The 71,818-nt window shown below is 42.3% G+C and overlaps 1 protein-coding gene across 1 annotated transcript; it reads right to left on the minus strand.

Moving 5' to 3' along the window:
• Window positions 1-18,517: 18,517 nt before the first annotated feature.
• LOC145400120 (muscle-specific protein 300 kDa-like) lies at window positions 18,518-58,303 on the minus strand. The gene is made up of 9 exons (XM_080272631.1): window positions 58,009-58,303; window positions 29,520-29,705; window positions 28,627-28,788; window positions 26,242-26,416; window positions 25,578-25,834; window positions 23,975-24,254; window positions 21,142-21,401; window positions 19,803-19,961; window positions 18,518-19,036 (listed from the first exon to the last, which is right to left on the minus strand). The coding sequence occupies exons 1-9, from the start codon at window positions 58,174-58,176 to the stop codon at window positions 18,863-18,865; spliced, it is 1,821 nt and encodes a 606-aa protein (XP_080128757.1). The 5' UTR covers window positions 58,177-58,303; the 3' UTR covers window positions 18,518-18,862.
• Between the last annotated feature and the right edge of the window lie 13,515 nt (window positions 58,304-71,818).

Consider the following 71,818-nt stretch of genomic DNA (forward strand, 5'->3'; position numbering starts at 1 on the left):
CCAAATGCAAGCCAATCCCACGCCTTCCCATCCCTTCCGCCTCTGCTCTCAACACCTGATCTCCTCCCGTCGCCTCCAGCCTCCTCCCTCCAAATTCATAAACGTTCTTGAGCCTGAATCGTATATGAAATGGCTTGTTTATTCTTGTATTACAGCTCCTACCAAACACTTCATATCCAAACTACACTGGAAAATAAAGGGAGAAATATACAACATAGCGAAAGTGATCAAAAGAATATTAACTTCTGGGGAGACTGGCTTATCCTGTAAATTAGTTAAGATCCTCTATAAATATTCCTTTTGCTTCCTACCGCCTCAAGGATTTGTATTTATCAACTTTCTTGAACATGATTTATTATTTAGAGAGCGTTATTATATTTCAACTTGACTAAGATATCTAACACTGTATATCCAATCTACGGTGGACCTTGAATTTATTGGTGCTGTATTTCCTGTTGTTGTAGTGGCCCCTCAGCTCATCTGAACATGAACTTGGTGGACTGCAGGCTGAAAATGACCGTCTACAATCCACCATCCTCTCTTCGGGGGATAGGGAGGGATTTAAGTGACGTTTTTATAGCCGAGCAGAGGTTTTTCGTTACCACCATGTACGTCCTTCTCCAGCACCATAGGAGAGAGAGAGAGAGAGAGAGAGAGAGAGAGAGAGAGAGATTCAGCGTAAGGATTTCTGAAAATATTTAACTGCCATCGAAACTTATTTATCGCAAAGATTTACCAAGCTCCTTCGTGAATACAACCCAGTCAGATGATGCACCACGCCGGGCACTTAAGATGACTGACAATACTACCTGTGTGTGTGTGTGTGTGTGTGTGTGTGTGTGTGTGTGTGTGTGTGTGTGTGGAAAAGGAGAAATGTTTTCGAAAATGCAGATATACGATTCTGGGGGTTTAAAAGCAGGTAGTAGTAGTAGTAGCAGTAGTAGTAGTAGTAGTAGTAGTAGTAATAGCAGCAGTAGCAGTAGGACTCGCAACCTCAGGCTCATCTGCATGTAATCCCCAGTGTACTGCAGGCTGTACAAGAATTATATATAAGTACATTCATGAATCTCTGAGTACAGTACCATGTGTGAGGAACAGCATTGCACAGGAATTAGAATATTAGCAGTAGAATTAGGAAGTCATGTTTTTGCTCAGCTACATAAGTAATTCTGTAAATATTTAAGTGAATTTCCGAGTGTGGAGAGAAAGATAAGGAATTAAAGAAGATTTTTGGACGTCGATACTGTTGCCGTGGCTTCCTCACTCTGCCGTGGCTTCCCCATTCTGTCGTGTCTTCCTCATTCTGCTGTGATAATGCTCAGGTCCAGATATCTTACTTCCCTCATGTCTTCCTCATTCTTCCTCCTCATTCTACCGTGTCTTTCTCCCTTCCTGAGTAAGATAAGTAAGCTGAGGTGGCCTTGGACCATCATTACCCTCATTATCATCGTCATTATCGTCATTACTCCTTCCATCTGGCTTGGGACGTTCCTGAGAAATGCTGTCCTCATTACCACTCTTATATTTGTGTCTTTCTGTGGCTTGGTGGATGTGCATTGTTAGCCTCCTCGTTATTATTATTATTATTATTATTATTATTATTACTATTTTTATTTTTATTATTATTATTACTATTGCTTTACCTTCGAATGGTAAAGGATGCCTGGATGATGATGATGATGATGATGATGTTGTTGATGAATTATATTGTTATTATTATTATTATTATTATTACTACCGTCATCATCATCATCATCATCCTCATCATCATCACCATCATCATCATCATCATCATCATCATCATCATCATCATCATCATCATCTTCATCATCATCCATTTTCTTTTCTTTCGTGGGGGAGGATGTTGTGTACTATTTTGGAACATGTCAGTGTGGGTCTGCGTCGCGGTATAATATCTTCCTTAAGGCATTAATAGAGGCGATTTATTTTCATCTGACATAACTGGGCCACTCATACAGCTTAATAAGTCGTGGGCCCATTAAATTCAGTGAGTGTTGATTGTAATGAAAGAATGAGTCTCCTTGGTTGCTAGTCAAATCAACCCTCCATCCTGACAACACATGGCCATCAGTTGAGCTAAAAGGGGGTTAGGAATTTTAGTGAGATAGGAGTAAATGTGGAAAAGTACAGAAGTGGAAGAGAATGCCCAGGTAAGAGGGAATGTAATTAGTCTTTTTGCTTGTGAGAAACTTGAAAGAGACACGAGACAGCGAGAGATATGAAAGACGGTCGAGAAGTTTTGCAATTATGATGTAAAGAGACAAATTTAAACTCATTTTCCTTCCTGTTTTATTCATTATTAACTTTCATGACCCTCACGACAATTATTCCTCTTGACTTTTTAACACTTTCATGGTCTGGGCAACTCTAGAATTAAACCCCAGCTTAACCTAGACGATTTTATTCAGTTGAGAGTGAGACATAGGAGTTTGAGTGCAATACTTTCAACACTAACCCTCTCACGAATGGGACAGCTCCAGACTCTTATTCCAGCTTACTCCAGACGATTTTATTCAGCTGAGTGAGTCATAGGAGCCTGACTCACACTTAGCCACAGGGATAAAATTCTTTATTCTGGTTTTCTCTTCAGCATTCTGTAAAATCTTCGTCATCCTTTAAACTATATTCTCAAAGGCTTTAGATCAGATTTAGAAACATGTGCACTTTGGATCATTAACAAATAACTGAACATTGACCTGTACTGTAAAGAATAAATCGCGAAGGAAGAGATGTTACGGTATATGAAAATAAATAAATAAATAAAATGTCCAATTGTCCCTGCCATCAACTCTTTCACTAGGCTATTTTTTTTTTTTTTTTTTTTTTTTTTTAACCCTTCCTTACCACCATCCAAGTTTCCCTATTATTCCCTCCACACTCCCTCCACACCCTGCTGACCCGCAAACTAAATCGCTAAGGGAGAGGTGTTAGGCAGTGTCCCAAGCCATTCACCCTGCCTTTATTCCCCTTCCACATCACCTTCCAAGTCACCCTGCTTCATATTCCATCCACACTCCCTCCACACCCTCTTACGGCGCCCCTTACCATCGATCATCATTTCCTATTTCTCCCTAAGTCCTTTTATTTTCTACCTCGGAATCCTGCCTTCTCCCCTCTCCCCCTCCCCTCTCTCCCTCTCTCCCCTCTCCCCACCTCGTGCGAGCAGTACCGTAACTCCTCCGGGTTTTTTGGCCTTAAGGTTGTATTCTGTGTAGTTGTGAGGATTACGTAATACCTCTTACTTAGCAGTTTATTTTATTTATTTATTTATTTATTTATTTTTCATAATAATGATAATAATAATAATAATATCATCATCATCATCATCATCATCATTATCATTATTTTTATTTTTATTATTTTTATTATTGCACAATACTCATAAGCATCCCCTTGCATGTTCTTGATACAAACTACACCCTGTTCACTTTAACTAGGCTAAAAATTGCCCGTCCATCCATCTTGAATGTTCACTAACAGTACCTTAACATTAGAATATTTGCTAGTCACGAAAAAGTTTTTTTTTTTTTTTTTTTATGTGTCCGACTCTGGGCATAGGCTTCACAGCCTGCTCTCAAGGCCCAGTAGTCCTCCTACATACCATACACCTCTACATGTCACCACTTCGGCGCTAACACCCACCGTCCATATTGAATACATGCTAGGGCTGTCTCATACAGGACTGGTGTATTGGTATTAGCAGGGGTACTTTTATGACATGTCGGCGGGTCATCTGGTAGATCAGGAAAGTCTGCTTTTATGAAATTCAAATCCTTAAACTGTTCCCTGCCCCAGCCGGGATTCGAACTTGGGTCCGTCAGGACTGCAGGCCGCCTCTCTACCGATTCAGCCACCGCCTCCCCCAGCTGCTGTGGAAAGGATACCGAGCCGCAGTATTATAACCTCTGGGCTACGGAAAATAAAGTACTAAAAATAAAATCCCCCCCTGGTAGAAATAAAGCAGAAAACGAAATAAATTACGTACAGGAAAATGTTAAAGTGTAATATCCGGAATCAGTCACCAAGGAAAAGGTGTTACGGGGCCGCCTGTCTCACCTTTTCACTACGAAGCCGGCATTTTTATCGTATTCTTGCTAGCTGCCTCTAAGCGATTGTATTCAGCTCTTGTTCTTTCTGCGTAAGAAAATTCATAGTTACAAGAAAAAAAATATCGTACGTGTTTATGTGAATCTCGCAGTTTATTTTTCGTAGGACAGTGGCCGAGTATGACAAAATTATGGCTTTGCATCCTTTTTCACAGCACTTCTTCGTGACTAGTGCCGTATTCTCTCTCTCTCTCTCTCTCTCTCTCTCTCTCTCTCACCTAATTTTCCGTATTTCAGAGGCAGAATAAGGCAGTACTAAGGCTTTCCATCTTTTCCACAGCACTTCTTCGTGACTAGCGCGATATTTTAGTGTTAATCTCTTGTTACAGCTCAGCATTCAAGATGGAGGGATGGCAATTTTACGCCAAGTTAAAGTGAACAGAGTAGATACAACAGTGTCGAGGAATTTGAGGTTATTATGGGCTCGTGTGTGTGTGTGTGTGTGTGTGTGTGTGTGTGTGTGTGTGTGTGTGTGTGTGTGTGTGAGAGAGAGAGAGAGAGAGAGAGAGAGAGAGAGAGAGAGATGTTTCGTAACCTATGCTAGATGACGGATGGGAGAAAAACTGTTTGGTCATCCCAGCAGCTACAGACTTGATCAAAATTCTTCACCACGCGCCCCATTTCCTTCCCAACCCTTCCCACTCCACTGGTTCTCTCTCTCTCTCTCTCTCTCTCTCTCTCTCTCTGATGATGACCTGAATATCCTCGTTGGGGTCGTGAAGTCTGTGTGGTGTGTGTGTGGGTGAGAGAGAGAGAGAGAGAGAGAGAGAGAGAGAGAGAGAGAGCTCCCCCTCGACCACTCCTCCTCCAAGGGTACTTCTTTGACATCTCCTTCAGAACCAGCTTCACCAACTTCTTCAGTCCTCCTCCAACAACTCCTGCGTCTATAACTTTCCCGTCTTCCTCCTTCTCCCTCAGGCACTTCCTCTTTCTCCTTCCCTTCCTCCCCTTCCTCCTCCTCCTCCTCCTCATCATCATCATCATCATCATCATCATCATCATCGTCATCATTATTATCACTCCTGCTCTTGTAACTTTCCTCTCCTCCTCTTTCCTCTTCCTCCTCCTCCTCTTCCTCCCCCCTCTTCCTCCTCCTTCCCCAAGCACTTCTGCCGCCATTACTCCTTCCGTCTTAAGTTTCCTCTTCCTCCTCCTCAAGACGTTGGCAGTTTCCTTCTTTTTTTCCTCCATTTCCCCGTCCATTGCATAATCCCTCCCTTAATTTTTTGTATTAGTTCCCAGTCTTGCTCTCCTTCCCCTCTCTTTTCTGTTCTTATTTTTTTTTTCTCATCTTTTTTCTATTCTCGTCTCACCTCTCCTCTCCTCATCTTTCTTTTCATTTCTTTTCTTTTCTCCTCCTCTTTTCTCTCCTTCTCCTTTCTTCTCTCCTATCCTCTCCTTTCCTCTCCTCTCCTCTCCTCCTCTCCTCTCCTATCCCTTCCTCCCTTTCGTCTCGTCTCGTCTCGTCTCGTTTCCTCTCCTCTCCTCTCCTCAGCAGCAACTCCCTTTCTCTGATTCTTCTTTTCCTTTTTCGTTGATGATGATAATGATAATGATAATGATTTTGGTGATTACAGTATTAATATCAATCTGTATGCTTCAGAAAAGAACTTAGTAACTGGTGAGATCAACATAGTATAGCATTCATTCACCCCTTCACTACAAGGACCGTCCCTTGAGAAAAAAAAAAAAATCACCTCGAGTTAGTTGCAGTATATATAAAAAGGTGGAATATAACAAAAGCATGCTCTCGGACTGAAGGGGTTGGTAGACGAAAAAAAAAAAAAGTCTCAGCCATTATTTCTGCCTATATGGCCAAAGTTGCCTATAATCTGGTGGCAATAAATCGATGGAAATATATTGCCGTCGATAAATTTCCCCTCTTTCGCGCCCCTCTACCCTTGCCCTGTCACACCTCCTCTCCCTCAACATTTTCTCAGCTTTTACACAGTGATGGAGAAGTTTAATTTAGTGCTTAGTATCTCCGGACGATTTTCCTCAGGTCTTTAGATGCTTTTCGTGCTGGAGGGGTTAGATATAGCCTTCGTTAACTCCTGTAGGTGCTGGAGAGGTGGCAGCCATATAGCGTGATGGATGCACTGCCCTGTTGTACAAGTGTCCGTCGTCTCTCTCTCTCTCTCTCTCTCTCTCTCTCTCTCTCTCTCTCTCTCGTGTGGCATGCTTCCCGTATACCAACTTGCGTATTGCCATTTCTCTGTTTCTCTTTAAGCATCACCTTTCATCACCTTTTTCTTTCAATAGTCCCCTCCCCTCTTCCGTCCCCAGCTCACTTCTCTCTCTTTACACTCTCCTGTAGCTTTCCCTTCGTGATATTCTCCCTCAGTATCATCCCTTTCAAAGCGTTTCCCCTCTTTCCCTCTCTCCAAACACCGTCTCTCTCTCTCTCTCTCTCTCTCTCTCTCTCTCTCTCTCTCTCTCTCTCTCTCTCTCCCCTCCTTCAGAAGTCCCTACATGTCATCCTTCATGCATTTCTTGGCTCCTCCTCTTCAGACAAACACATTTAATTTCTTCCTCTTTCCTTATTGTTTCCTACCCTCCTCCTTCCTCCCCAATTTTTTCCCTCCTTTCTACCCCTTCCCTATTGCCTCCTACCTCCCCCCTTCTTCCTTCCCAAGTTTTTCCTACCTTCCTTCTCCTTCCCTACTGTTTCCTTCCCTCATTCTTCCCTGATAGCTTTCCACCCTCTTTCAAACTCAAACTTGCTTCCTTCACCAAATATCTAACTCTTTCATGAGAGGGAGAACTCTAGTATATTCATCCAATTAACCTTAGAAGATGTTATTCACCTGAGTGAGTCATACGAGCCTGGGAGTGTTAATAATGAAATGATTAACCCTCTATTCCAGGTAATGCCAGACGATTTATTGAGATGAGAATGAGTCATAGGAGTGTGAGTAGGCCTCTCTCTCTCTCTCTCTCTCTCCGAATTCTTCTCTATTCTCTCTTTCTCCAAATCTTTTCCATCACTCGCTCTTTCCCCAACATCGTAAACATCTTCCTCCTTTGTCTGACTACTCCCCTATTCTTTCTGTCTCGAAATACTTTCCTAGACTCTCTCTTTCTCCAAGCGTCTCTTCCTCTTCCCTTTGATTATCTCTCTCTTCTCCCTTTTCATATATACGTTCCAACACTCTCTCTTTCTCTAAGCCTTTCTACTCTTCCCCTTCCCACCCAATGCATAAGATTTTTTTTCCTTTTTCCAGAATATCCTCCTACGTTCCGTCTTTCCTCAGGTATCTTATTCTCATCCTCATCCCTCTGGCTCCTTCCCTATTCTCCCTCTTATTTGACGAAACTGTATTCTTTTCCGTCCACATAATCAAACCTCCATCCCTACCCACACTTCGCTATTCCAGGCCTTGTCAGATATTCTCCCTCTCTCATCTAGAACTACATGGCTGTCCCCGTCTTCACCCAAGCTCCCTTCATTCGACGACTTATCTCCCTTTTCCTCCAAGAATACTCTCCTTGTTGCCATCATTGCCCTTGCTTATTCCTGTGCAATACGGTACACACTTATTACACCCGTATTTTTTCAAGGACTTCTTAGGTCTCCCCATTTTTCCCCTTTCATACCACCATTTTTTTCTCATTTCTGTCTTTTTCCATACTTACTGATTCAGGAACATGCTTAATTTCCCCTATTGCTTCGTAACCCACATCCCACATTTAACATCGAGAGGGTTAAGTGGCATCAGTACTCTCTCTCTCTCTCTCTCTCTCTCTCTCTCTCTCTCTCTCTCTCTCTCTCTTTCTCTCTCCAGCTGAATAATATCATCTGGCCTTAGCTGGAATATATTAATACTAGAGTTGTTCTGACCATGAAGGGGTTTATCGAAGGAAAAATGAGACCAAAGTGTGAGAAATGACGCCAGACCAAAGCAAAGAAGGAAGGAAGAGGAAAAGTTGATATCAGGGAAGAGAGGAAGAATGAAGATGGAAATAAGTGGAAAGATGAAGTGCGTTTAATAGCCCTTACCTGGTTAAGAAGCTCATTGATTCTCTTCCTCTTCCTCTTCCTCTTCCTTTTCCTTTTCCTCTTCCTGCTCAATAGCCTCTTTTTCATCATTATCATCATCCTTGTTCCTCCTCCTCCTCCTCCTCCTCCCGTTTCGGCTATAATGGTCTGTGATTGAGCCCGATGCTGGTCTATTCCATTGTGATTGGTCTGTTCTGATACACGCAGCTTACCCAGAGATAGGGTTTGTGTACAGTATATGTGTTATTTCCAGATGTACTGTGGTGATGATAATGATGATGATGATGATGATGATGATGAGGAGGAGGAGGAGGAGAAGGAGGATTGATGATGATGATCTGAGGTGAGGTAGGTCTTTAACTCTTTAATTTCGAGTACGTCAATGTCTTTTTAAATCTTATGCTACCTCGTATGATTCTCTCTCTCTCTCTCTCTCTCTCTCTCTCTCTCTCTCTCTCTCTCTCTCACACACACACACACACACACACACACACACACACACACACACACACACATAGCTTAAAGTCCACAGTATAAGTCTGTTCCTTTTCATATTTTGTCCTCTCTTCTTCCATCTCCCTCCTTTCCTCTAAGTCTCCCCCCTCTCTCTCCCACTCCCCTTCGTCATTCCCTCTCCCTTCTTTCCTTTCATCATCTTTCTCCATCTGTCATCTTTACCCCTTCCCACTCCTTCATTTTATCCTATCCCATCCTCTCCCTTCTTCCCTTTCCATTCCTCTCTCCTCTCCTGTCCCTTTCCTCCTTCCCTCTCCCCTCCCCTCTCCTCTCCTCCCGTTTTCCCTCCCTCTCCCCTCCCTCTCTCCCCTCCTCTGCTTCTCTCCCCATCGTCTCATCAATGCCCCTCTTATGTACATTCCCGAAATCCCACGTACAGGGAAGCTATGGGCCTGTGATCTCTCCTGGCACACCCCTGTCAGTGGGTGTATGTGTAGGTGCTGGTGTAGGACTGTGGGTGTGGGTGTGGGTGTGGGTGTGGGTGCTGGTGTATGAGGTATGGGTGTGGGTATTGGTGTATATGTAAGGGTGATGTTTAAATGCAGGTTAGATGTGGGTGTTGGTGTTAGTGTAGGGTATATGTAAGTGTGTGGCCGCTTTAAACCTTGGTAGACCTCTCTTATTTTTCTTTCTCTACCTGTGCCTGTCTGTCTGTCTGTCTCGATTCTCTCATCTCCCCTACTCTAGGATCTTTAAAATGAGTGCTGGCTAGGGACCTTCTTGTATATCACAGTAACATTATGGAGAGACTATCTAGAAAGCATCGTTAATACTGTATGGTTTGTGAATCTCTCTCTCTCTCTCTCTCTCTCTCTCTCTCTCTTATTAAGCACCCAAACACACATCAAACACCAAAAGAGAAAAAAAAAAAAAAACTCACCTCCAATGCCTGACCTATGGCACACCGCATATGGAATGGGAATTGGCTAGTGTGTTGATTTATTTGGGTTGTTGTGGGTAGAATTGGGTCATGAGCTCCAGCCTGCCAAATAGTTAGCAAAATGCGCCGCTGTGTGATTGACGGTGATTGCATAAAGTCAGCGTGGATCCCTAAACACACACACACACACACACACACACACACACACACACACACACACACACACACACACGGGATTACAGCTTCATCACTCAACCACACCCACATTTATACAGAAACCCTCTTTTCTGGTTGAAATTATGTATGTACGATGTGTAAATATGCATATCTATCTATCTATCTTTGATCTATCTATCTATCTATCTATCTATCTGTCAGTCCATGCATGTCTATATAAAATCCTAATGTGTCCAGCTTTAATCCATTGTGGCAGCAGAGTATTATCCCCTAGTAATCCAGTATGGGGGATTAAATAGACAAAATAAATCCATGCTTTGCGAGGGGGGGGGGGACAAACACGGGACGGGCACCCTACGAATTAGATTTCCGTTTAATTAATTGACTTCACTTCCACAGATGCCCACCAACGCGTCCGTAAATTACCTAGGCTTATGTCATTTAATTAGTTACCTGAGATGTATACCTGGTTATTATTTCTTAGTGTGTTTGTGTTGGGGGGGTGAATGTGTGTGTGTGTGTTGGGGGGGTGAATGTGTGTGTGTGGGGGGTTGAATGTGTGTGTAATTCACCGGGTCGGTCAGGGTCACTTGATGGTCGTGATCGTCAGCTTTTACCCTCCCGGAAGGGAGCTGAGAGCTCATATAGTCCGATCTAAGGGCAAGGCTGTGACCTTCACACACGCACACACCCGTCCCCTTGCTCCAGGGGGACAGTAACCACCCACTTCGTCGTGAAACTTTTCGCAACCTGAGCGAGGCGCGAACTCCCGTCCACCAGTTGGCAAGCGAGAACGTTACCATTGCACCAGCGAGCGGTGTGTGTGTGTGTGTGTGTGTGTGTGTGTGTGAGAGAGAGAGAGAGAGAGAGAGAGAGAGAGAGAGATACATAACTGTAAAAATGAACATTTATAATCATTACAAAGTTTATTATGTTTATCTGCCATCCGATCTTACATATCCCCACCAAGGTGCGTAGGGAACCCGGGCTAGGCTACTTAGTCCCGGTATTTAATTCTAGTAGCCAGTCGCTCGTCCCTGGGTAGCATTAAATGAACAGTATAATGCAATCACTCCTTGGATATAACCCCTTATTGGCCACATCTGTTTGGAGCACCTTAACCCACTAGGCCACCAGGCGTAAAGTTGGTGATATGGTTACTTCCCAGCCTAGTAAATGGTTTTCTGGGCTACAAGAAACGTTTAGCTGATCACTCACTGTAGTCACCTAAAAATGGATGATATGAGAACAGTAAATCATGAACAAGGCAAAAATAGATAGATAGATAAATGAATGAATAAGTAACCAGCTAACTAAATAAATAAAAAAATAAATAAATGAAAACGAGGAAGTAGAGAAGTGAATGGAGTGTTGGAAAGGCAAGAGGTTTCCATAGACTTCCTAACTTCAGAGTCATGGAGGAAAATGGATTCGGAACGAGTAAAACTTAAGCCTAACTTGAACGAAAGGGAGCTACATGGGCAGAGAGGGAGGGAAGGGGGAAGGGAGGAAGTTTAAATGGGAGGGTGGGAGGAACTTTAAAAAGGGAGAGAGGGAGGGAGGGCACATGTGTAAGAGTGTGGGAGAAAAGTAGAAAATCTAAGAGGGAGGAAGGGAGGGAGCAAGTCTAACAGGGAGGAAGGGAGGGAGCAAGTCTAACAGGGAGGAAGGGAGGGAGCAAGTCTAACAGGGAGGGAGGGAGGGAGCATTTTTGATAGGGAGGAAGGAAGGGAAGGAGGGAGAGAGGTAAGAGGGAAAGAAGGACGGGGAGAGCAAGTCTAAAAAGGAAGGAGGGAGGGAGAAAGGGAGAGAAGAGGGGAGGGAGGGAGTAACTCTGAAAGGTATGAAGGGAGAAGGGAGTAAATCTAAAAGGGAGGGAGAGGGAGAAGATTTTTGGAGGGAGGAACGGAGGAAACAAATTTAATCCTACCTCACTTTTTTCAGCCACACTATATATGTCATTTAAGTTAATCATAGTTTCTTGTAGGACAGCACACCAGTGTCTGCGTTGGGTAGTAACCATATAACCAAATGCCTGGTGGTTTAGTAGGTTAAGACGATCCAACCGAATGTGGCTCAGAGTATCATCAGAGGGGGAGCTGGGTTTTATTTCTCACATAGTAAAACTCAGTAGACTGGAAAATAAACAGATAAATTCTTACCCAGATTCATTATATTGATCGTGAAGTTTAATGTCCAGGTGAACGTGAAGCCACAACAACAACAGCAACAACCAATTCTGCAATGCCTGTCCGTTTGCAAATTATAAATATTTTGCACACATCCATATACAAAGGCAAGCAATTATTTCAGATCATCCGCGATTTCACTCAGGTTTCCTCTCACTTCTGCGAACCGGCTCTACGCTCTGGCTGCGATGGTCCTCTATATCATCACACAGCCACTATATACTGTATGTGAGAACGTTGTGGAAGCGAGGCCGATTACCTTACTGCATGGCTGCGGAAGTAAAATTCTTTCACTTCAGTACAATAACTAATGGGAGTGTGAACTATGACTTACGGAACCCAGTGGTGCAATCGCCGGAGCCAGATATGCTTTTCTTAATAATGTGTACGAGTCAAAATTGTTCAGTGTATTAGTAAAGGGATACCGTTGTCCGCAGCTGCTCTTGTTCTTGTTGTTGCATATCCCCGGTCTGTCTGGCCCAGTAGACCCGTCAACCACAGGTAAGCAATCGCATATGGGGGCCGTCCTACAGGTACAGACTAGTAGGAACCAGTCCCCCCTTGTGGTAGACAGCGCCTCGTCAGGGTCGGACCAGAGTCCTTCCTCACGGAGAGGTGCAGGGAATTATGAGGAGGTTTGGTTCCTGGGTGGACGTCGCAGATGCTTAAATCCACCTAGGGTGCACAGAGCCACCACGTGTAGGCTCCAGATCAAAGCTTGTCGGCAACTGTAGTGAATAATTTGGCTTACTTCAGATTTGCCATTATAATATTTTGGCATTGCTGGATAACTTGGCCCCTTGAATCAGTTGACATTTTATTTAGTTTTAGTTGTTGTATATACTGTATATGATCAGTGACCACCTGCAGGCTTCATTCATAAAGTTTTCGTCAGTAAATGAATTCCCCCCAACTGCGTCCCAAAACTACATTACTGCTGGAAAATGTGTGAACCAAAAAATGAGTTCGGTTCCTATACATGCAGGCGATATGGGTGATTGATAAGGCGATAAGGGTGATTGATAAGGAGGCTGGCCGAAGTGGAAGATAGCCGTAATGAAGTTGATACACGAAAAATATCTTGCTTCAAATGAAAACTAAGAAAAAAACAGGGAAAAGAGAAAAATTTTAAAAGAGAATAAGATATCAGCCACATTGGGGTTAAAAACAGTAATTAATACATGAAATGCGTATAAAATAATGCTGTTTTTCGGCAATTTGTTCTAATAAATGCAAATGTAAAGGTCGAAGGGAGTGTGTGGGAGGATGTAATGATGGTAATGGCGGTCTCGATTTCCCTCAAAAATATTACCGACGTGGAGATTCTGTCGTGGTTAATATGGTGGCAAATGAGGTGTCGTTTTTAATTTGCATATCAGTGGACGCACACATTTACCTAATAAACAAGGCTTAATCATGTTGTTGTTTGTCCTTGATCATCACCGTCATTACCATCACCATTATCGTTGCCATTTATCACTGTTCACCGCCACAGTATTCCGCAGTGACAACCAGCAACATTTAAATCTCTGTCGCAGTCTCGTGAAATTTGGTTTAGATTGATGTCCTCTGAGTGGGTGTTTTTGCCGTCACACTCTAGGCAAGGCAAAACGTCAACATGTCCAGCGAGCGAAGACGATTTGCCATTCGATGTAGTCCTAATCCCATAAGCACCTTGACACCTTTACTTAGTCGATTCTTGCTGGCATCAGATGATTTTATGCAACTTTGGAGAGATCCCTGGCAATGAAGGAGTTAACGAAGATTATAGCCAGCTCCTCCAGTTCGGAAAGACTCTCCTAAGCCGCTTAAAATCTCCCGCAGTGGCAAGAATAAAATCTGGAAGACGTCATCGTACTGTGAAGTGGAGCCAGGATTCCAGGGGCCTAAATGGTGAGTGTAATAGTGTGTGGCCCATTTTACTTAGCACGTTCTTGACACTTCTCTCTCTGTGTTTTCTTTTTTCCTGCCGTCTGGACTCAGCCACACCCCATCGTTAGGTTGGAATAAGAGGTCATAATGGTGATGACGATGGCGACAACGGTGATGATGATGATGATGATGATGATGATGATGTTGAAATAATTATCTTTGGAGTGAAGATTTTGCTTACGTCTTTTTATTTTTTTCTTCAGGTGAGTGTGACGGTCATGCTGTGTGAACCATTGTCGTCGCGCCGCCTGGTGAGTGTGAACAGATTTTTTTTTTTTTCAGTCACTGGGTCGTATTGTCAGTGGTTTAAAGACGTAATAACTCCCCTTCAGCAGTTTATTCGGCCGATAAAAACATGTTGGTATTTAAAAAAAAACAATGAAAATTACTTACAAGAGATTATGAAAGTATTGTTGAGTAACCCCGGTCTGTGTGGCCGAACAGACCCACCAACTGCAAACAAATAACCGCCCCTGAAGGGCCGTTTCGTACATTGAACCGATGTTTACTTTCAGTAGACGGTGCTATGCCACACTGAGGCGGGGCCGGGGGAAGAATGTGGAGGTTGCGTCTCCACCCAGTTAAAAGGGGCACAATAGTACACTCCACATTACTCCGTTATTTGCTTACATGGTTGCTACCCGTGGTTGTAAATAGTTCGTGGGCTGCAGGAACCCATTTGGATTTTCATTCAGTGTAGAATGACCTGAAGTGGAAAGAAGGGCAATAAAGTGTCAAAGGACGGGAGAAATAGGAAGAGAGGAGGGAAGACACAGAAAACTTTGTCAACTCACTAGGACCGGGGACGTCTATTTCGTTCTGTTCATAACATCTCCTGACTGTTTTCTTCAGCCGAGGATAATTTTTTGGAGTTAAAGGGATTAGATGTAGCCTTAATAAACCCCTTCAGCACGACAGACGTTTTCTTAGTTCAGATGTTCGCCCGATAGCAGAAAAGCGTAAAGTTAGTAACACGTCACCCGGATTCAAGGGGTTAAGGTATGATATCAGATAGGTAGCTAAGGAAGAGGAGCCATGAAGCTTCTTATGTCACCTAGAATACAACCCATAATTATCATATTTCCGGGAATCTCCATCACAGTGATTTTTAGCGTTTTTGTGGCCATCCCGTCCAAAATGAGTTGACATCCGTAGCCCTCATCTGCGTCTTTCTTTATAAATGCAAGCAGAGCATCGTCTACAAAATGAACAGTGGTGATATGAGATTATTATAACTCGGGTAATGAGAAGTAGAGACCATGTACACGCACGTACAAGAACACTCAGAAAGTGAATTGAAAACAGTGGCATCTTGGAAGCTGCACTTTTGTTACCATTGGGGATATCAGTGGTTAATTCACAGCAAAGGCACAGAAGCTTTAAGTCTTCCACGTGCAGCTCATTAAGGTCTTTCAGTTTGATGTTGGTAACCTGGAAAATTCTGCTTTGGATAGATATACCGTATAAGAAAGCTGACAGAAACACCTAGACCGCCAGTTCTTTAATAAACAGGGTACGGTAGCGTGTCGTTCCTACCCAAACTTCCATAAGTCTCCCCGCTTGTACTGGGAAATGAGTTACTTCAAAGTTCCAGGAATTCATTTTGCTTTGACATCTGGTGTGTAGTGTACGAGATAAATGACGCTGTAAGGATTCTTCACATATATATCTCTGCCTCAGGAAAATTACTATGATCTTTTAGTGCATATTTGGATGTTCCAAGGAACATTACGAGTTTATACTAGTAATGGAGAATTTCTTCGTACTTTTCCTACGTGCTATATTTTTTTATTGGATGTACAACTGCGGACACCAATATCGTTCCACTTTTTAGGCGAAAGATGATTAAATTTACCATAATAATGTGGAATATGCCCTGAGCTTCGAGGATCTCATCACTGAGTTTCGAAAGACACCGCTCTCTCTCTCTCTCTCTCTCTCTCTCTCTCTCTCTCTCTCTCTCTCTCTCTCTCTCTCTCTCTCTCTCTCTCTCTCTCTCATTTTATCATTATGGAGTGGATTACTATTTATGTCCGCAACTTTAACATCAGAACTGACACCCAAAGACAGACAGCAAAGATTTCCAGGTTGCTTGGGAAGGGGGAAGCTGAAACATGAAAGCGTGGGGCTGGTATGATAATTTCTTGGCGTTGGTTTGGGTAATTTTTTGGCGTTGGTTAGGGTAATTTCCTGGCGTTGATAAGGGTAATTTCTTGGCGTTGGTTAGGGTGATTTCCTGACAATAGTAAGGGTAATTTCCTGGCGTTGGTTAGAGTAATTTCCTGACATTGGTAAGGGTAATTTCCTGGCGTTGGTTAGAGTAATTTCCTGACAATGGTAAGGGTAATTTCCTGGCGTTGGTTAGGGTAATTTCCTGGCGTTGGTTAGGGTAATTTCGTAGCGTTGGTTAGGGTAATTTCTTGGCTTTGGTTAGAGTAATTTCTTAGCGTTGGTTAGGGTAATTTCCTGGCGTTGGTTAGGGTAATTTCTCTGCGTTGGTATGGGCGGGAAACGAATGCGTGTTGCCTGGGAAGGAGGAGGAGTAAAGGCATGTCGACACTGAGGCCAGAATCGGATATAGTCTGACGTATGCGCAGATTTTCCATGTGAAATATTAATGCGCGTCCACGCCAAGTGCTTTCTGGCGCGGGCGGGAGTTCTGCATCGCTGTAACCAGTAGAAGTCCTCTCCCGCACCCGCCCGCGTCCAGTAGGGCCTCTTGCATGGGTTACAGTGATGGTAAACTCCCTTCCACACCTGTCCGCCCTAGCAAGCATTTGGTGTGGACGCGCCTTAACTCTTGAAGCCTTTTTTAAGGTTAACTTGGATTATATTATGTATCTCAGTATGATAAGCCATATAAGTACACTAAAGTTTTATAAGCCCGTCAGAATTTTGTGGACAACCTGCCTGTCTAATTCGAAACTTGAGTATTTTTTTAAAAGATTAACCTAAATTATAAAGCTGCATCTCAATATATTAAGCTGTTTACATGCGCTATTTTGAAATCCAGCTGAGCTCTGTGAATACCCGGTACGTGCGATTGTGTCCTCACTGTGAAGAGTCAAAGGAGTAAAGGCGAAGATCCCAGAGCCCTTGTTGTTACAGCCACTTACGCAGTTTTTATGGCCTTTGCGTGTCCTTGGCAGAATGGAGTCACTTTTATTTATTTATTTATCAATCTATTTATTTACTCATTTATTTTATTTATTCATTTATGTATTTATTTTTTAATCGTGTTCTTTATCATTTTTTGCTTCTTGATTAATGCGTTAGTGTTAATATTTATGTTTTTTTTTTATATTCCCGTGGTCATTCTTTCATTTTTCAACTTTCTGACGGTCGGGACAGCTCTAGTATTCGATTCCCAGTAGTTCCAGAGGATTTTATGCATCTGAGTGTGTCATAGGAGCCTGTGTGTTAATAGTGATACCATTGACCCTCTCATGGTTGGGGCTACTCTAGTACTGTATTTATTCAAGCTGACGCCAAACGATTTTATTTAGCTGAGTGAGTCATGGGAGTCACTTTATATTCAGTATGGTCGGTGGAAATTAGCGCTGAAGTGGTAACATGTGAGGGTGTGTACCATGTAGGACTGCTGGCCTTTAGGGAACATATAAATTTACGTTGAGAATACAAAAAAGAAAAAGAAAAGAAAAAAGAAAGGGGAAAAAAAGAAATATACTGTATACTGGGGAGAAACGAAAGCAGAAAAAGAAAAACAATATATTAGGCAGATTTCCCGTCCCCTCGATTGCTCTAAGGTCAGGGCCCAATCCAGGTCAAGAGGTCATCACTCGTTTATTCCGGCCATGAAAGTTTAATTGTGGGTTGTAAACAAAATATTGGAATTTTATGTCCAAATTATGGCAAGTGTCTGCGAAACATGTATAATTTTATGAGCCCCAGCCTGGGATGGAGGTCGGTATTTTGTGCGACATTCCCTCTCTCTCTCTCTCTCTCTCTCTCCCAGTATTAACGCATCACCACTTCAGCGCTAACACCTACAGTCCGTATGAAGAAGTTAGGGCTGCCTCATGAAGGGTTGGTGTATTAGGACTGGTGGGTTGATATTGGCGACTGTGTTTTGACGTGTCGGTGAGGCTTATGGTAGATCAGCCTAACGAAATCCAAATTCATAAGTTGTTCCCTACCCCAGTCAGGAATCGAACTCAGGTCTGTTAGGAGAGCAAGCCACCTCTCTACCGATTCGGCCACCACCTCCCTCATACATAAATAACTCATTATAGTGATATATTTCTGTGGTAAATGATCTAAATACTCCTGGTTTAATTTCCCCCATCTTACCTTCAGGGCTGGATCGAAGGATAGTAAGATGGTGCAGTTTTTATGTAATATTTATTGTAACGTTTAATCCACTTACTCCAGTGTGTCACCCGTCGTTGCTTTGTCAGGGATTTCCGGCTGATTTAGAGGATTGCTGACTAAATCCCCACGTCCCTTTAGCATTCTCTTTGCAGGTTTGGGGAGGGAAATTCTCCTGTTATTAGCCATGTTGCTCGTATGTCATTCAGTATTTCCTGCATGGTCAGTAAATCCTATCTTCTCTAAACACTGCCTAGCCATTTTATATTCTCAAGGTTCTTATTTAACTTACTAGAGTAGGATCAGGAGTGAAATATTATGAAAATAGAGGGATGTGTATTGTGCGCGAAGGCAGACATAGGAGGAAACGACATCAGTACATCTCGTCACAAAAACACATATATGACAGGCTATGAACCGCAATCACCCTAAACACATACAGAGAGAGGTACGGGAATCAGTCAGTATGTATATTTTTATTCTTATCGATACTCTCAGTGCCTAATAATATGACCTAACCACGTGAAGTAGGAAAGTAAATAAGGAGAAGAATATCCTACGCCATCATCTGTGCTCCAAACTTTACAAAATGGCCAGAAAGAAAGATAATGTGACAGATGTTGCGGAGGCGAAACGTCAGCTCGAAATGCCGAGAGAGAGAATAATATAATTCTAGATATATTTTTGTGTCCTTGCAAGAGTCTAGGTCAGCTTAGACGGCTCCAAGCAGTTCCTTCTTCTTGGCGAACAGATCCTTCATGGAGGCAAAGACCTTTTCCAGGTCCTCGAGGTTGGGGTCATCCTTGGCTGGCACCTCAGACATCTTGGTTGTGAGGTCCTCGGTAGTCTTCTGCAGGTCCTGCCAGGTGTTGACCAAAACCTGGACCTGGGGGGCCAGAGAAAATAGTTGGTGATAGATATATGTTGTTCCCTTTTGCAAAAATAGAAACAACCAAAGGTAAGACGCATTCAGAAAATAGTCTGTCATCTTTAGTTCGTGAGGAAAATGTATCAAAGTCAAGATCTGTTCATTTCTAGATGCCTGTACGTACTTGTAAATGTTTGGAAGTTATAGGCAGTGGAAAATACAGACTGAGGAAGACATAGTAAACCAGGTACATATATAAAGGAATCAGAGAATCGGTTAGCTCTTTCATTGGCAAGTTGAAAAGAAAAGGGGTGAGTGTGCTGTGGTAGACGGGTACTGTACTGTATGCCCGCCGTTATTGGGGAGGGTTGTAATCAGTTTAGACCAGGGGTGAGCATGCTCTTGTATGTTGCTGATGCAAGCTTTGTCAGTAGTAACACGACATACCCACTTCACAAGAACTTAAGGAGCAGTATGTAAGATAAATCGCCATGGAAGCGATACAGCAAAACCTTTTATTAACATCATCTACTTCCTCGTTCCCTCCAAAACCTGCTTTCACGCGCTCAGAGAACACCTTACGGCTTTTAGTGTATATATATTGCTACAAATCAGCATTCAAGATAGAGAGATGGCAGTTTTAGACCAAGATAGAATGATGAGACTATAGAAGATGAAAGTTTTAGACCAAGTTAGAGTGAAAAGACTATACCAGATGACTGTTTTAGGTCAGGTTAGAGTGAAGAGACTGTAGCAACACCATCCCCCTCCCTCCTTGACCCACCTTCTCCACACGGTCACTGGACACCTTCTTGACGGCATCCCAGCGTCCATCCAGAGCGACGACCTCGTTCTCGGTGTTGCTCTGCTTCTCCATGGAAGCTCGGGCCTTTCCTGCCGCGTCCAGCTTCTCCTTCTCCTGACCACACTCCGCGTCGAAGCTCTGCAAGTGTGAATAAGATACAGGAAGTTAAATACTGTCTGTTTGTTATCATCTGACTGAATTGGACCACTACCACAGCTTCGGTACTAAGATATGAATGCATGAAATTTGATGAGTCTCTGATATCAAATAGGAATGCGTCTCCTTGGTTACTAGCTAAATCAACACTCCAGTCTAACCCTATATGGTCACTACCTGAGCTAGAAGCATTAGGAATCTTTGCCAAGTTAAATTAAACACACCATAGTTGATTATAGTTCATCCATCTTGATTTGGGGATGTCCGTCAGTCTGCCGCTTATTTTGTGTATCGCATTGCCAGAATAAAGTAATTTTACAGATGTTACCTTTCCATGGCACTTCCTCGTGACTAGCACAATATTATTTTGCCTATCTCTTGTTACAACATAGTACCAAGATGAATGACGCTAGTTTTAGGCCAGATAAAAGTGAAAGGAGTACACTGACGGAGAAGTGAAAGAACACTGTTGCATTAGGTTCTGATTTTTAGCAATATGATAAGAAAGGAAGTATTTAAACTATCTATCTATCTGTTACCGGACTCCTTAATACCGTAAGGGGTGGCCATAAACAAATCGCCTCCGTGTCGCCCTGCCTCCTGCCATTTCGCTGCCCTTCCTCCAGCTCATCCCCCCCCCCCCTCTCTCTTATAACTACCTCTCCACCCCATCCCTCCACGTCACTTTGATATTGAGAATGTTCGGTTGTGACTTGTGTTTTTTGTTGTTTAAGGGTTTTTATTTGGATACTTCTTTGTTGTGACAGATTATTGAGCGGTACGGTTGCACAGTTTCTACATTTTTCTCAACTTTTTTCTAAATATTGTATTCTGTAAGCGCTCCCTCGTTGGTTTAACTGTTTATTTAATGCATTGGTTTCTGATAACATGGATCTTTTTACATCCTTCACTTCATCTCTTAATCTCTTCAGTCTGATAACGTACGGTATTTATCTGAATGCTGTTCATGCCAACTCCATACGATTCTATTTAATTCAGGCAAGATATATAATACTGAAGGAGTAAATGAAGACTCCCCCCCCCCTTGTTCAAAAACCTGTTCTTTGATGAAAAATATCGTCTTTTTTAAAAAGGAATAAATTAAATAACGTATCACGGAACTGAAAAGGTAAATGTGATTACTGCCGTTCTGTCGACTAACCTTGCAGCTGTCAAGGAGGGCGAGAGCGTCATCCAGGGAGGCGGGCTTGGGCAGGGCTTCCTTCACCTTGGTCTCAGTGCTTTCCATCCAGGGCTTGAACTCCTTCACGCCACACAGGTAGTCGGCGTAGAATCTCTGGTCCTGGGAGATTGAGGCGGCCTCCTTCTGCACCTCAGCGCCCACCTCCAACACGAAGTCCTTGGTCTCCTTCCAGGTGGCCATGGTGTTCTTGGCTGTCTCGGACTTCTCCAGGTCCTCCTCTGTGGCGGGGAATTTAATTTACTAAGGACCTACCAAGATGAAGAAAAATGTACTTCATATTAAGCCTCCTCCATGAGTCTTAATAAATCTAAAAGTATAGGCCTACTCGAGATGAAAAGCCTCTCCATAAGCTTAGTAAGTCTAAAAGTGTATTTGCAATTAAGTCAAAAAGTTTACTTGATATTAAAACCGGCTCCCAAAGTGTTATTAAGTCAGAAATCGACCTTCATATATTGTAATGCACAAGGTATCATTTTGGTCCGAAAGGATTTTGGAGAAGAGAATTAAACAGCGTGGATATTTAGACAAAACACAAGTGACTCTGAATCGTTTGACAGAATATTTTAATCTTCTTTGCATTAAAAAAAAAAAAGTTCATAAGCCTTGTAAGTATTTCAAACAAAAGTCAGCGATATGTAAGTAACTTCATATTTCGTTGTTTTTTGAAGCAGTAAGCAAATGCAGTTCTCAGCAACCTGACTGCGTTGTTATTTGCATCGAAATTCGTTATGTTTGTGATAATGTTGCCAGTGTTTTAATAAAGCATCAGAAATATACTGATTATTAAAGTATTAAAGCAAAAGAAAGTGATGTTAATGTTACAGATTTGACTTAACGAGAAAAGAAGCCAAATAATAGATAGCTGCACATGTATTTGAAACGAAAATCTCGAAATAAAAGCCTGGAAGGGCAAAAGTAAAGTAAATTGTGGACGCAGTGGAATAAAAGAGTCAGAGTTAGAGAAGCATTTGTGGATAGTGAGTGAAGAATGTCACTTACTTCCAACCCAGCAACTTACTCACACATGACTCCATTTTGACGACAAGGTGGCGAGGGTCAGGTGAGGTCAGGTGATGTGAGGTCAGGGCGGGTCACAGGGAGGGTCGAGAGGGCAATGGGGGGAATGGTAGTGGTGGTGGAGAGCTGTAGGTTGTGAGGGAAGGAACAATTCAGAGACATTAATTAAAGTTTCGCCCGAATTGGAACCTTCTCAAGAGCTTCCAAGTCGAACCGAATAATGTTTTATCTTCTGAATACATGAAGCAGTATTTCCATATGTGTTATTCTTGCACTTAGATTATTCTTATGACCATGAAATTAAGACACAGAATAGCCCAGAGTCAAGTGAAAAATTTGGTGTCCATTTCTTTTGCATACAGTGAGTTATGTCTGGAAAAAAAGAAATCTTAGTTCCAGTGACTGAATACAGAGTGGTCTACATACAGCACTCCTTTTCCACTCTGCCAGGCAATTGCTTGTGTGTTTGGGGGACGGCAGAGTCAGCGTTATCAGTGTCCATCTCACATCATATATATTCATTTCCTACTCCTGCTACTACACACAAGTTACCGCCGAGTGAGTTCTGTTTGAGCGTATAAGGGTGTGATGTGTTACAGTGCACATACTCTTCATAGACTGTAATATAAGAGAGTGGATGCCCCTAGCTTTTGGTTCCTTCTTCCTTGCTTAAAAAAAGAAAATGAAAAAAAAAAAAAAAAAAAAAAGCTACTTACGGAATGGTTTTTACAGCGTGGGATTTCCTGTTGTGTCTATGGCCCGTATTTATTCTTCCTAACGCCTTTTGCCAGGTGATTTATTTTGCTTATTACACCTTACTGTCCTCCCCTGTGATTTATTTTGCTTATAACGCCTCACTGTCCTCCCCTGTGATTTATTTTGCTTATTACACCTCCCTGTCCCCCTGTGTGTTATATAAATCTTTCTAACATAGCCATATTCTGCACAAACTACTTACAAAAGGATATTAACTTGCCGTATCTAGAAAATAAATCGCTAAGGAAGAGGTGCTAGGGAGCTTCTTTAAGCAACGAGAATACGGGCCTGTGTGAAAGACTGAGGGCCAAATTTTAGGTTGTATAGGAAGCTTCGTAACACCTCTTCCTTAGCGATTTATTTAACATCCACTTGTGATGTATATATAATCGTAATAATGACATGCTTTGATTCGGTAACGTAGAGGAAGATATTGAGGTGTAATGTACAGAATAAATCGCTTAGGAAAAAGTGTTACGGTAGCCCCAAAGCTGCTTAAAATACGACGCTAATTTACCTGGTGGTGAGGTGTCAGAAGATACCCTTTTTATATATATTGTTCCTTTTACCCTTAAATTCGATTACATTTATTTTAGTTACCCATTTAATTTTACCTTGCCCTTTGCTACTTCCGCCCTACTCTATTAAGCATGGGAGAGAATGTTCGAACTAAAGAGACTGGATGTAACCTTCATTAGCTCCTTTACTATTAAGGTATCTTCTAAGTTCAATAAAGTGCCCTGGAAGTTGCAAGGAAAAAATAAAGGCGTCACAGGAGTAAAAGGACATTAATTATTTTGAGAATTATTACCTCTGTGGAAAGATAATAAGTAATACGTGTGATGGAAATATGTGGAATGTGTTTATGGCCACTGGTCGGTAAGCTTATTTTTGTTTTTATATCAAGTGACCTTTGCCTAACACCGGTGAAACTTCTACTGGAGAGAGAGAGAGAGAGAGAGAGAGAGAGAGAGAGAGAGAGAGAGAGAGAGAGAGAGAGAGAGAACCTTGAACTGACCGGCGAGCAGGTCCTTGTAGTCCTTGTCGAGGGGCTCCACCTGGGGAATCTTCTCCTTGGCCTGGTCCTGAAGGATGAGGATCTCCTTCACTCTGTCTTCAGGGCTCAGTTCGGGGTCCTCAGAGATCTCCTTGAGCTTGCTGTTGGTAGGGATGGCCCAGTCGTTGAGCTCCTTGGCGTGGTTGACGGCCTTGGTGAGCTGTTCATTGTACTCGAATAGCTTGTTTAGTTTGGCGTTGCACTTCTCGATGATGGCTCGCTTCTCCTCCACCTCGCCTACCTGGTTGTGGGAGACAGTATTATTATTATTATTATTATTATTATTATTATTATTTAGTGGGGAAGAGATTATTTTTTGTAATACGTACCACATTCTCCTTTGGCTACTGCTATAAAGGGTGTCCCAGGAGGAAGGGGCATAACATTGAGAATTTGTAAATGAATAAATGAGGCAATTCTAAATAAAAGAAAATGCTGTATCAACGTGGGTCCAGATCTCAGCCATTACGGAGCTAGTTACTGATGACTTTATGGGGAAATGATAAGGATTTTCGCCCGTTAGGTCATCAGTAAAGTAGTTAAGTAATGGGTGTGACTTGGACGCATGTTGATATATATATTCTCTCTCTCTCTCTCTCTCTCTCTCTCTCTTAGAATTCCTACTTATTTTTTTCCCTGAAGTTACGGCCTTTCCTCCCTGGGTATCCTGTATATCTGCTTTGCATAATATTTTTGGTTAACCTCCCTTTCCTTGGGGGAAGCAGCCTAGGTATATGGATAGAAAGATAGATTAAATGAGTTCACTGTGCTGGAGAGAAACCTTATGACACACACACACACACACACACACACACACACACACACACACACACACACACACATAAATAAATATGTCACAAAGTTTTACCGGAGATTACAAAAAATCAGGTTACGATAGGCGGCATAATCAGCTTACAGAGACTTTCCATTGCCAGTAAGCTTAAAACTGTAATATTACATGCAAAAGATATAAAAATGTGTACGAAAAAGGGAGGCTTTGTAACATTTCACTCCACAGCTATTTACTTAGCATATTGTACCGTAACATTCTCATTTATGCCGCGTATTATATCGCCTTGATCTCGAAATAATTTGCGTGAGTAATAGGCAAGAGAATATTGAGATGTACGGAATAAATCATTAAGGAAAAGGTGTTACGGAATCAAAAGCCATGTAGAATAGAACCCTCAGCGCCACAGTTGGACTCCCAGGTTCATCTTAAACGTGAACCCGGTGGACTGCAGGCTGATGTACTATTTCGTCAGCCCACCATCCTTCTTTTGGGAAGTAAGGAGGGTGTTAAGGGTCGCATTATAACCAGGCAGTGAAGCATCCGGGTTATATTGGTGCCACTGCATGAAGGCGTCCCTCTCCAGCACAAGATTGACGTGTAATGTGTAGAATAAACTGGTAAGGAAGAGGTGCCACGAAGACTGCTATTAGAATACAGTCCCCTAGCGTCACAAGTCATAAAGAGCTTCGCGGAGAATTAGTCGCTGCGGAAGAGGTGTTACGTCCAATAAAACCCCCCCAGCGTGACGGGCCCTTTAGAACTTCGTCTTACCTCTTTATCCAGGAACTCCTTCTTGTCCTCGCCAGCCAGGATCATGATGGTATTGTAGCACTTCTTAATATTGTCAAACATGTCGTCGGCGATCTTCTTCTGGTCCTCCCACGTCGCCTTCTTCTGGCCAAGCTTCCGGGCGCCCATGACGGGATCGTAGAATTTCCTGTAGCGCTTGAACTCCGCCTCCAGCTTGTCCAGGGGCTCGTTGATGGCTGACCTGAGTTCGTCGTATTTCTCCCAGTCCTTGGCCGTGTCTGGGGGTGAGATAAAACGTGGAGGCTTTAGAATGATACCTATATACTGCTCTAGGATCATGAGTTGTTATTTCGCTCTTGTCGCCACCTGATATTGATATGATGCTGTAGACAGTTTATCACACACACACACACACACACACACACACACACACACACACACACACACACACACACACACACACACACACACACACACACACACACACACACACACACACACACACACACACACACACCACTTATCACCTCATACACAAATAACCAAGAGTACCTACTTTTAAGTCATCCAGTTTATGTCACTGTCTGTATCTGTATCTGTCTATCTATGAATCTATCTGTCTGTCTGTGAATCTATCTATCTGTCTATCTTTCTAAATATCAATCTATCTATCTATCACACTCACTGGTAAGCATGCCGTGCCTGGCCTTGGACTGCTCGTTGGCCTCCTTCCACGTGTTCTCCATCTTCTGAATCAGCTCCGTCAGGAAGGGTGCCTTGTTGGGGTTGTTGAGCAGCTTCTTGCCCCTCTTCAGCAGCTCCTCATACGTATCCCGCTGACTGTCCACGGTGGCGATGACCTGTGGGTGGGAGTCGAGAATGGCCCCTTGCGTGTTTGGGTCTACGAGGAAGTTCAGAATATCGCCGTTGACTATCGCTATCTGTGTATGCAGTGATATGTGGTGTGTGTGTGTGTGTGTGTGTGTGTGTGTGTGTGTGTGTGTGTGTGTGTGTGTTAGCGCGAATTTCTGGTTTATGTGGATGATTGAGTTTGGGGCTGCAAGGCAGTTAAAAATACCGACAGTGGCAATTTCTTAGTGTTAGCTTAAATTGCTGTTTATGTGGGTGATTGAAAAGTAGCATTGACATTCCGATAAAATCAAGCACTTGTTTCTATTTAGCTGTAAATGAGGTAAATAATAAGCAGTTTCTCATCCGCTGTGAAAAACGGACGGTTCTTTTTATTGTACTTTCCTATTATACGGCAAAATCGAAGCATAACATTCTTCAACAAATACTTGATATTATGCCAGTGCTATTTTCATATATTTTTCAGTTGTAAAAGCGATTCCCGGTTTATGCTGATACCCCCAAAGCCACCAGTGCCCATATTTTAAGCTTCCTTCTACCCCAAACCTCGCAAAATCGTCAATTACGATGCTTGGAAAAAACTAGTAGAAAAGTAGTTTGACAGTGTGAAGAACAGAATGGAGAAAGATTGTCCCTCGTCAGCAGGCCCTTGTGTGTGTTGCGGTGGTTGTCTACGGTCGGGAATACATCTCAAAGGGAGTCTGAAATTTCACGGAAGAGAGCAGACGCAAACTGTTGGTATTGCGATGATGAGTGAGGAAACTAGAAAAATCCCGGAATGAAAGAAAGTTTGGGAATTCGGATGTGATCTGGAAAAGATTCAAAAAAGAAAAAACAACGGGAATATCTGGAAATAATTGAAAGGGAGTGATTTTGAGAGTGGAAAGGCTTGGGAGAGTTAAATAAAGAGGCAAGATGACGGTGAGAAATGGCTGAGTTTCATATGAGGAGATTTAGAAATAAACAATCGAAAGTCATGATTCGACAGGAATGAAGTTTGAAAATGGGAAATTAGGAAAAGAGTTTTTTTTTTTCTTTTTTCATAATGTAAATGCTCGAGGGGCGCTTTGTTCGGGAGGGTGAAGCTGTGGTAGAAGAGAAGAGGGAGATTTGCGGTACAGTGCATAGAGAAGGAGGCTTGTAATATATAGCTAAGGGGAAGGGGAAGTGTTACGGTAAATAGCAGAGGGGAAAGTAATGTCTTTGTTAGAAGATGCAAGGGAAGAAGGAATTTATTGTGCATGGAGAAGGGGTTTTTTACAGCAAGGAGGAAGGTGAGGGGTTATGGTAAATAGCTTGAGGGGAAACGTTACGTCTTTGTTAGAAGGTGGAAGGGAAGAGGAACTTTATACTTGTTTGTGATATATGGATAGGGGGAAAGGGGACGGTTGTGATAAATTGTTAGGGGAGAAAATGTAAATGTTTCTGTAGAAGGTGAGAGGAAGGAGAAATCTGTATTGTGGAGAAAGGTGTTTGTAGTGGACGGCGAAGGGGGAAGGGAAGAGGTTGTTATAAGTAGCAGAGTGAAAGTAATGGTTGGGTTAGAGGTTTCTGTTGAAGGTGAGGAGAAGGAAAAATCTGTATTGTGGAGAAAGGTGTTTGTAGTGGACAGCGAAGGGGGGAGGGAAGGGATTGTTATAAGTAACTAAGGGAAAGTAATGGTTGTGTTAGAAGGCAAGAGAGAAGAGGAAAATAATAGCCTGTGGTGAAAAGAAACTAGTAATACCGTAAATGACTGGTAGGAGAGGTTACGAAAATCATTGTTCTAGGTTAAAGGTAAGAGGAGGAAGGGGGAATGTGCAGTGACAAATGAACAGGGGTAAGGAACCTGTTGTGATAAATATCTAAGGGAAGAATGGTGTTTATGGTAAAGAAAGAAAGAAAGAATGGGGTTGGTAATCAATTGCTAGAAGGAAGGGGAGTAGCCAGAAGGAAAAAAAAAATGTTCGTCGTGTAAGGAAACTGGAGAAGAGAAAATTTTTGTTGAAATATATAGGTGAACTATACATTATGTACCTCCTTTACTTTCTCGATCTTTTCGGTCTGCTGCTTAACCAGTTTATATTGTTACGGTGAATCATTTATTGTAGCATTCCAGGTCGAGGTATGACTCTCGGAGGCCAAGTTAAAGTGAATAGAGTATAGGATCCTTCATAATTATGGCCCTTGGCGCTAACTTCCCTGTATTTTTCTTTCTTACCTTCTCGGCCTTCTCAATCTGCTCCTCGACCATGTTCATGTTGTGAGGGTGGATCTCCTTGACTGAGAGGTGCCTCATCTCCTCCAGGGTCTTGAGGCAGGGCGAAATGTCGTCACCGTAGGCGTAGCAGCGGGCGTACACGTCAACCTTGGCCTGCGTCTCCTGTGGTGGTAGAGAAAGTGAGGCAAAGATTTGGTGGATGGTTAGAGGGATGAATGAGTCTATGATTGATTTTGGTTTTGGTGTTAGTGATTTTTCGATTTTTGTTCTTATTCCTGCATGAACATACTCGATCAAAATTTCCCCAACATTCCCCATTCTATAAACGTACATGCCACTTACTCCTCAACCCTCTAATGCCCCTTCCTCGAGCCTTGTAACATACAGTACCGGTGTGGATGGAAAGAATATGTCGTGGCAGTCGATAAGTGCCTGCAGCTTTTTCTTCTCAGCCACGTACTCCCCAAATATCTTGTACCCCGTCCTTCAACTGGCAACTGTCTTCAACCTGTTCATGCCCCATCCTTCAGCCCACAATACCCCTAGCCCTTATATTACCAGTGTGTGTGGCAGGAGCTTTTCATGGCGTTAAGCACAGCGGCTTTTTCTCCTCTACCACTTACTTTCCAGCCTTCTTATGCTCCAGTTGTCATCTGATTACTCTTCACCCTTCACATGCCCCATCCTCTATCGTACATCACTACCGTCCTTCTTAGGCACGTGTATGGATGGCTGGAGCATGTTGTGGCGATTGATAAGTATATTCAGTACCTTTGGCTTCTTCTCTGCCACTTACTTTCCAACCTTCTTATGTTCCAGTCGACATCTGATTGCTCCTCAACCTTCACACTCCCTATCCTCTATCCTATATCAATGCCATCCTTCTCACGCACCTGTGTGGATGGCAGGAGCTTGTCGTGGCGGTCGATGAGTGCCTGCAGCTTCTTCTTCTCGGCCGCCTTGAACTCCTTGTCCTTAGAGCTGACGGCGGTCTCGTCCGACACCCTCATGGCGATCTTCTCCAGCATCAGGTCCAGCCACTCCTTCATGCCCTCCTTCTCCAGGTCACGGCATAGCGACTGCGGGAAAGGAACGGGAATTAGGGCATAGTCTGGCTTTTAAAACTGATGCTATATTGAGCCACTGAGGTTTTAGACTAAATAAGAAGGGAATATTTATGTTCTGATCACATTATTGAGAGCTAAGTAATTACAGGTTAAAATGACAGGTGGGATACGAATCGATAGAGCTGAATGATGATGATGATGATGATGGTGAGAAATCCCTGCTATTGGTAGTCCTTTAAACACTAGGATAGGAGGGAATATGGCAGTGATGATGGTGAAAAGGATGACAAAAACGTGATGACAGTGGTGAACATAGATTGAAAACAGCAATGACAAGTGACGATGATGATGATGATGAACTGTGCATGGCTATACGTGTTGGTTCTCCAGAGTCAACACCATCTACACCCCACAGCTTTCTTGTGTATATTTTTGGGTAGACTAAATAAAAGGAACGCTTGGATACACACTCCATATTGACACGAAGGCTCTACATCGTTTGGTTGTGTTTTCTGTTTTTTTTGGCTAAGCTTCTTAGGTTTAGTTGGTGAGAGAGAGAGAGAGAGAGGAAAATGTAGTTCCTTCATTTACTCCTCTTATCATCCTTCTCACTTTTTTACTTATCTCACTCAGTTTAGCACAGTTCTTTCTTTTCTCACTCACTTTCTCACATCTCACTCAATTTGGCACCATTCCTACATTTCCTCACTCACTTTCTCACATATCTCACTCAATTTAGCATCACTCCTTAATTTCTCACCCCCTTTCACACATATCTCACTCAATTTAGCATCGTTCCTTAATTTCTCACTCCCTTTCTCACGTATTTCATTTTCTCACTTCAGGATTTTGTTGTTCCTCCCTGCACTGTTTCTCCCATCTTTCACGTGCACTCATCCTTCGTCTCTCGCAATTTTTTTCTCTTGTAGGTTTTTATATCTTCTTCCTTGAGTCATCCTGTTATCCTTCTTTTATTACTCCTTATAAAGTCACACATTTTCGTTTTGCAGGATTTCACAGCTTTTCCTGCCAATCCTTCCCTCATTTTCTACGTGCATCCTTCCTTCCTTCCTCCCCTCCTTCCTTCCTTCTTTCCTTTCTTTTCTTATTTGCTCTTGTTTACAGTTTTCCTTATCAGTCTGCAGCTTCCTTTCTTTACTGCAGTATTTTGCTTTATTTTTTTTCCATTACATTATAATTTTGTTCTCATTCTGACGCCTCATTTTTATTCGTCGTCTTTTCCTCGAGTCTGCTTTGCCACTCTCCATCTCCCCCCTTTCCGTTGCCTTCTCGCGGTGTCACTAATATGAGCGGACGGCTTCCCTGCCTGGTTGTACAAAAGCCTCTCAACTCCCTCTCAATCCCCTGAAAGGAGATGGTGAATTGCTGGAGGAGGGCAACTTCAGCCTGCAGTCCACTGAGTTCACTTCCAGATGAACTTGGGGTTGCAACTACTACTAGTACTACTACTACTCTTACTAGTACTACTACTACTCTTACTAGTACTACTACTACTCTTACTAGTACTACTACTACTCTTACTAGTACTACTACTACTCTTACTAGTACTACTACTGCTACTGCTACTACTACTATTACTATTACTACTACTACTACTACTACTACTATTACTACTACTACCACCACTACTACTACTACTACTACCACTACCACTGTCGTACTGTTGCTCACGACCTTCTTCATCTCCTATCATTTTTCATTCTGTCATCATTCATTTTCCTCATCTCTTCCCTTTCTTCATTTCTTCACCCTTTCTTATTTCACGATTTTTACTCATACCTTGCCTGACTACGCTCTCCATCTCTCATCATTTGCCTCATTCCGTCTCCCTCAGATCTTCCTTCCCCCTATTTATCTTTATCTTATGGCTTTTTTCCTAATATCTTCTGTGTTTCGCCCCATTTTCCCATCTACAGTATATTCCCTCCTTTTCTCTCTGAAGATGCTTCACTACATTTTCCTTTTCCATTATTTCTCTAATTCTGTCTTTTTTCCCCTCTTCCTCGTCTTGTCTTCGTTCTGCTTGCTCTTCCTTCCGTCTCTGCCTTGTCTCGTCCATTTTCCCTCTCCCTTCCTTCCTTCCATCCTTCCTTCCTTCCTTCCTTCCATCCTTCCTTCCTTCCTTCCTTCCTTCCTTCCTTCCTTCTCTCCTTCCTTACTGTTCTTTACACTCATTGCATGGCTCACTAAGCATTCAATTGGCCGTCGTTTGTCTGCTCAGTCTCCAATTTCTTCCTCGCCTTCTCTTTCCTTACTCAATTCTTCTCACATTCTTTTTACTTACCGTCCCTCTCTTTCTCATTTCATGCTTCACAACGCATTCCATTTCTCATCGTTGGTCTCATTCTCTCTCCATTTAACTTCCTCATTTCGTTTTTTACTCCTCCTCTTCCTTTCCAATTCTCTCTCCTTTATTCTCATTCCATGCTACACTTCGCTCTCCATCGCACATCATTTGTCTGGTTGTGTCGCCATTCAGCGCTTTGCCTCTACTTCTCCCCATGTTCCTTCTTCCTCCTCATCCTTTTCAGCAGGTTTCTATAGGAGTCTCCCCTCTTCTGACCCCCCAGGCAAGGAGGGGTCGAGTCAATAGAAGGGTTTATGTACAGGGAAGCCATTCAGTCTCCATCCCTTCTTCTTCTCCCATCCTATCCTTCACGTCTTCTTCACCCTTGGGCTCTCCGTCCCGTCTTTGCATTTGAGGTATGTCTTTCTTGCCACACACACACACACACACACACACACACACACACACACACACACACACACACACACACACACACACACACACACACACACACACACACACACACACACACACACACACACACACACACACACACACCTCTCTGTATACGGGTCCCCTCGTCTCTCCTCTCCCTTCAGGCTCTTCTTACGTCAGTGCCATTGGCGTCTTGAATAGCCGATACCAAAGGAGGAATTAAACGCAGTGTGTCCTGGCATCACGAAATGAGGTCTTGACTTTGGTTTTCATTATGGCTTCGTTGAATTAGGAAGGGGCCAGTTTTGCAGGCCTTGGGTTCTTTCTTTGTGCTTTAAGGTGGAAATATGCCGGAGCGGTTGGGTCATCATTCCTTTTCATGTAATTCCAAGGAGTAACCCTGAGAAAGTTTCATTTTTTTCTTCTTCAGAATATTTAGTGCGGCAAAAGAACGCGACATTTTTTTTTTTTTTTTTTTTTTTTTTTTTTTGGCAATGTACACCGTCAAGGAAAACAATCTTCCCACCTCCGTATGAAGAAAATTAACAACGGGCGAAATACAGTAAAAACCCTACCTTTGTAAGCCTGTGTTTCAGATGGTATCGATTTTCCCGCTATGTATTCGTCAGACTTGGGGAAGATATTTGTGCCTCTGTCTTGTACTAAGGCGTTTTGTCAGTATTCGGCCATGTGGAGAGGATGGAGAATGAGAGACTGACTAGGAGAGTGCTTGTGTGAGGTGGACGGGAGAGGAGGAGTGGGAGACCAAGGATGAGATGGAGTGGAGAAATTTAAGGGGAAGAGAAGGAGGAGGAGACCAAGGGTGAGATGGAGAGGTAGAGTGGAGATATACATGGGGAAGGAATGTTTGAGTTGGAGGGAGGACAGCCAAATAGCAGAGGACATCGCAATATGAGGCGATTTGTTTGTGGCCACCCCTTCAGGAATTAAAGCATTTGTCAGTAGACTGAGATAAAAGGTAAATAAGCCCATAGATAGATAGATAGATAGGCAGGTAGGTAGGTAGATAGATAGATAGATAGATAGATAGATTGATAGATGGGTAGATAGATAGATAGACAGATAGAAGGTAAACTAACTTAAAAGCAACCCTCTTTTGTCCGTCATTCGTGAGCCAGGGCAAGAGAAATGACTGAGAGACCCTCAAATAAAATCCCAAATGAAGTCATTACCGGGGATTATGGTTGCATGACGAGGGTGGAAATGAGAGAGTAGGAGAAAGAGGGACGGTGAAGAAAGGGTGGGAGGGGGAGAAGGAGTAGGCGGGAGGGAGAGAGGGAAGGAAGGAAAGAGAAAAAGGAGTGAGTGATGGTGTAGGAAGACGGGTAGGAGAGGAAAGGAGGGAAGGAGAAAAAGGAGGGAGTGAGAGTGTAGGAAGAGGAATAGGGGAGGGAGGAAAGGGGAGAGAGAGAATAAGGGGGTGATGAGAGGGTAGGAGAGGGAGAAGAAGGATCGTGGGAGGAATGAAGAGGGAATAACAGAGGGGGTAGAGAGAGGGAGGGAGAGGGAAAAAGGGATAATGGGAAGTGAAAGAGAGGAAACAGGTAATACACGTAAATATTTTGTACCATGAACATTAAATCCACATTTCACATTCCTCTCCCTTTTGACTCTTGCAGCAAACAGGGTCCTCACACACACTTCCAATTCATTCCCTTCTCAATATATGCCAGACTGGAGCAGCGGCTGATGTATTGCGTGCGTGTGTGGCGTGCAAAATTTCTCCGCTTACCCAGACTCATTTCGGAGCCATAAATCATTTGCCTGAGACACATTCACAAAGAGACTTATGATTAGTTTTCTCTCTCGTAACTTTGGATATTCGCTTACAGGAAGGACGTGAAGTATGGCAAGTTTCAGCCTTCACCCTTGCTAGTTCATCCTGCAGAGACAAAAAATTATTGATGATATTTTCCTCTCAGCTAAAAATTTCCTCATCCCATCCTTAGGTGAAAAAAAATAGTAAAGAAGATTAGGATAATTATACAGGGTGTGTCATAAGTCGGGAGTCACAGGGAGGAGCGAGAGACTGACGAGAGTAGGTGAGGAGAGAGGGAGAGGGAAGGAGGGTAGAGGTGGATGGAAGAGGAAGGAAGGGGAGGAGAGGGAGGGAAAGAGGGGACGAGGTATATACACTGAACACATGTTTAATGGACAAATCGTTTTCATCACTTTTCCCGATGAATCTGGATTTACAATACACCATGTGGAAGTAGAATGATTTTTTTTTAGGATTATGTTTTATTTAATTTTTTATGATATATTTATGCTGAAAGAGCTACACTCCATTCACCCTAACCTGGCTGAGATTATCGTCGTTTGGCAACCTCTGTCCCTTACTTCAGTGGCAGAATTTGGTAGTATTACGGCTCTGCTTCCTTTGCATAGCACTTCTTCGTGACCAGCACTTTGTTCTAGTGTTACTCTCTTCTTATAGCTCAGCATTCAAGATGGACAGATGGCAATTTTACACCAATTTAAAGTGAACGGAATATAGAGACAGGAAAATTGTACAGTCTCCCTTTTTCCTTCTTGCATAAAAACAAATCATATCCACAATAGTTAATCCAAGTTTGTTTGTACATTCCGGTCCTCATTCGTTTCGGAGTAATAAATCATTTTCCAGGGAGAGAACGCCACGCAGAAATGGTATCAGTGTGGTGTGGACGCGGCTGTACCACTCTGATTGGTTATTGAGTCGATTTTTGTGGCTTCAGTTTAATTAGAGGATTTTACTGAAAAGAATACAGTAGTTTTTTTTTTTCTTATGTAGATTATGTGGATATGAAATTATATACAAGATGCTTTGGCCTGGGGACGACCCTTTTATTTTAGTTTTTGCTGATTCCTGATGATGGTGATGATGATGACTGTGAGAGAATTGTGATTGTGATGATGATAGTGGTGGTGGTGGTGGTGGTGACAGAAATAGGGTGATGATAATGACGATGTTGATGATGATGAGAGAATTGTGATTGGGATGATGATGGTGGTAGTGGTGACAAATAAGATGATAATGATGATGAGGGTGGAGGTGACAGAAATAGTATGATGATGATGATGATGATGATGATGGTGATGGAGGTGACAGAATTATGATGATGATGATGATGATGATTCCAGACGCATTTACTCAGATTATGATCAGTATTACAGCTGTAGGGGTCAGATAAAGCCTTATTAATCCCCAAATCCCCCAATGTAATCCTCTAACCTAAGCAATATTTTTTGTGTAAGGAGGCTCCCTAACACCTCTTCCTTAGCGATTTATTTTACAGACCACTCACTGATTTCCTCTTTTTTGCTTCTTATATCTTTTCAATGTCGACTTAGATTGCACGAATAAGACACGAGAATAAAGGAACGGAGCAGAATGAGAAAATAAACCAGTAAGGAAGAGGCGTTAGGGAACTCCCTATCCACATCAGAATACCGCCCAAGGACAACATGGTAGTGAATCTGTTAACCCCTTTTGTACGATTACCTTTTTCTTATCGCTTATCATTCTTGTTATCACCAGACTATTTTAGTTCACTTTTACATTATGACCGTCTCGTCGGTTAAGGAAGCTCCCTAACGCCAGTGCCTTGGCGATTTATTTTTGGATATGGGTGGCTGATGTCCTCTTGTCCTTTATTTATGCAGGGTGTGGCGATATTGGAAGGATTTATGTCGTACAGAGCAGGACAGTAAGGAATGTAATAAAAACAGAATCAGTCGCGTAGGAAAAGGTGTTAGGGAGCATCCACAACCGACGGAAATAATGATCAAGAACACGCCACCGGATTCAAGGGATAAGAGAGGAAGAACTTCGCTATTTCGTCCTTACGTCAAAAAAAAAAAAAAAAAAAAAAAAAAAGTTTCATGCGCGCTTTGGCATCGTTCTGAATCCGGTTGATTGCCTCGTCATGCCTCTGTTGACACTGTTTTTCTCCTGATTGTGGATGGGAACTATTTGTGTGTGTGTGTGTGTGTGTGTGTGTGTGTGTGTGTGTGTGTGTGTGTGTGTGTGTGTGTGTGTGTGGAATTTCATGAATAAATTTAGCTCATGAGTAGTGTGGTGTGTGGGGAGGGTGGGATGATGGTTTGGGGGTGATGGTGTGTGTGTGTGTGTGTGTGTGTGTGTGTGTGTGTGTGTGTGTGTGTGTGTGTGTGTGTGTGTGTGTGTGTGTGCAAGGCTAGAGTAATGTGAGCCTGTAATTAGCTTTTACGGCTTGTGTGTGTTTGAACTTGAAAGATAGCTGACTGTAGGTGGGGAGGAAATTATGTTAGTCTACAAGCTTAGATATAACCCCTTCAAGCTGGTGACGTTTCCCTGTACGTTATTCTTCCTTGTTCCAGACGATTTTATTAAACTTAGGACAGACCTTTAGTAATGAGAGATATATTGAGAACTGTATCTAAAATTCCCCCACAGCAGAAAAGAAACTCCCCAACTAGCAGTAAAAGAATGTACTCGTGAAAAAAGCCATCACTGTATTTCGATCTGGCAATCTTATATCCTTATTGTCAAATACGCACCGACTTACACACAGAAATATTACACGTTCACATACTTGTACCCTCGATGACAAAAGTTATCTTAATATATCACCTCCTCTGCCTCTCATAATACTAAGCTGAGAGATGCCCAGTTTGTTTCTCAGACCATAGCTGATTCTTGTTGATATGATGCGTCAGGAAGGAAAGTGATGGACGTGCTCTAAGTTTGGATAGCGAACTTTCACACACACACACACACACACACACACACACACACACACACACACACACACACACACACACACACAGATATAAACAGATAAATAGATAAATGGGTAGATGGATAGTCAGATATGCAGATAGGTAGAGAGAATGCTTGTGTTTGTGTATCTCTGTCAGCCCATCTGTGTGTGTGTTTGCGTGTGTGTCTGCGCATATGTTTGTGTGCATGTGTGTCTGTCCCAGCCCCCGCACACACACACACACACACCCAGCACCACAACAGCGGTGCTTATGGCGGTGACGTGTTGATCATTAGCCGCACCACAGTTATGGTAATGGCGGCGGTGTGGTGGTGTTGCTCGCCCCCCACCTGAATGCTGGCCTCGTTGTGCCCTTGTTGATGCTCCTGCCACGTTCCTGGTTTTCATCTTGCATAATTTGAGAAAAGATTTGGTTTTTGTGCTTTATAGTTAGCATCGGATATTGGGTATCTGTTTTTCATCGATTTACAGAACTGTTCAACAAATAATCTTACATACATGTAAAACACACACACACACACACACACACACACACACACACACACACACCTATATATATATATATATATATATATATATATATATATGTGTGTGTGTGTGTGTGTGTGTGTGTGTGTGTGTGTGTGTGTGCATACCTATTTATCTGTGAGTCAATCAGTCAATTTATAAATTTATTATAAAATGTATAAAATTTAAAGATTTCACGCAAAAGGTAATTTAAAGCACAGAACTTCTCTGCTTCCTGCGTAGGCTGGAAAAAGTTTGCTACGTGCTTGCTCTCAAAGGCTTTGTTTGCTTACATCATTTGTCATAACAGCTTCGCCAGACATTGCAAGAAGTTGTTATCGGCGTACTTGCTGGACGTGTTGAGTTTTCGATATAAATTATTGGGAAGTGACGATGTTAAGGCACCGTACTTTGCTTTAAAAATCGATGGTATCTTGTACTTCGTTTTCTCTTCGTTTCGTTAATTGGTTGCTAGTTTTCAGGTTTAATGTTTCCTCCGTTTTTTTTTTTTTTTTTTTTTTTTTTTTTTTGTATGGCTGTCTGTTTTGCCACTCATAGAAACTCTCTAGACGTAATTGAAAATGTCATTGTTTTTTTGGGGGGGTTATTTTGTTTGAGTAGTTGTGATTATTTTCACGAAGAATAGGGAAGATCATTGTTATGCATGAGACTTACGCTGTTTCGTTTATTGTAAATGTTCTTCAGACAGATTTGATTTTTTTTTTTTTTTTTTAATGTGACTGATATTCTAAGTTGTAAATATTCTCCTGATAGAACTGAGATTTTTCTTATGTGACTGATTCTTTTTCGTAAGTTGTAATCAATCCCAAAACGGAATTAAGAAGATAGTTGTTTTCTTCAGTGTACCGTATACTACTACTACACAGGCTGGCAAGAGAACAGGGTAGGAAAGGCGAGAAGACCCACCACTTAAGACCACGGCATTTCGGGCCAAGACCAGCAGGGCATTTCCTCTCCTGGCGCTGGTTCACCCTGGGCATTGCAGAAATTGTTGCAGGCGTTGATTTTTCTCCGTAGTTGTTCTATGGGAGATGGTTGACGTTGTTAGTGATTGATTGTTGCTCATGTTGATTATTCTTTGTGATTGCATTAGGGGAGATGGTTGACGTTGTTTGTGAGTGATTGTTGCTCATGTTGATTGTTCTGTATGGTTGCATTAGGGGAGACGGTTGACGTTGTTAGAGAGTGATTGTTGTTGTGATTGTTCCCTGTGGTTGTTCTAGGGGAGATGGTTGGCGTTGTTAGTGAGTGATTGTTGGGGGTAACTGTGTGTATTCGTTCAGTGTGATTTTGTGTAGCCTTTTTACGTTTGCCGCTTAGTATTTTTTCTGGAGTTAGCCATCATGATATAGTTAATCACTGCCAACCTCGCGGAAGGGCTAAAGAAATTGTTTTGAGCCTTTTTACTGCATATGATATTGGAAAACAGTATCGCCTATTGTTAGCAAGATGAGCATATTCAGCCGCTTCCCTGGAATGATATTTTTCCTTTCCTTGCCACCTGACAATCATATTATTTTGATTTTTTTTTGTGTTTGTGATTGGGTCTCTCTCAAATTGAATAAAATCTTCATGTGGGAGTAAGAATAAATTAATGTTGTCTCCCTAAAAAATGGGTCAGATTCCGTGATTGCAATGGAGTGATTTATTTGGTAATGAAATGATACAAAATGCTGAAATGTTAATACTGATGAAGACAGGCTTGGTGTCAGTGAGGAGGGTAATAATAGTGACTGACATATAAACAAAACCATACAAGGGTGACGAGAAAATAATAGACACGAGGTTATCATAGCAAAAGAGTAAATCACTTCACTCTGATGACGTATTTCTATTCTTATTTATTTTTATTTTTATTTTTTTGCTGTTTCAGAGATCATTTTTCCTTTTTTTCTTTCTTTTTTTTTTGGTTGGGGAAAATTTCGAAACTGGGGACCGCCTATAGTCTTCAACAACTTCAATACGAGATTTTGGTGAGTACAGTTATCTGGGAAAAGGTACGAATAAAAAAAAAAAACTATGTCTTGAGCGATGTGAAAAGGGAAAATGGAGTCTTGTTTCTACCTCTTCGGTACTGGAGACATTTCTTTAGGCCAAAAAAAAAAAAAAAAAAAAATACTGTGGCAGAATTGAAGTCGAAATCCACCTGGCACTGAGGATATAATTCTCTCTCTCTCTCTCTCTCTCTCTCTCTCTCTCTCTCTAAGTCATTACAGATCCTAACCTCATGACAGTGAGAAAATTTCCTAGTCAAAACAAAATCGTATGAGGATAACAATTACTAAAATAAAATAAATCGCCATTGAACGGGGTTAAGAGCACTCCTCGGGTCCCAGGGCTATTTTGGGCGTGGGAGGAGGCTAGAATTTCCCCCATCAGGCCCAGAATTAAAGCCAGCCAGCAAGCCAGCCAGGGAGATGCTATCAGACCCACACTCTCACCACTGCCAGCTACTCCCATCCTCAAGGCTTAAGTTACATGTGGCGCTTTTCAGCATCGGGGGTTTCAGGGTTGTATGCTATGTAACTTTGGAGGAGTTCGTAACATTTATTCTTTAGCGATTTATTCCCTGTAGTTCAGTATTCTTTTGTATGTTGGTGGTGTAATTATGTTGGGATTAAAAGGACATGATAAAAGTGAAAAAAGGAGTACAAAGGCAAGTCAACAGCGAGAGGCTTAATGGTTCTTTTGAGGCTTTTTGCTAGAGAGAAAAGTATGGCTGTATCTGATTCAACAAGGCAAAGACAAGGATAGCGCAGCGCCTAACCCCCCCCCCTTCACCTTCAGATTCTCAAATGTTAAAGTGTAATATGCAAAATAAATCGCTAAACAGGAGGTGCTTGGAAGTCCCCCATATCAACTAAAATACAGATCATAGTTTATTATAGCCATGCCAGGTGTTAGAGAGAGGGACGCCTTCATGTGGTGGCACTGACATAACTGGTCGGTGGAGAGGCCCGGTGCTACACATATCCCCCAGCTCCCTCCCTGTCCACCAAAAGGAGGATAGTGGCCTACTGGAGAGGACAGTTTCAGCCTGCACTCCACTGGGTTCACATTCAGATGAGCCTGGGGTTCCAGTTACTAATACTCTCATGCTAGTGTTTTCTCTATATGGTTTAGATTACACATGGTCATTTTGTAGGCACCACGAAATAAGCAGAGAGAGAGAGAGAGAGAGTATAATGATCATGATACCTACTAGTCTTTACAGTAAAAACTTTCCTCAATGCCATGCGTAGAGACAGACAGACAGACAGACAGAACGAGGAAGAAAACGAGCGAGACAGAGATGACAGCCAGCCATCATCCTGTGCACCAAGTTTCCTCCCTAATTAGATAGCATTTCTTTCGCAGGCAGGATTTTTTTTCACCCACGTTAAGCTCATTAGGCAATACACCAAGTATGCGCATTATCTATTTACATTTTTTGCTGGTGCCAGATTATTAACCTTGTTTTTTATCATATTTTAGTTTTCATTAATTCATACTGCTGTTTTTACGGTGTGTGTGTGTGTGTGTGTGTGTGTGTGTGTGTGTGTGTGTGTGTGTGTGTGTGTGTGTGTAATTAAGTTGTGGTGGTCCCAGGCGTATCTAAACGTGAACCCGGTCGACTGCTGGCTGAAATTGCCCTTCTCTAGCATAACATCCTCCTCCTTTAGGGCTGATAGGGAGGGAGTGGAGAGACATTTTTATAACCGGGCAGCGGAGCACCTCGGGTTATATCAGTGCCACCACATGAAGGCAGCCCTTTCCAGCTTTATCCTATTATACTGGAGAGGGTTAAGTATAAGTCTGCCATTCAACTGCAGGCACTTTTGTAATGTAACGATGCACATTATTTTCAATGACTTAAAGTATATTGGGAAGAGATACATTTGCGGCTATCGTTCATCTCTTTACTCGAACAATTATGAAGTTCGTAAAGAGTATTCTGAAAAGTTACTGTTCACCATCTCGTTATTTATCGTAAAGAGGTGGATCAGTATTTATGTCCGCCACCGTACCCCCACGATCCAGGTTTGTGTCTCTCTGGTGTATATGATGGAGAGGGACGCCTTCACGTGGTGGCCCCAATATAACCGGGCGGCTCTACTGTGCTGCCCGTTTATAAGAACTTACCTCGTCATCCTCGCCTTCCCACATTGTGAACTGTGGGATGAGAGTAGTTTCAGCCTGCAGTTCACCAGGTTCACATTTCAGATAAACTCAAGGGTCACAGCAAGATATCATGTCGAGGTTCATATTAATTAACTTCATATGGTCATGTGTTTTGACAGAGTAGCTGGTTTGGTGGTGGAATGTCATCATAGGCCTAGTACCGTACCTATAGTTTTTTCATACTAACTTGGCCTAGATATTCGTCCTTTTGCAGTTTATTTCTCGTAGCTCAGTGGCAGAAATGGATAAAACTGCACCACTACATCGTTCCCATAGCACTTCTTCGTGACTTCTGTCAAATTCATGTGTTAATTTATTGTACCAGATCAGCATTCAAGGTGGGGCGAAAGCAATTTTAGGCCAAGTTAGAGTAGAAAGGCTATAGTTGCAACAATACTTTAACCCTGGCTAGCAAATGATCTCTGGGAGCGCCTGCTTGGAGTGCCCGGTTTCATGCGGTCCACTTGGTTCACGTCCAGATGGGCCTGGGATACCAACAACAACAAAAACAACAAAAATAACAACCCAGGCAAAGTCTTCATTCCAGTGTCATCGTGGTAGTAGTAATAGTAGTAGTAGTAGTAGTAGTAGCAGTAGCAGTAGTAGTAGTAGCAGTAGTAGTAGTAGCAGTAGTAGTAGTAGCAGTAGTAGTAATTGTTCTTGTTGTTGCTGTACCCCGAGATTCATCAGAAATGTGAACCCAGTGGAATGCAAACTGAACTGTCCTCCTTCAGTCCACCATCTTCCTTCCGGGGGATAGGGGGGGAGCTGAGGGACATTTGTATAACCGAATATTGGAGCCACTTCATTATATCGGTGCTACGACGTGAAGGCGTTCCTCTAGAAAACCAATAGATGTCGTAGGATATTTATTATACATTATTCATTGTCTTCATATTCCTCAGTCGTTTTTCATTTCTCTTCAGATCTCTTACTTTCATTTTTCTTCAGATCCCGAAAATCCTAAATAGTTAATCTTAGTTTTCACTGGTGTAAAAAATTTTCGAAAACGTTTGTGATCTGTTTCATGTAAATTCGCTCTTTTTTGTGGAATCACGAAAGATTATTATTATTATTATTATTATTATTATTATTGTCATTTTTATTGTTATTTCTCCGCGAAGTTTCATTTGGAAAGGATGTGTAAAGGGGAGAGAGAGAGAGAGAGAGAGAGAGAGAGAGTGAGAGAGAGTGAGTAAAATGTTCCTAGATGCATGCCAGTTAATAAGCCCGTATACCCTTCATTTTACTGCATAAACTGGAGCAAAAATACCTGCCTGAAGGAGCATTTGAGACACCCACGGCCCCTTCCCCGACGCTCACCCTCCGTAAAATGCGTCGTGAGAGAAAAAAGTTTAAATAGTTGAGGAAGAATTTCAAGACGACGTCCTTGGGAGTGGCCTTAAGACACGGGTGTTCTTATATGGACGGGGTGTGTGGGTGTGGTGAGAGAGAGAGAGAGAGAGGGAGAGAGAGAGAGAGTGAGGGAGTAAGTGTGCTAGGATGTGGATAGGGTAATGTGTGGTTGTGGTAAATGTTGTGCAATGTTTTGAGAGAGAGAGAGAGAGAGAGAGAGAGAGAGAGAGAGAGAGAGAGAGTGGACTGATTGTGGTCTGAGAGTGTATGGTAAATAAAATTTTTTGGGAGAGTGTGTTGTAAATGTGGTGTGAGAAGGTGCGTGATGAGTGTGATTTAGAGAACAGGATGGTGAGTGCGTTGCTATGCGTGGTGAGTGTGGTGTGGTGTACGAGAGAGAGCATGGTGAGTGTGGTGTCAGGGAGAGTGCGTGGTGCGTTGAGTGGGACAGTGGTGCGTAGAGTGGGACAGCTAATATAGTAAGGTGTGATGAATATGGAGCGAAGCATGAAAAATGTGACGGTGTAGGGTATGACGTGGAGAACGGTGTGTGGTGAATGTGGTATGGGTGGTGTGGTGAAATCAGGCTGGTGTGAAGCATAAGTAAGAAAACAGTGGGACGGTGTAGGAGAGTATGTGTGGTGAGTGTGATGTGTGAGTGTGGTGAGAGTAGAGTGAGGAGGCAGTAAGTGTATCGTGCAGGTGGTTAATGAAACGTGATAGTGCGAGAGTGCGTGGTGTAGCATGACTAGCTGAGTGGTGAGTTAGATGTGGTGGAATGTGTGCAGTGGTGTGTAAAGTGCGGAGGCTGCGTGTTGAGATGTGTGTGTGTGTGTGTGTGTGTGTGTGTGTGTGTGGATAGATACAGGGAGGTTTCATGGGTAGGTACGTAGAGTAGCCCTAGAGAGAGAGAGAGAGAGAGAGAGAGAGAGAGAGGCAAGGGTGTTATAGATAGGAATGTCAGACTGGGTTAGGTGTGGTGTGAAGAAATATTTGTGGTGGGGTGTGGTGAGTATGGTATGGTGAAGTGTGTGGGTGTTGATGAGATTTGGTAACTGTGGTGTAGCTGAGAATGTGTGTGTGTGTGTGTGTGTGTGTGTGTGTGTGTGTGTGTGTGTGTGTGTGACATGGGTGGGTGGGTGGGTGATGGAGTGTAAGAGCCGAGTGATGAATAGAGCATTTCGTGGAATGTTATTAGTGTGGCAGGCTGAAGAAATACCCTGTGTACTGTGCTGAATGGTGTGTGTGTGTGTGTGTGTGTGTGTGTGTGTGTGTGTGTGTGTGTGTGTGTGTGTGTGTGTATCACTAAATGTATGATGCGTTGAAAATCACTCTAGTTGTATATTCCCCCATCAACAAAATCATCTGGAATTAGCAAGAATTATAAAAACATGATGGCCTTACAGCGAACGAGTTAACCATGGCCTGAAAAGTGAATTAGGTACAGAATTAATGTTTTAATATTAATTTTGTGGCAGTTCTGTAGTTGTGTCTGTCTCTGGGTATTACTGCTTGTATATTTAAGTTTACAGTACTTATATTAATTCGGTGCGTGTAGTAATGAGTTTGGAGACGTGGGAAAATTAGGTTACTTCTCTTTAACATGCACTGTGGTGATGTGTTTATATTATTTCATCCCTGCTGTCTAGAGAGGATTTTGTTCACCATGGAGGAGACTTTTTGTGCTACTGGGATGAGACACAACCGTCTGCAACTCCTTGTCTATTAGAAGACTTAACTAAGGTGAAAAAATCTTATTAGTAAAGCCTGATTAAAAGAAGTTACATCGTACCGGAAGGATTAAGCTGCAAAATCTTACTCAGTGACAACAGCTAATACTCACACGTAAGAAATTCTGGGTCTGAAAACCAGTGTGCAGGTATATTGTATTTTGTAGATGATCCATTGTTCAAAGAGGAAGTGATGGGTGGGAGAGACACAAGTTAGAGAGTGAATTCTTTATTTTCTGTAACATTTCAGGCTCTCGAAAGATGGGTTCTGTGTAGCCCGAAACTTTGGAGAAAATAAAGAATTGAACCTCTAACCTGTCTCTCTCTCTCCCACCCAACCTTTCCATCTTAAACTTTCCCGGACTGACATTCTGAAACGTTTGGTGTCCTTTCCGCGTCTGTCCTCTACATCCATCCAGTTCCATTTGCCTGGCCCACTTTAAGCCAGACATCGAAGTTGGAATCAATGGAACTTAATTTGTTTACGGTTCTGCGGTCAGTGTTGAAATGAAGGTCGCAATAATTCATGGTCAGGCTGGCGTAGGTGTGTGATGCTTGGCCTTGTAGGCGCTGGTAAAAGAGGTTTCGCAACGCCTCTCAGTAAGAGAATTATGTAAAGTTTTCTTGTTTTTGTCATTATTATTATTATTATTAATATTATTATTATTATTATTATTATTATTATTATTATTATTATTATTATTATTATTATTGTAATTATTATAATTATTATTACTACCCTTCCCCGCCCCGGAGGGGCTCGGGGACGGGTATTGTTTTCACTCGGTTTGTCTGTCTGTCTGTTAACTATACACGAAAATACTGGTGCGATTTTGACTAAAATTACAGGAATGATGGGCTATGACGCTCTGATCAGGTGATTAAATTTTAGGCCCAGTTGGGCCAAGGTCCAGGCTGTAGGCACCCCAAATGTAAAATTTAAAAATAGTTATTTCGCCATAACTCCTTTCATATTCGTTATATCGACATGAAACCAAAATCTAAAAGTGCATTTTTCAAATCTGCATCCTATAACATGACTCATTACATCAGGGGGTCACCCCTTAGTTAGCGGTAGGGAGGTCAGTGTCAGGTGGGTCGGGCCTAATATTTCAAATGGCCATAAATAATTGTCAATTTTCACCCGATTTACTTCAGATTAGATATATTTCATCTTTGACTAGATATCCTGTTGTGTTTATACATCAGCAGTAAAATGACCGCCGGGGACGGATTTGCTGTGCCCGGTACCGTTTCTTTTAATTATTATTATTATTATTATTATTTTATTATTGCCTTACGTAAGAGATTCTTCAAGCCGGAGGGTTTTGACAGAGCTTTCATTAAATCTCTCACTGCCACGAATATCTTAAAAAAAAAGAAAGAAAATCTTGGTAACAGGAATGAAATAAAACAGTCGTCCTTTATAGGGGGGTTTCTTCCACCCTGCTGTGTGTGTGTGTGTGTGTGTGTGTGTGTGTGTGTGTGTGTGTGTGTGTGTGTGAGGGGGGGGGAGAGCAAGGCGTGTAATGGGAGAAGGTAGCTGAGTAGTACCGCATTCTGCTCTTAGGTAACCACTTTCTCCTGTACTCATTTATTTCAGGCTGGCCACCGCCTTGCCCACACCATGCCCTTGTGCGCATCGTCACGTACACACACACACACACACACACACACACACACACACACACACACACACAGTAACAAGTAACATACACAGCGATAAATCTGCGCGTGTCCAACCTCTCTCTCTTTTAATTAGCAAGTGTGAAATACGACCATTGTTACACTTTTTCCCCATCCACTTTGTCTCTGTCTTTCCAATTTTCTTTCAGCCGTGGAGTCTTTTCTTTCTTTTTTTCTATATTTTACCCTCTTAGCACGGTAACCCATTTTCTTTATTTTTGCTGCCACCAGACCATTTTCTTTTCATTTTTTAAACTAATATTGGTACTTTTTATTTTTAAATCAGCTTTGTCATACTCTTAACCATTTCTCTCTCTCTCTCTCTCTCTCTCTCTCTCTCTCTCTCTCTCTCTCTCTCTCTCTCTCTCTCACGTATCCATTCAGTACAATAACACTTATTTTCATTATACTTTTGCTACTCTTTGTTTTCTTTTTCTCATTTTTACTAGGCAATTTTAACTAGTTTCTCTTCCACTTTGTCTTCATTTTCCCCATTTTCTTTCAGCCCGGTGTTCCTTTTAGCACCTTCAGTACGATGACGTCTTGTTACGTTCTTGCCTATCTCCAAATGTTTTTATCCATCTTAGGAACTATAAAAAAAATAAGAAGGATTGATAGTAAATTTTTTAATATACCATAGGAATGAGTAACTTTCTCTGAACTGAATAAAATAGCAGAAGAATAGAGAGAACACCAACTCACTAAAGGAATTAATTAGAACGAAGATTATTTTGTTATATTAGTTAACATGAATTTCCCAGAGCATCCGATTCTGGACATAGAGTAGATAACCCGTTCCCTGAAGCCATTTATCGTATTCAGGTGCCGCACAGGTTAATGTAGAAGCCGTAAATAGACGCAGTTAAAATGTGTAGCTGTGTTTTTTTTTGTATGCTAGTCGTCCTTGGTTACTCTGGCGGGGGAAGGGAAAAGGAATTATGGTTTTTGTAGCGTGTGACAATGGAGGTAAGGCGTGTTGGAGTGGACGCGCGCGCGCGTGCGTGTGTGTGTGTGTGTGTGTGTGTGTGTGTGTGTGTGTGTGTGTGTGTGTGTGTGTGTGTTCAGGTTCTTGCACAGTATACAAACACACACATATTGTACACACAAAAAAGAGCCTGAGGCCCAACCTCCCCAGGTACGCGCAGTTGCCCAACAAACCTACACACAAACACACCACAAACACCAGCAGCATCCAAGGTTTTCGCACTTCTTTACACATAAAAGTGCTCTCTCTCTCTCTCTCTCTCTCTCTCTCTCTCTCTCTCTCTCTCTCTCTCTCTCTCTCTCTCTCTCTCTCTCTCTCTCTCACACACACACACACACACACACACACACACACACACACACACACACATACACACACACACACCTCCCAGTGTACACAGAACCTTGGTGTTTGATGCGGCAGAGGCAAAGAAACTCGGGTGAAAAGAAGACCTAATTTTTGCATTCTGTTTCATCTTTTAAGTCGATTAAGTGTGTGTCTGAATGGAACTTATTTTTACACTGCCTCGAAACGTTTATAATTTGAGTTTTCGTGAAATATTGGTTTGTTTTATCACTCGGCTAATTTTTTAGGAACTCCGAAAACAAAACGGACACCTTTAACAGCCGCACTCACCTAACTTGTGTGCACCACCCCACCACATCCCAAAAGGTGTCCTGTGTCCTAAGTCGCACCCATCATGAACATTCCAGATTCACACCAAACGCCTGACACACCCTTGACATACCCCAAACCCACGCCAGACACACCATTACTACCCCATCTCTCCGTCTCACACCTTCCATAACGGTGTTGCTCATTTAACTCTACGGTTCCGTCTTGCCAGAGTTCATCGTTCAAAAAAGGCATAGTGACTCAGTGAATGAGTGAGTGACACAGTTAGGGACACACACTGGATTTGGCCGTACATGTGGGTGAGGAAGAAACGTAATGATTTTTGTGTGATGATTATATTTTATGTTTTATCAGTCGGAAAATTTTGAGTCTGGGTATTTTATTTTATTATTATTATTATTTTTTTTTTTTGATGGGTCGTAATCTCGGTAGCTTCGGAAGTATTGTAGCATATGTTTTCTACTCGTTATAGTCTTGTCACTTTAACTTGACTCAGTTTTTTCTTTTTTTCATTTTTCAGCTTATTTCACGGAGCTTAGTTTGAGAAAATTGTACTGTAATACTGTACTGTGGTCCTGCATCCTTTCTGCAGCACTTCATTGTGACTAGCATTATATTGTAATGTTAATCTATTGATACAGTTCAGCATTTAAGATGGAGAGAGAGTGAGAGAGAGAGAGAGAGAGAGAGAGAGAGAGAGAGTTGAGGTCGAAGAATGTGCCGCCTGATGGATAAAGGAAAGAATGAGAGCAAGATTTCTTTTCTTTCTTACTCTCTTTTTCTCCCTCGTGTTTACTTCTAGCTCAACCGCACACCTGCTTCACACTTTTCTGACTTCACACTTGCCTCACACTTTAACTTCTCTGTCTCTCTCACTCACACTTTCACCTTTACCCTCACTTACACTTCTGTATCCTTACCTTCACTCATACATCTCCAACTCATACTCACTCACACTTGTCCAGCCTCACCCTCATTCACACTTAGTACCACATCACCTTCATACTTCACCCTCACTCACACCTCTCAACCTCAGCCATACTCATACTTCAACTCACGCACACTAACACTTCTGTCCTCATCCTCAGTCACACTAATCTCACCCTCGTTCATTTAGTCTCACCGTCACACTTCCCCAGGCTCTTCCTCACACTTCAAACCTCACCCTCACACACTTCCCCAACCTTCCCCCTCCTCCTCTCACGCTACAACAGCACCACATTCAACATTATTTTCCTCCTCCTCCCCTTCTTACCACCCTCACACTAACCTCACTCACTCACACTTTTCCAAACTCACTCTTACTCACTCTTTTCCAATCTCGCTCTCACCTCCCCTTTTTCTTAGCCAGTCTGGGATGTGAGTTTTTCTTTCTCTTCTCTCTTTCTTTTTTTCTCTTTTTTTTCTCTTGTTTTATGATGTTGGGTGTCTGATTTTAGCTAATTTTGACCCGCTGTCTCTTACATCTTTGGGGGAGAGAGAGAGGCAGGATGATGATGGTGGTGGTGGTGGTGGTGGTGGTGAATGATGATGATGATGAGTGATAGAAAGGGTCAGGGTAATGATGATGATGATGATGATTATTATTATTATTATTATTATTATTATTATTTAGTAGTAGTAGTAGCAGTAGTAGTATTTTCGCCTTGCAAGAGATTCAAAAGGATTAAATAATAATAATGATAATAATAATAATAATAATAATAATATTAATAATAACAATAATAATAATATTAATAATAATAATAAGACACATCGTCCCAATTTACACAGTCACTAACCCATGCAGTCAATTCACATATTCCTCATTTAGGTTGTAAAGAGGCGAATAAATAAAACTTAGGAAGTATTCTAATGTCTAGTAAAGGAATTAATAAAGACTGTGTGTAAATCCTCCAGTTGCACAAAATCCCATGAAGGTAACAGAAACGACATGAAAAATACTTCTTCTTTTTCACATGATTTCTGTCATATATATACAGTATCCGGTGTACCTAATATTCTACTTTATTTACTTCCTTCCTTCTTTAACTACTCATACTGCCATCCTTTTCTATATACCCCTTCCACCTTTATCTGGCCATACCTCCTTCCCATCTTCATCTACCCAAGGCTTTTCATTCGTAAGTAGAGCAGTGCTAGAACTTCCCTTACCCACGTCTCAGGCTGTCTGTGTATGGGAAACCTTGCTAGAATATTCAGAGACCCATCCATCACTGCCCTCCTGATCCTGTATTCAGAAGGTCAGTGACAAGGCCCAGCTTCTTTGTGTGATAGTTGATTTCTGATGCAAACAAGGGACCAGGTAAGATCGTCCGTCAACTTAGGTAAAGGTGGAAGGAACAAGAAAACGTTATCTTTGTTTTTCGTTGGAGGAGTTGAGAGAGAGAGAGAGAGAGAGAGAGAGAGAGAGAGAGAGAGAGAGAGAGAGAGAGAGAGAGAGAGATTACGGTGGCCGGTCTGTAAATGCGGCGTGTAAAATTCGGCGATTCACGACCGTAGACTTTTGTTTTAAACCTCTTGATTCCGGGCGATTCTTGACCGTAGACTTGTTTTCATAGGCCCTATACTGTGACGTCCTTCCCATTTTTTTTTTCCTTTCACGTCTTTTCTTTTTCTTTTTTTTTTTTTTTTTTATTCCTCCAGATGATTTATTTAACTTAGTAACGAGTGTCTTAAAGAAGGCTTTATTTTACTCCTCATTTTGGAAAAGTCTGTCCTGAGCTGAATATTATATCGTCGAGGATGGAATGAATTTAATCAAGAAAAAAGTCCCCGAGATTATACTGGGAGAAATTAGGTCCCGGTATATTGTACAGTCGACGTCAAAAGTACTTTCATTCTCTCTCTCTCTCTCTCTCTCTCTCTCTCTCTCGGGGGGAGGGCTGTTTTAATGAAAGGTGTGCGTGCTTAGGTCGCGTGCTACGTGCTGTTGCTTTCATTTTCTTTCTGGCGTAGTCGGGGTCGAGAGAGAGAGAGAGAGAGAGAGAGAGAGAGAGAGAGAGAGATTTTAATGGAGCTGTGAGGTATGTGTAGCAGCGTGTTGAGGGTTTTATGGGAAGAGGTGGTAAGATCCGGAGCTCCTGTTGGGCTGACCTGCTGCCAGAATTTTAGTGTTGTGGTGAAATGAACGAAAGCACTAGAAAAAAAATATTGAGGGAGAATGGTAGGTTTTTACGAGCTGAGAAAAAAAATTAGAAAGATATATGTAGAAGAAGGTATATGTAAAAGAGGACTGGATGATGATGATGATGATGATAATGATGATGATAGTAAAGCATAATAAAGGCTACCACGATCTGTCACTAGATTAAGGAGGAGAGTGACGCTGTGCAAAGACAAATTTATGTATTCAGTATCACGTCATCTTCTTAGCATTAAGTAAAATAGAATTCTTCTCTGTACATACAATGTGTTAGGAATCGTATGTTGCTTTGAATGAGGATATTATCGCTGTGGACGAATGTGTATAGCAGCAACGATCTATATGTGTTGATGTGTAGGTGTGAAGGTAGTCGAAGAACGAATTACCGGGGACAGGTGTGCAGTCCGTGGGTGTTACAGTGACAAATGGCTGAGACGAGAGAAAAAAAAGATGTGAATAGCAGTTAAGAATGTGGATGACAGTAAAAGAAATTGTGAATGGCGGTAAGAAATGTGGATGACAGTAAAAAAAAATGTGAATGGCAGTAAGCATTTTCATTTTAACAAAAGGTATTTCATACAACGCACAGTAATGCGTTGAGGGTTTTTGAAAATGCCAGTGTTTTCATATAATAAAGTATGTAGTATATGAGTCCTTCCTGCTGTGATTAATGGAGGTGCGACCCTGATACTCACGTTAAATAAATAAATGAGTAAAGTATAAATAAATAGAAGCTTAGGAGTGATCAGTAAGTAATGGCAGAAATAATGTTAAGGTTTCATGGCAGGATAAAAAGTGAGTTTCCTGAATTTGCAAATGTGTGTTATATATACAGGTGAAAATAGGAATGGCCAAGGCAAGGTCACGCCATTGAAGATATTAAATTAAGAAAATAACAGCGTGTATTTTCCAACTTGCCAACGACCCCTTACCCCTTTCAGCTCAGTTGATGGTCAGGTGTAGTCAGACTGAAGGCTCATTTAAACTAGTAACCAAAGAGACTCAGTCCCAACTCATAACTAAGGCTCATCAAAAAATATACAACCACAACTTAGTATTTATGATCTGAGAGTGACCCAGTACCGTCAGATAAAAACAAAAAGTAGTTCAGTGATTGGAATGGGAAAAAGTTGAGAGCCATATGTGGGGAGGAAGCCCGTACGTCTGCTGGGGTGGAATACAAATGACGAAAAATCAGAAGTTTGGATGAAAGTTTGTGAAGGATTTTAGACCACAGAGAACAGAGGCAGGATGATGATGATGATGATGATGATGATGATGATGAGGAGGAGGAGGAGGAGGAAGAGGAGGAGGACGAGGAAGGGTTTTATGCCGCAGTGAACAGAACCAGGATGATGATGATGATAGAAATGTAGAATCTGTACATTTAACCAAGCTTTGTGTTGCCTTTGGGGTGATTTAATCTCTCACCGAAATAGATATGAAAATAGATGCAATAATGGCAAATTCAAAATCGCAATAATAGATACAGTAATTCTTTTAAAGTATGGCGGACAAGTGTGGAAATAATTACAGTATGACTTTTAATAAGGTAATTATAACCCAACTAATGACTTTTCAGTTTATTATAGCAATTACCATACGTCTTTATTTATTCTATGAGAGGGCTCGTAGTGAAGGGGTTAATATGGACTGTTTCTATCATTCCAGTCCGGTGGGTGATTCTCTCTCTCTCTCTCTCTCTCTCTCTCTCCGCCGAATAAAATCTGGCTTAAGCTTTGAAATATAATCCTGGAGTTATGCCCATTACGAAAGGGTTAACCATCATCGCTCAGTGTCTTTGAATCGCTAAGCTGAAGACAATCGTCTGGCGTGAGAGAGAGAGAGAGAGAGAGAGAGAGAGAGAGAGAGAGAGAGAGAGAGAGAGAGAGAGAGGGAGAGTAATATGAATAGTTAATGAAGAGGAAGGAATCTAGAATGTTATGTGGAAGAGAATGGCAGACTTGTCCCCATCATGGAGAAGTTGAAAGAGAGAGAGAAAGAGAGAGAGAGAGACAGAGTTGTGAGGATATGAATACTAGAGTTATTTCCACCATGAAAGAGTAGAGTAATTCAGTACCTGATGAAAGATAAAGCATGCAGTATGCTTAGTATGACCTGTAGAACATATTATAAGCTACATAGTATAGCAGCAAATAAAGGAACTAGTATGAATAATGTTTAGTATGAAATATTGAGCATCATATAAGTAGCATGACAAGAAAACAGTATGCAGTATGCTTAGTATGACCCGTGTAGCCTAAGCAGTCAGGCATACTAACTGAAAAAGAATTAAGTATTCAGTATGTCTAGTGTGAGTTACGTAGCATCTTATAAGCAGCTGCTCACCCTGCAACATCTCCCTCCCTCCAGCGTAATTTACAGACTGTTGGTGTAAATTTATGTGTGGTGTTTGTGTGGCGAGAATGAGACGGAGAGTGAGGAAGGGGCTGGGGATATCATTTACAGGATGAGGTCTTGTTTGCGGGTCTTATGTAAATTGTCTGTTGATTGTGGAGATTTCTCTTGGTAAAATATCTTGTGTAGAGGCCTTTTCTTTTGTAAATTCTTTGGTTTTTAGGTTTCTCTTGTAAATTGTTTGTTGTTTGAAGGCTTGTGTACTGTAAAATGTTTGTTGTTTGGTGGGTTTCTCTGGTGTAAATTTTCTGTTGTCCCATTCGTGCATCGCCAGCATGGGAGAGTTTAAATTCTGGCAACCACTCTTCCTCCGAGGAGAATATCGAGCCCTGCAGTGTACCATTATTGGGTGATTGTAGTTAAAGTCTAGTGATTCTCTCTCTCTCTCTCTCTCTCTCTCTCTCTCTCTCTCTCTCTCTCTTTCTCACAGAAGATAGCTGTAACTCAAAAACTTAGGTAAAGAAAGAACAGTTTGTAGTTTAAGGCAGTACTAAACAGTTTACGGATGCGACCATAAATATTGATCCACTTCATTACGATAAATATAGAATTGTGAACGATGCTATTCGATAACCAATACTGTGATTTTTGGAACCCGGCAATAATTTAAGACTGTTGCGTAAGTTATCAATATTGTTCGACTAAAAAGTGACTCAGTGTTTATGTCCACGACTGTACATTACGCGTATTTCGAAAGGACGGACTCTCTTCAGTACCGAAAATTACAATATAAATAAATAAATAAATAAATAAATACATGGAAGCAACTTTTGTGCAACTGTATCACGGGAGTTGAGGTACTGAGATGAAACTGTGAAATATGTAAACGTGGATCGCTATTTTTGTCCGCGACTGTACGAGATGATATTTCGATAGGACGGAATCTGCAAAGTTCCGAAAATTATACGTTAACAAAAATATATATAAATAAATGAAAATATGGATGCAACTTTTGTGCAGCTGCGTCACACAAATTAAGATGGTTATTTGAAGATAAGAAGCATGTAAAAGTGGAGTGTTATTTATGTCCGCGACCGTACATGATGATATTTCTGAAGCTTAAAAATTAGAAATAGGTGACATGCAAACAACTTTCGTGCAACGGCGTCACGGAAGCGAAGGTGGTGAGTCGCAATGTGAAAGTGTGTGTGAGACGAGATCAGTGAAGCAGTGACTGAGAGGAGAATCTTTCCAGGAGAAATTGAGGAAAAATCGCGTTTAAAAAAAAAAAAAAAAAAAAAAAAAAAAAAAAAAAACTTCTGAGGAGGGATCAGAGAGGGGAAGACGATTAACCCCTTTAGTCCGGTGATGTTCAGACAGACACACAAGCATCCTTCCAAAATTTGACGAATATATAGTGGAAAAAACGAATGAAATGAAATAGACACTAGTAGAGGGGGGGTTTTCACTGTATTTCGCCAAGTGTCAATTTTCTTCAGACGGAACTGGAAAGATGACTGTTTCCTCGACTTTGCTGTATTTTTTTCTCTTTAATCTTGCAACCTCCAGACGATTTCCTCCAGCCCAGGAAAAGCCTCTCGTGGTGAAGAAGGGAGTGAAGGGTGTGTCAAGCCCTCCCAGTTAAATTGAATCGTCTGGAGCAACAAGGATATGCGTCATCGGATTGAGGGGATTAGCACTGTCAGGCTCCTATGACTCACTCTTAGCTTAATAAAATCGTCTGGCGTTAAATGGAATCGAATCCTAAAGTTCTCTCGACCGTAGATGGGTTAATGGTGATATTATAGACATACAGGCCCCTATACCTTACACCCAGCTCAATAAAATCGCCTGGTGTCAACTGGAACCGAGTAACTAGAGCTGTGGCGACCATGAGAGGGTTAAAGAAAGGCGGGATATGGACGCCTTGTGGGAAAAACTATAAGAGTAAGGATATTAGGTAATCTCTTGGCATAGGTCATTGTGACTAGAAAAATAGGGCGTTGAGCATAGAAGAAAAGTGTGAGTAATATTTCTGAAGGCGAGAGGCAGTGTTGAAAGGTCGTATAAAAAATATTCATGAGAAACTGATGGGGAGAGAGAGAGAGAGAGAGAGAGAGAGAGAGAGAGAGAGAGAGAGAGAAAGTGTTTGTAAAAGTCGGTGATGAAAAGTTAATGTGGAATTGTCACTTAAGAAAAAAAATTAAGGAGACGTTTTTGTAATCTGAGGAAAAGTCTGTTGAGAGAGAGAGAGAGAGAGAGAGAGAGAGAGAGAGATTTGTGAAAGTCCGTGATGAAAAATTGATGTAGAATCGTCACGCAAAAAAAAAAAAAAAAATCAGGAGACGTCTTTGCAAACAGAAAAAAATGTAATGATTGTTTTGTGATGAATAAAGAGGGATTTTATGTAGGAAAATATAAACAAGGGGGGAAAACTGATAATATGGCGTCTGAACTTAGGTGGTGTCTGAAGTGAGGTGATGTCTGAAGTGAGGTGAAGTTGAAGTGAGATGAAGTCTGAAGTGCGGTGAAGTCTAAATTGAAGTGATGTCTGTCTTTAAGTGATGTCTGATTTGAGATGATGTATATTTTAAGTGAAGTCTTAGTCGAGATGAAGTTTGAATTGACATGAACTCCAAAATGAAGTGGAAATAGAACTAAGGTGATACCAAAAATGAGGTGAAGTCAGAAATGAGGTGAAATTAAGGTGAGATCTGAAATGAATTGAAAACTGAAACTAGGAAAAATGAAAAATGAGATGAGATATGAAGATGAAATAAGGAAAATCTAAATTGATGCGAGGTGATGTGAGGTGAATCCAAATCAAGGCAAACAAGAATCAAGGTGAACTCTGAGCAAGGTGGAATCCAAATCAAGGTGAACTCTGAACAAGGTGGAGTCCAAATCAAGGTGAACTCTGAACAAGGTGGAATTCAAATCAAGGTGAACTCTGGATAAGGTGGAATCCAAATCAAGGTGAACTCTGATCAAGGTGGAATCCAAATCAAGGTGAACTCTGATCAAGGTGGAATCCAAATCAAGGTGAACACTGAATAAGGTGGAATCCAAATCAAGGTGAACACTGAATAAGGTGGAATCCAAATCAAGGTAAAAAAAAAACTAAGGGTGAAAAACTGAATCAAGGTGGAGTCCAAATCAAGGTGAAACACTGAATGAAGGTGGAATCCAAATCAAGTTTATGAGGGCTCTGAATCGAGGTGAAATCAGAAGGTAGACGGGAAATTCGGCAGGCAGTGAACCCGGTCATCAGAACCTTCATTGCGTTTTCATACATTCCTGATGAGGGCTATTATGCGAGCGTCCTCTTTCCATCAAGCAGCCTAGACTAGTTTTTCAGAGCTCATTTTCAACTTTCGCCTCTCTCTTTCTCTCTCTGTCTCTGTCTGTCTGTCTGTCTGTCTCTCTGTCTCTCTCTCTCTCTCTCTCTCTCTCTCTCTCATTTTAGTTTCAGATTCAGTTTCATAAACAGAAAAAAAAGTTATAGCCGTACATATCGCTAGTCACCTTTATTTATTTATTTAATTATTTATTTATTTTCTTATACAGGTTAATTACGTAGCCTACTTGATTTTCAAAGAAGGTAAATTTGGTTCCAGTTTTTTATTTCTTTTTATTATTATTTTTTTTTTTGAAGGGAGAGAGTGAATAGTAATGGAGTTAAGGAAAGCGATCCACGCCAGATAAAAAAAAAGGGGGGGGGGGATGACAAGATTCCAGATGACTGCATGATCCGTGAATGAATGTCTGGCCCTTATCACTGGGTCTGGTGTAAATGAGGTGGAGGGGGAGAAGGAGAGGGAGAGACCAAGGATGAGGGGATAGGGTGAAGAAATACATGAGAGAGGGTGTGTGTGTGAGTTGAGAGGGGGCAGCCTGATGGCGAGGGAGAGGGTGACATGGAGGCGATTTGTTTGTCGCCACCTCTACCGGAATGTAGGTGTCTGGTTATAGATGGGTAGATAAATAAATAGCAGACAGAGATAGACAGACACAGTGACAGACAATCAGACAGACAGAGACAGAGTGACAGACAGACGGACAGAGACAGAGTGACAGACATACTGAGTGATTGACAAGCAGACAAACACAAACAAAAAGACAGAAAGACAGACAGGTAGCTGATAGAAAGACAACAGATAGATAGATGTTGTAGATGGCTAAATAAACAGACAGGCAGACTGATAGATATGGAGTACTCACAGAAAGGCTGTCCTGGATATTCTTGAACTCCTTGTAGGTGTACTGGACGTTGGGGGCCATCACCTTCGACACAATGCCCTCCAGGTTATCCATCCATTCCTGGTACTTCTGGATTCGGAAGTCGTACACATCCTTCACGAAGCCGTAGTTCTCCTGCCAGAACGTCATCTTGCCGGGTTAAGTTAGCTTTTCGAGGGGCAGCAGAGATTCCGTCAGCTCAGGAGTTGTCTGCAGGAGGAGGACAGGAGGAGGGCGAGAGCAGCACCGGAGCGCTACACAGCCGACAGATCGTTTCGCCGAGCCACAGGCCAGACTGAGCCCAGCTTCACCTACACTCTCCCCCTTCCCGTGGTAAAATTAGAACCCACCTCGTACAAGTTAGGACAAAGAATGCAGACAAAACCATGTCTTTCTGCCCCAGATTTCCCCCCGCGGCTCTACCCCTGGCCAGGATATCCAATGGCCAGCTGAGACGAGCAAAGGTGGGCGTGGTCGTGTGTGTAGCCACCTGAACACACTCGCCCAGCTCCTGTTACTTCCCTCCCTCCCTCCCCACGCCCTTATGAATGAACCTGATCCCAGTGTTGCTACTCATGTCTCCCACCTGCCTCCGACGCACCTGTCATCACAGTATTTACGATCGATTTGCGGTCGTAGCTTTTATTTCGTTTCCCAGGAAGAACTAGATACATGATAAGACTCTACTCCTTCCACCTGTCATAACAATCAGGGATGAGATGTTTGTAAATATTTACGAGCCATTTGCCGTCGTAACTTTCATTTCGTTTCCCAGGAAGAACTAGGTGTGTGAAGGCTCTTGTTTCTTTCCGTGTCCTTCTTGCAGAAAGAATTAGAACCTGGGGTAATTTCTCCTCTCTGAACTAAGATTTTTTTTTAAGGATTAATTTGAGACCTGGAAACACTCTGCGCATTTCTTTCCTTGTCGTTCGTGGCGTCTCCTCCTTAGCGATTTCTTTTGTTTCTGTACCTTAACATAGGCTACTCTCGCCTGTAATTCATAGCGTTTCGTCATGGGGAAATTTTGCATTACTTATATAAAAGAGGATTTTGTACGGGTAATGTAAAGAATGAATCAGTTAGGAAAAGATATTAAGGAATCCTCAAAGCCACTTAGAATACGACCCTGGGTATAAATTCAGGGAGTGATCCTCTCTGACACCTTTACCCAAGCGATTTATTTTACATACTACACATTACTGTCATATTCTGTGTTATATAAATCCTTCTAACATCGCCCTACTCTGCATAAATAACGTGCAAAAGGACATGAACCACCCATATCCAAAAATAAATCGCTAAGGAATAGGTGTTAGGGACATTTCTTAACTGGCGAGAATACAGGTCAAGGTGGTATTGGTATGGAATGCGACGTAGAGGAGTGGTAGGCAGAGATGTAAATGGAGAGAGAGAGAGAGAGAGAGAGAGAGAGAGAGAGAGAGAGAGAGAGAGGGAGGGAGGGAGGGAGAATTTAAGTAGGCTAGGTAAAAGTGTGAAGGATGAAGGTTAAGTTTGGTGCAGCTTTAATCTGCCTGTCTCTGATTTAATTGTTTATTGCTTAGTCCTCGCGCCCAAGTAACATTTGTGAGTAATAGCCATCACGTGGTGGCACAGATTTAACCGTGCTATGTCGCTGCCCGGGTATGCAGAACAGAGTGCCCGGATAAATACGTCACACATCCTCATACTCACCAATTCTTTTCTTTGTCTCGCCTTCCCTCACAGGAAAACTTTATATGTTATTAGTTTCCACCAACTACATAGCTACTACATAAGTGGAGACTGTTGTTTTTGCTGGTATTGTCATTAATCTGGCCTCAAAGTCTCGCGACGATTCCAGGAGAACCGGAGACTGTGCGAGGAATCTGAAAGGCCCAGGTTATGTGTCCTGGCATGGGCCATAGTTGATAAAAAGTAAATTCCAAATCCTTAATGTGCAGCAGAACGGCGTTTCGGAAAGTGTCATATCAGTATTATGTTGTGAACGAGATAAGCTGGTCATGTCTGCTGGAGATTTCAGTACGACTTGCGCAAGGAATCTGAATGGTCCAGGTTATGTGTGCTGGTATGGGCCATTGCTGATAGAAAAACAAATTCCAAATCTCTCCAATGCGGTCAAGGTCATTGTATGAAACAGCAGGTGGAGACTAGTGACTGTCCGCAGGACAGGTACAGAGTTTTAGTTGTTAATAACATTATTATTATTACTACTGCTACCACTACTATTTTTATTCAAACACTCCAACGTAAGTGCCCTCTTTGTCATCCCCATCCTCCTCCTCATCATCATTATTATCATCATCATCATCATCATCATCATCATCTTCACTATCGTCTCCATCATCAACTTCCCCATTGTCATCATCAGCATCTTCGTCTTCATAATCGTCTTCGTCCTCCTCTTTCTCGTCATCTCAGCCAGCCGCCCCATCTTCCTCATTAAGCAGGTCATCACCCAGGAAACAACCCGCGCATCTTCAGTCAAATGGGTCAGTATCTCGCACGTAATTCCATAAGACGGCCCTGCGATCGACGTTTTACAGCTTGAGAACGGGGACATCTTTCTTTTTTCTTTCTCCTCGTTTTCTTTCTCTTCATTTTCTCTTTCTCTTTTGTTTTTCTTTTACTTTTCCCCTTTTCTTTTTCCATTTTATTACTTTCTGTTTTCCGTTCTTCCTTCTTTTCCTTATCTTTTTCCTTTTCCTTTTCTTTTTTTGTCTCTTTTCATTGTATTTTTTCCCATTTCTTTTTACTCTTACCATTTTTCTTTCATTTTTCTGTCAGTTTTTACCACCTGTTTCCCCTCTTCCTTTTCCTTTTCTTTTTCCTTTCTTTCCTCTTTCCTTTCTTGTTTTTCTTGGCTATCTCCAGACAATTTACTCGGGTTGGATTTGGGTTGGGAGAGACTAGAAGAACTGGAGGGGTTAGAGGTAGCATTTATTTACTCCTCCTCAATTCATGAACTTTTCCAGCCTCACAAAAATGGCCGAGAGAGAGAGAGAGAGAGAACCTAAAAGACTTCTTGAGGCCAAAAGGGTTAAGTGGGACGTAATTTTAAAGGCGGCAAACTGCTTCGTAGCGTGATAGTCAGGGGGAAGGGGAGCAAGAGGGGCATCAGTTGTTCCTGCTACCCATGAACCAGGGTATTAACCTAACCAGCTCGTTATACCTTACATGCTTAATATTAACTACTATATGTACTTTGTTTTTCCGTACATCTATCTATATCTGTCTGTGTATCTGGCTGTCTATCTATTTCTATCTCTCTTACCATGTATTTATCTATATCTGTCTGTCTATCCATATAATCTATATATAATTCAGGAAGTCATTTTGTATTCATGTGTTCGCGCTCGAGTTGAACCAAGGCGGGTAAAACTTTGACTTTAATCTCGCTGAGCAAACTTGTCCCCCTCACTCCGTCCCTGTCCTACCTCACTCCAGCCCTGCCCTTCCTCATGCAAGCCCTGCCCTTCCTCATTCCAACCCTGTTCTTCCTTACTCCCCCAACCCTGTCCTTCCTCACTCCAACCCCTGTCCTTCCTCACTCCAGCCCTGTCCTTCCTCACTCTCCCAACCCTGTCCTTCCTCATTCCGACTCTTCTCTTCCTCACTCCATCCCTGTCGTTCCTCACTCCATCCCTGTCGTTCCTCACTCCAACCCCTGTCCTTCCTCACTCCAACCCCTGTCCTTCCTCACTCCAACCCCTGTCCTTCCTTTCTCCCTGACTTTCGCTCTCCTGGCACGCCTATCCATGTCTCGGTTTCGACTTTTGTGTATTCTTTAACTCTTTTATGGAAACATGATGATAGCGTACAGTAGCCTCAGTCTCAAGGGGATGTCTTACGTTTCAACTCATCTGTCCTCAGTTGGTAACTGTATACTGTAATTCTCTCTCTCTCTCTCTCTCTCTCTCTCTCTCTCTCTCTCTCTCTCTCTCTCTCTCTCTCTCTCAGTGCATACCAGGAATAGTCCAGATGGTGTCATTCAAAACATACAGTACATTCAGAACCACCAGATTTGACACCAACTTGACACCGCTTGACACTGGCCGAACCAAGTGTTTTTAGTCACGGGAGGCTTCGTAACACCTTTTCCTTGGCGATTTATTTTGCATATTACGCCTTAACGTTCTCAGGTATGATATTTATAAAAAGGTTTAATATCGAAATAGTTTGCAACAAAAATAAAAGAGTGGAGACTGTTTTATGTGAAGAATAAATCGCTAAGGAAGAGGAAATACGACATCCCCATAGCCAATTAAAATACGTTCCTTAAAGTAATACGAAATTTCTTGTTAGAGACCAACATATTGTGTGTGTGTGTGTGTGTGTGTGTGTGTGTGTGTGTGTGAAATAGTTTATGTTTTGTGTTGTGTTTTGTTGTGTGTGTTCTGTTGTATTGAGTTGTGTTGTGTTGTGTTTTGTGTGTGTGTGTGTGTGTGTGTGTGTGTGTGTGTGTATGTGTGTGTGTGTGTGTGTGTGTGTGTGTGTGTGAAAGTTTATGTTTTGTTGTGTGTTGTGTTGTATTGAGTTGCGTTGTGTTGTGTTTTGTTGTTGTGTGTGTGTGTGTGTGTGTGTGTGTGTGAAAGTTTATGTTTTGTTGTGTGTTGTGTTGTATTGAGTTGCGTTGTGTTGTGTTGTGTTTTGTTGTTGTGTGTGTGTGTGTGTGTGTGTGTGTGTGTGTGTGTGTGTGTGAAAGTTTATGTTTTGTTGTGTGTTGTGTTGTATTGAGTTGCGTTGTGTTGTGTTGTGTTTGTTGTTGTGTGTGTGTGTGTGTGTGTGTGTGTGTGTGTGTGTGTGTGTGTGTGTGTGTGTGTGTGTGTGTGGAGGTGCATTCAGACACACCAAGAGGCTGCTTTAGGTAAACTTTCTCTAGCGAGTTTGCAGCAACCTTTCTTGCGAGAAGGTCTGTGAAATACGCTCACATTAGCATTTACATCAGAATTTATGCATTAACATATTTTCTTATTATGTAAATGGATGAAAGGCGATGCTTCAAGGGAGACGGAAGAAAGCTTACGAACTGCACACTTCCTCATGCGCCCTTTCACATATTCTTGCAACATGCGTATATTAAGCGTATACCTGTAGAGAAAGGGGTTGTCACGGGTATACTCGTTACACACACACACACACACACACACACACACACACACACAAGGCTGCATCATCTCATTCCTACCTCCCCTCACGAAATCTCATTCTTTCTTTTCTTTTCCCCTCCCTTCTTCTTCTGCCCAATCCGTACTCTCTCTCTCTCTCTCTCTCTCTCTCTCTCTAATCCAATAGCTTAGGTCCACCTGGTCCTCACACACCGCTCCCTTCCTTCCTTTGATTCTCTTCCTTTGTACCCATCCCTTCCCTTTGTACCTTATTCTCTCCTTTGTACCTCTTCCTTCCACTCAGCACCTCTTCCCATCTTCCTCTTCCCCTCTACACCTCTCTCGATCTTCCTCTTCCCCCTCTCCACCCCTTCCCTCTTCCCTTCCCCCCATCCCTCATTCCTTTAGGCACACGTGTCGAGTTCGTATGTAAATGTTACCTCTCTCTCTCTCTCTCTCTCTCTCCCCTTTGTCTTTCTTTTCGCTGCAGTCTCTTCCTTGTTCCTTGTCTCGTCCTCTTCGTATATCCCTTTCATCTAAACTTTTGAGAGAGAGAGAGAGAGAGAGAGAGAGAGAGAGAGAGAGAGAGAGAGATGTCAGGGATGTTTGACGTATTTGAGCGGGTGTAGGTGTGGTCATGGGTGTAGATGTGAAAGTGGAGAGAGAGAGAGAGAGAGAGAGAGAGAGTACAATTAGTGCAAAACAATTAAAATGTAAACAAACCTGTGGATATAAAGGAGAACTTTCTGATTGCGTGTAGGCACAAAATAAAAATAAAAAGATAAATCATAAAAATATTCTTAGCATTTATTCCCAGTTATACATAGCCTTTTTATTTTTTACGTTTCTATGTAAGTGGACTTTCCATAATTGAATATCAGTGTCTGTAAAATAAAGAAAAAATGAATTAATAAAGGAATCATGGTTTTAAAAGCTTTATATAGTGTATCCAATCCTTTTAGAATGAGGGGTAGTTAATATGATGAATAAGTAATAGGAGAGAGAGAGAGAGAGAGAGAGAGAGAGAGAGAGAGAGAGAGAGAGAGAGTCGTTTGGAGGTAGATAGAAATAACAGCCATTGAACAGAAAGCAAAATATTCAATTCCAACCAATTTACCCTAAACGCAAAATATCACCATGCATACCCACCCCACACCTGGATCAGTATTTGTATATATATTGTCCACGTTACGGAAACCGCATGTACAGTATTTTTATTCAAACTATAATTATCTTCATCGTTTCAGTACATTTTTTTATGCATATATATATATATACACACATACAAACACACGCATACTGTACTTGAATGATATGGTTGCTTCATACCACACACACACACACACACACACACACACACACACACACACACACACACACACACACACACACACACACACACACACACACACACACACACACACACACACACGCCTCGCTATCCCTAAAAAGAACACTATTGGCCGAACTGTAATTAAGCATTCCATCAGCTCTTTCCAATATAAAGGCAAGTCAAGAACCCAAGTGAATTTTAGCTTCAGAGGAACGAAAAGCACTCCTGGCCTTCCCTTTAGTTCAGTGTGATGAAAGACGCGGAAACATAATACCTGTTTTAATTTATTGTTATTACTACCCCGCGAGGCACTGAGGGGAGCCTACGCGTGGTGGCACTGTGCACCTTGGATGGAGTAGCTGCGGCGTCCACCCGGGAACCAAATCACCCCTTATTCCGTACACCTCGCCGTGGGAAGGACACTGATCCGACCCTGGTGAGGCGCTGTCTACCACAATGGAGCATTGGATCCTTTCAAGATTTATGTAGGCCACTGTACCGGATCCCTACACGATGTATGTACTGTACCTGATCCCAAGGGTGTATATATTGAACACCATAAAATACCCCAAGTGCACAGGCCTCAGCTGAAGGGTTAATATGTCAGCCGTGTGTCGTATTTTCCATTTAATATTACCCACTTATAACAGTACACAAAAACTATGCAAGTATAAACCCACATTCTTTTCTGAGGACAGGGGAAGTAGACGAGAATTTGTGGAGGAGAGGAGCTTCACGTGCCCTTGTCAGTCTCATGTTGCCGAAGGGAATGTTTATTTGAGTTTGTCAAGGGTATGAAATTGTGAGCGGAAAATCTGAAAATTCCGAATGAGTTGGATGATATAACGTTAGTAGTAGTAGTAATAGTAGTAGTAGTAGTAGCCCAAGTTCATCCGAAACGTGAACCTGTTGGACTTCAGGCTGAAGTTGCCCTCCTCCTGCAGGGCGCCATCCTCCTTTCGGGGGATAGGGAAGTTGTGGAGGGACGTTTGTATAACCGGACAGCTCCTTCTTCTAGTTATATCGGTGCCATCACGTGAAGGCACCCCTCTCCAGCACCTGGGAGAGGATAGTGCTGAATAACAGTGAAAAATAAAGTAAATGTGGAGTTCATAGGCATGATCGTGGTGATGTAAAAGTGGAGGAAATGGTGGTTCTAGGAAGGAAATAAACAAGGAAGGTGGAGCTGTGAGAGACGTGTATTTTCCGGGAAGCTAGACCCTGAAGGAGAACTGGAAAAGGAAATGCAGGACTTAGGGTCTGGACGAAATGTTAAAAATGTTGCTGAATCAGATAATCAAAAATAAAGAGGCAGTGTTGAAAAGGATTAAGTTATGTGGAAATTTAAAAAGTGCAGAGCAAATTTAATATTGTAAGGAAGAAGTTATGTTATCTAACTAATTATATTGATCTGTTTCTATGTCTTTCTGTGTGTGTGTGTGTGTGTGTGTGTGTGTGTGTGTGAGAGAGAGAGAGAGAGAGAGAGAGAGAGAGAGCAAGGAGAAGCCATAAACAAGAATTATTTCATTTGAGGCGACGGACATAAGCACCATTATGTAGAAATAAATCCGATAATATATGGAATAGGAAGAAAGTTGATAAAAGATGGATCAACTGATAAAGAAGATAAAGTTAGAATCGAAAGTTCGAGGAAGGAAGGAAAGAAAAATAGATGACATAAAGTTCTAATAAAAAGCTGTATTATTAGATTTAAGTAATCCCACTGAGAATGGAATTATGAAACTTTTCTCACCACAATGTCGCAAAGAAGGTCAAGGTTCACACACTCTTTTTTTCGTCTTATTTTTCGTCTTCCCTCTTTCAAATATTTCATCACAATAACTCTTTTAAGACGAGACTTTAACGGGACAAAGAGTGGGGCGGGGGATAGTGGGGAAGTGGGGGAGAGGGCATAGAAGGGAAGAGGGGAGAGGAGGGGGACATAGAAGGGAAGAGGGGAGAGGAGGAATAGTGGGACAGTTGGAATGTGGGGCGTGGTGGGGAGGTGGGGTAATAGAGTGGAAGTGGGGAAGTGACACATGGAGGTAGTGAGGGGACATTGTGGGGAAGTGTAGGAGGGGTTAAAGTGGAGAAGAGGGGAAAGGGGGTATAGTGGGACAGTTGGACTGGGGGCGTGGTGGGGAGGTGGCGGAATCGTGTGGAAGTGGGAGGGTGGATAGTAGGGAGTGAGGGGCGTGGAGGGGAAGTTGGGGACGAGTGGGGAAGCGGAGGTGGCATAGTGGGCAAGTGAGAGGCATTGTTGGGAACGACTCTGAGCCATTGAACGTCAAATTTCAGTTAGATCTCGCAGAATTTTTAAGAATTTTATGAATATTTTGTGGGTTATAGCATATTTTTAAGGCATTTCTGTTCACCTAACATCATTCAAGCGTCTTCATATATTTGCAGTTCGAAAAGAGGAAGGCATAAGATTAAGGGAAATAGTCAGGTTTTGTTGAGGTTCAGTCTGCTCCTAGGTAATGCAGCGTAATAGACCTAGAAATGAGCGGATCTTGAATTTAACTTCTTTTTTTTTTGTATTTCTTGGAGGAACAATTAATGCTGATCCCTAGAGTTTTTTTCCTTTTTCCTTTCATTAAACGAAAAAGAGTTACATCGAGGTCGCCATGTGTACGACAGAGCGAACAGAAACAAAGATATAACAAATTAGTCTTAGAGCCACACTGGCCCTAAAAACGACCTCTGGTTCTTCCAATATCGAGGTGATCGCGCCAACCAATGCACCCTCGACTCCCCGCAACTACAGAAGGACGCCAGGCCAATCAAAAGGGCTCCTCCTGCCAAGTCGTCATTTGATCAGGGCGGGATAAGTTTCGGTCGAGTTTTGCCCGATTTGTCTTCCTCTCTCGGCCACGGATATTGCCGGGTCGCCTCTGATTCGATTCTGTATTATTACGCGTCGTCTGAGTGTCAGCTTTTGCCCCTGTTTGCTGCCTAGTCTTTCGTGTGTTCGTGTTTTTTATCTCTGTTATTTTATCATCTAGGTTTTTTATGGTGTATATCGACAACTATACTGTATAATTTTCGTGGCTATTTATGTGTTTGTATTATTATTATTATTATTATTATTATTATTGTTATCATTATTATTATTATTAGTTGCAGTAGTAGTAGTAGTAGTAGTAGTATTCATTGTGTCAGTTCTTCTCCTTGTCTGCTGCCAAGTTTTTCGTTTTCTTTTACTTTGTGTGCTGTTTTATCTTCCACTTTCTTTTGGTGTGTGTATGTGTACCTTTTTCTTTTCGTCTTCCTTAGTGTGCGGCCTTTGTTTTATTTTTATTATTACGATTCTTCTGGGTGTCAGTTTTTTCTCATTTTTGCTGCTTATCTTTTGTTTTTTGTCTATCTGATGCGTTGTCGTACTCGTGTTTGTGATGTGTCTTCCTTGTGTGTGTGTGTGTGTGTGTGTGTGTGTGTGTGTGTGTGTGTGTGACACTTTCACACCCCAGCTACCTTCACTTTCATCATCCTCACCAAACCCCCAAGCCCTCATTTCACTCACACCATTACGAAACTCACCTTCACCACCCACACCCTCTCACCACCCTCCTTACCATATCACCACACTCGTGGTGCACACCATTCACATCATCACAAGTTTACCACCCTCACCACATTCCACCTTTCACCACAGTCACGTTTTCACATCCTTGCCAGCCTCACACTCTCATTTTCACCACGCTTTTCACACCACATCAACCCATATTATTTCACCACTCACCAGACTTACACCCTCACTATATCACCAACAGAACCCACACCCTCACCATACACTCCTTCACCAGACCATTTTTTCTCCCTCATTCTTTCATCACCGTCATAACACACTCCCACCTCTCACCACCATTTCACGACCCTCACCAAACCCACATTCTCACCACAATCACCTCTCCCACCCGTCACCACCTTCATCACACCATTCACGCCCTCCCTCAGCCCGGGAACAATCAGACACCTTGTTCGATTAATCTTGCGGCTTCTCTCCACACACACACACACACACACACACACACACACACACACACACACACACACACACACACACACACACACACACACACACACACACAGGGAAGCTGAGAGGATTCCGGCTTTCTCCTTGTCTCTGTCACTCTCTCTCTTCTTCTCTGTTCTTTCCTACTTCTCATTCTCTCCTGATTTGTACTCCTTCCTGATTTTCAAACATCTGCGTCCTGTCCTCCTTTCGTTTGTCTTCGTTCTTTGTCTCCCTTTGTGTGTTTGTTAGAGAGAGAGAGGGAGAATCACTACACTGATTTGGCATGGGTGTATGTGTTTTCTCGACTTTCATCTTTAGCCTGGAAATGAGTAGAAAGATAATAGGGGAATAAAGAGGTTATGTTATCAGTAGCTTCAAGACAGATGAGTCGCCCTTTGATATAGACGAGACTTAAGAGGAGGAAAAGTAGTGGTCAGCAGAGACGAAATACGAGGCGAGGCCGCGAGTGTTACAGAAATTGATGGAAAGAGTGTCGGACAAATGTACTTCTATATCTTCGTGTTCATGATAGAATTAAAGACAAGGAAACGTGAAATTAAAGCAGCCGGGGAGATAATTAGAGAGTTGATAGCTGTCACCTTTCAAATAAGCTGAACGAGAGAGCAAACTTCCAGCAAGGCAAGGAGACGCCAGCTGACAGGAAGGCGAAGGAGTTTACCTGGGCCGTGTGTCAGCCCAGTGTTTAAAAATGGTTGTCAGCGGTCGTGAGAATTCCAAACAATAGGCTGATTCTCTTCTCTCTTCGCCTCTTGTTTGTTTTCTTTCCTTTTTGATGAACCCGATGATAAATAAAAATCCACCGCGAAAATTTTAATCCCCATATTCCTGCGGAGTAAAAATTTCCCCCCGTCAACTTTTCTTCACGACCGTGTTTCCTTCCTCAAATCAGCCGGCTTCCTTAATTAGCGATAAAAGAAAGGAAAAAATGGGAAAAGAATAGAGCGAATAATGTGTATGTGTGTGTGTGTGTGTGTGTGTGTGTGTGTGTGTGTGTGTGTGTGTGTGTGTGTGTGTGTGTGTGTGTGTGTGTGTGTCCACTTGCATTTACTGAACTATACTCCTCTCACCTAAACTTGACCGAGATTTTCGTTATTTTGTACCTTATTTCACTCAGCCATACGGAAGAAAATGACAATACTACGACACTGCATCCTGTCCATAGCACTTCTTCGTGACTAGCGGTAATCCCAATTGTGACTCAGCATCAAAGCTGGAGAGATGGATATTCTGGGTCACGTTAAAGAGGCGGAAATAGTAGTAGTAGTAGTAGCAGAAGTAGCAGTTGTAGCAGCAGCAGCAGTAGTAGTAGTAGTAGTTGTAGTAATAGTGTTGCAATCCCAAGTCATCTGAAGCGTGAACCCAGTGGACTGCAGGCTGAAATTGCCCTCATCCTGCAGTCCACCATCTTTCTTAGGGTACAGGAAGGGGGCTAAGGGACGTTTCTGTAACTAGGCAGCCTCATCGCCCAGTCATATCGGTGCCACCACGTGAAGGCGTCCCTCTCTAGCACCTCGAGATGGAGAGCTGGTCAGATTGGGTGAAATTAAAGTGAAAAGAGGAAAAGAGTTATAGTAGCAGCTTGAGGCATCCCCCCCATCGTCACTACTAGTCTCTGCACGTAACTCCGCATCTTTGAAGTTCTGATGGATCCGTCACCACTAGAATGTTAAAACTTACACGCACCCTACTCCTGACGTGAGGATGAGGGGGTGGGGGAGGGCAGGGGCTTAGGAGAGGAGTGGGGGAGAGAGGGAAAAGGATTATGAAGGACCGGGGAGAAGGGATACGGGGAGAGAGAAAGGGTTTAGGATTAGGAAACAGATAGTAGAATACGAGAGGATGGGGAGGAGAATAAAGATGGGGGAGAAGAATGATTTTTATATAGTGATAAAGATGGCAGAATGAGGGAAGGATAGGGGATGAAGCGAGAGGACGGTGGATAGAGGGGAGAAGGTGATGGATTAGGGGGAGGGAGTTTATGGATGATGATGATGGTAGAATGAGGGAAGGGATAGGGGGGTAGGAGGGGGAGGATGGTGAATAAAGAAAGGGAGTTTGTGGATACTGATGCTGATGATGATGGTAGGATGAAGGAAGGGTAGGGGGAAGGGAAGGATGGGGAAGAAGAAGAGGGTTAGTTGGGAAATGAAATAATTGACAGAGAGGGATAGTGATAAGGCCTAGAATGGATGGCGATAGGGGGATGGGTGAATTATGTAAGGGGGTATGGGATATGAAGGGAGAGGTGTTTCAGTAATGGGGTGGAGAAGGGTGAGGGAAGGGAGGGGGTGAGGAGGGAAGAGGGAGTTTGAATAATGAAGGAAGGTGAATAATGAAATAGGATGGATTTAGACATGGAACCGTTTTCTCTCCAGTTAAGGAAGATCCCTAACGCCTCTCCGTAAGCGATTTATTTTGCTTATTACACCATGCTTTTCTTTGTCGTGTTATTTAAATACTTCTGATATCACCATACTCTTCATTAGTAAGGTACAAAATTATATTAACCAGCCGTATCCAAAAATAAATCGCTAAGGAAGATATACTAGGTGTGAATGAGATGGGCAGGAGAGCGGACGAGGAAAGTTTGTTTGTTTGTTTTATTAATAGATGATTGACTGGCTTTGATATTAATCCTAAGCCTACAATTCTCGTGGGTAAAGGAAGCTCCCTAACACCTCTTCCCTACCGATTTATTCTTGGATACGACTGGCTGTTATCGCTTTCTACGGTGTTTGTGCAGAGTATGGTGATAATAGAATGGTTCAAGCAACATGGAAGAGGACGACAGGGTGTTAATAACCAATATAAATCGCTTAGGAGAAGGTGTTAGGGAGCCTCCTTAACCTACGAGAATACAGGACCGGAATTGATGCAGGTATACAGGGTGGGGGGGGGAGAAGGGGGAAGGGGTTTATATAAAATTAAAAAGATGTCAGAGTGCATAGAAAAGGGTAGATGTGAAGAAGAGAAATAAAAGATGAATAAGAAAGGGTGAAGATGAGAGAGATGAATTGAAGATCTTAGAGGGCAGTGATGAACTAGTGAAATGTTGGCAGTGATGAATGAGTGATGCCGTATGTTGGCAGTGATGAATGAGTGATATGTGGCAGTGATGAGTGAGTAAAAGGTTGGCAGTGATTAAGGAGTGAAATGTTGTCAGTGATGAATGATGGTTGGCAGTGATGAATGAGTGAAATGCTGTCAGTGACGAATGAGTGAAATGTTGGCAATGATGAAATAGTGAAATGTTGGCAGTGATGAGTGAAGTGTTGGCAGTGATGAGTGAAGTGTTGGCAGTGATGAATGATGGTT

The sequence above is a fragment of the Coenobita brevimanus genome, chromosome 51, assembly GCF_032717465.1.
Source record: "Coenobita brevimanus isolate Jiangsu-jjx chromosome 51, ASM3271746v2, whole genome shotgun sequence".
Classification (NCBI taxonomy): domain Eukaryota; kingdom Metazoa; phylum Arthropoda; class Malacostraca; order Decapoda; family Coenobitidae; genus Coenobita; species Coenobita brevimanus.

What these genes read in the sequence shown, in the direction of transcription:
- LOC145400120 (XM_080272631.1), bottom strand. Translation starts at nt 58,176, where the DNA reads ATGACGTTCTGGCAGGAGAACTACGGCTTCGTGAAGGATGTGTACGAC. An exon ending in AGGAGTTCCTGGATAAAGAG is followed by an intron (nt 24,255 to 25,577) that starts GTAAGACGAAGT and finishes TCCCACAACCAG; the next exon opens with GTAGGCGAGGTGGAGGAGAA. An exon ending in CTACAAGGACCTGCTCGCCG is followed by an intron (nt 21,402 to 23,974) that starts GTCAGTTCAAGG and finishes TCCCCGCCACAG; the next exon opens with AGGAGGACCTGGAGAAGTCC.